Source organism: Saimiri boliviensis, chromosome 1, assembly GCF_048565385.1.
Source record: "Saimiri boliviensis isolate mSaiBol1 chromosome 1, mSaiBol1.pri, whole genome shotgun sequence".
Taxonomy (NCBI): Eukaryota; Metazoa; Chordata; class Mammalia; order Primates; family Cebidae; genus Saimiri; species Saimiri boliviensis.
The window spans coordinates 81,396,622-81,468,710 of NC_133449.1; positions in this window are offsets into that span (position 1 = coordinate 81,396,622).

Genomic DNA, 72,089 nt, shown 5'->3' on the forward strand with positions numbered 1-72,089 from the left:
AAAGCAACAAGACATAGTAGACATCCGCCCAAAAGCCATAAAATTTATGTTTCTTAAGCACACATGGAACATTCTCCAAGGTTGATCATATGCTAGGCCATAAAGCAAAGCTCAATAAATGTAAAAGAACTGCAATTACACAAAGTATGTTATTTGACAACAGTAAAGTTATGATTCAATAACAAGCAACGTTGGGAAATTCAAAATTATATACAGTAGAAATAAAACAACACATGCCTAAATAACGAGTCACAGAAAAAAATCACAGGGGAAATTAGATAAGTTTTTAAACGAGTTAAAATGAAACACAATATACAAAACTTATGAAATGCAGCAAAAGCAATTCTCAGAGGGAAATTTATAACTATAAACACCAATACTGTATTACAAAAAGAAGAAAAATCTGTCAATAATCTAACCTTACACCTTAAGTAATTTGGAAAAGAAGAACCAACTAAACGCAAAGCAATAGGAAAAAAGAAAATAACAAATACGATTAGAACAGAAATAAATAAAATAGAGAATAGAAAAACTATACAGAAAAATCAATGAAATAAAAAGTTAGATCTTTGAAGGTCGACAAAATTGAAAAACCTTTACCTAAACTCATTAAAAAGAGAAAGAAGGTGTATATTACTACAGTCAGAAACGAAAGAAAGATGTCACTTTTGATCTCATGGAAATAAAAAGGATTAAAAAGAAATACTATAAACTGTACAACAAGAAATCCAATAACTTAGATGAAATCGATAATTTTCTGAAATAATAGAAACTACCCAAAATGACTCAAGATGCAAAAGAAAATCTGAATAGACAATAACATATTAAGAGATTAAATTTGTAATTTAAAACTTTACCACAAAGAAAACCTCAGGCCCATAATGTTGCACTTGTGAATTCTTGCAAATACATAAAAAGGAATAAAGATAGATACTTCATAACCTCCTCCAAAAAATAGAAAAGGAATAATGAGATTTTCAACTCATTATATGAGGACAGAATTATCAAAACCAAAGACATTAAAATAAAACCACAAACTAATAACCATTATGAAAATAAAAACAAAACTTTTCAACAAAGTACTAGCAAATTAAAGAATATAAGAATATAAGATTGATTCAAAATCCAAACATCAATTTATGTAACACAACTTATCAATAGAATAAAACACAACCATAAAATCTTCTCCATGAATGCAAAAATAAATCTTGACAAAATCCAATATACCTTCATTTAAAAAGAAACCATTAAAAAAAAAATAGAAAGGAACTTCCTTAACCTGATAAAGTTTAAGAAATCATTTTTTAAAAAACAGAAATAGAAGGAACTTCCTTATCCTGGTAAAGAACATCTACAAAATACCCACAGCTAGCATCATGCTTAATGGTGAAAAACAAAGCTTTCTCCTTATAATCAAGAACTAAAGTCTGTTCATTCTCTTGCCATTTCTATCTAACATTATACTGTAAGTTCTACTTGGGGAAATTAGGTAATAAAAAAATACATAAAATTGGAAAGAAGGAGTGAAATTATCTCTTTTGTAAACAACAGGATCTTCTGTATAGAAAACTAAAAGAATTCCACAAAAGATTATGTTAACAGCAGAAAATCCATCCAGGCCTGCAGCAATTCGATTCTTGCCTCCTCAGAAGAAAGAATTAGGCTGAGGGGCATAAGGCAGGGTAAGATACCAAGTCGAGCTTCAGAGCAGGAGTGAAAGTTTATTTAAAAAAATTTAGAGCAGGAACAAAATGAAGTAAAGTATATTTGGAAAGCGGTCAAGCGAGTAACTTCAGAGAGCCAAGTGCGTCGTTTGGCCCTTGACTTAGGTTTTTATCCGCCGCATTTTTTCTCCCTTTATCTTTCCTTAGGTAGGCTGTCTGCATGCACAGTAGCTTGCCAGAACTTGGGAGAGGCCACATGTGCAAGTGTTTACTGAAGTTGTACACATGTTCATTTGAGGCATTGTTCCCTTACCAGGCAAGTGTTCCCCGAGGAAGGTCACATACCAGTTAAACTCTGCCATTTTGCTTCTCGGAGTGCTTGCTTGAGCCTGCTCGCCCAACTCCTGCAATCTTATCAAGAAGCTACCAATCATCAGTTTCAGGTGTTTTCTATCTATTGGGAGCGTGCTTCCCCTGGCGCCAGCTGCAAACAGTTATTTTTTTAGCGAGTCAGTTTAACAACCACCTAATCATCATCTGGTGGCAAACTGACATTTCTGGTTGCTGGGGTTGGGCCTCTCCTGCCCTGCTCATGTCTGCCTAGCTACCTTCTCCAACAATTAAAACTAATAAATTGGTTGAGGCAAGTTTACAGGGTACACAATCAATGTACAAACACAACTGTATTTCCATAATTAGATAATTATGTTATAAATCAATTAATTACATTTACAATAGCTTCCAAAAGAATAAAATATTTAGAAATACATTTAACAAAAGAATAAAGTTTGTACACTGAAGAGTACAAAATATCATAGAAAGAATTTGAAGACCTAAATAAATGAGAAAACATCCAATGTTCATAGATTAGAAGACACTATTAAGGTGACAATATTCTCCCAAATAATCACATGCAATCCCTGTCAAAATCTAAGTTGCTTTTTTTTTCTTTTTTGCAAAAATTGACAAGCTAATCCTAATATTCATGACTAATTGTAATGGACCCAGAATAGCCAAAATAATCTTGAAAATGAAGAAAATTAAGAATTTACACATCCTGATTTCAAGATCTACTACAAAGCTATTGGAATCAAGATTACATGGCACTGACTTGAGGATAGACATACAGATCAGAGAAATTAAATTGGAAGTCCAGAAATTAATGCTTACATTTATGTTCAACTGATTTTCTAGAAAGATGCCAAGACAATTCAAATAGTCATGAAAGACATTTTTGAAACAACAAAATTATTCTAAAATTCTGGAGATGACTGCAGAACTCTCTAAGAAATCATTCAATTGTACACTTAAAAAGGGTATTTCAGTATGCAAATTGTACCTCAGTAAAGGTGTTTAGGAATCAATGGATAACTTCAAATATATTCTTTTCAGATAGATGAGGCATAAACTCACTCATGAGTTCTTAAGGGTAGAGAAAAAAAGGGATAGTTAGGCATGTCACACTTTCAATAGTTAAAATCCTATGCTCAAATGTGTGTTCCATTTCACTGATTGAGAAAATAAGGAAACTTGTGAGAGTTTCTTATTCTCTGACCAATTCTGATGAGCTTTTTTGGTGAGTGCCAGCTTTACCTGAGACAGAAAGCCAAGAAAGCAAAAATCACTCAAGTCACTGTGGGAAGCAAAAGGTAAAGATTAGAAACAGGCATGTTGGGTTTGTTTCAGATCAGCACACATTTGGATGTTTTTAATACTGAACATTTATTAAATGTAAGCAGCTCATTGAGCCAGAGAGAATTTAGAGCTATTCGTGGCCTCCAGCTCCTTGGTCTGAAAAATTGGAGTGAATATCAGTTCATTCTACTCCAGGCTTAAGACCTTCTCTGAATTTATGAAATTGGAAACATATATTTGAATCATTTGACACAATTATTCATCCATAACGTGAATGTGTTTTTAGTATCTTTTCCCTTGAAGTTGAGTAGTGTGAAAGTAAAGCCCTGGCACGTTCTAGAGAGATTCGCCTTTTTAGTGAATTAAGTACACTTTATATTTGTCTTTGATTACCTTATCTCTAGTCCCACTAACTCTGAGCTTTGTGAAATGGTAGCAGTATCATGTTACCAGAACCTGAAATCACACTTCCCCAGGATGTTCTGACAGCAGAGAGTGCAAAGAAATGACTTCTCTGGACTCGTTCCAGGAAAGCATGCTGTCAGGGCAATTTGAGGATAATATGCACAGTCCAGTGAAGGCTACATAATTGCCCATGTGCTATTTTTAACTCATTCTTTGAGTTACACCATTGGCACAGATAAGACATTACAATGTGCTCAGATACCTATTAAAAATGATTAGCTAAGTGGCATGGACTTAGTGGCATACAATCATATCTCAAAGTTTGACAGTTGAGAGCTGCTTATAGCATTTTTGCCTATAGTGCTATTTATTCGTTCTCATATCACCCCCATTATTTGGAGAGGTAATCAAAGAAGGAGTACAGTGAGAAATCAAGTCACTGGAATGATTGCTAGGTGCTAACACAAGCAAGTGACTTTCAAGACGTCTAAAAATTCACTCCGATTAAAATGAAAGCACCTTTATTACACTCTAAACAAGTCACTGAGTTAAGCTTCTCTGACACTTAAAGAAGGCATGGTAATACTTCCTTGAGAGACTTTTCTCCTATGGCTGTTAAAACAGGGATCCCCTTAAAAATCAATACACAATTCACTATTTGAGAGATAAGTTGTCAATGGCACAAAACACGCAAATGAGCCAGACTGTTTCTTTTTTTTTTCTTTTCTTTTTTTTTTTTTTTTTTTTTGAGACAGAGTCTTACTCTGTCACCAGGCGCCAGACTGGAGTGCAGTGGTGCGACCTCGGCTCACTGCAACCTCCACCTCCCGGGTTCAAGCAATTCTCCTGCCTCAGCCTCCGGAGTAGCTGGGACAACAGGCGTGTACCACCACACCCAGCTAATTTTTTTGTATTTTTAGTAGAGACGGGGTTTCACCATGTCGGCCAGAATGGTCTCCATCTCTTGACCTAGTGATCTGCCCGCCTTGGCCTCCTAAAGTGCTGGGATTACAGGAGTGAGCCACTGCGCCCAGCCGCCGCCAGATTGATAATATGCGGCACTCCTGTGCTCCCAGCCTCTCTAACGTCCTCATTCCGAGTTTCCCTTATCCCTAAGACCTCTTCTCCTCCTACTTCATCTTCTCCCTTGAAGCTGGAAGAGTTTCAGATACTAACCAAGTGGACAAGCCCATTTTTTTAAGCTTGCATATATCTCCAATTTCCCTGAAATACTTTATAGCTCTGGGTATCTGTGAAGGAAAGAGGTGGTGAAATGCTCCAATGATGATCAAAGGAAAAGGCTAACAGTGTCATTGAGAGGCCTGCAGATCCCTATCATGACAGTCTGCTTTATATCCTATAATGGGTCTTCAAATTGAGGATCAACTTGAGTGGTCAATTCCAGTACAACAACCTGATCCAAGCTTCTCTTCACTCAGCTTTTAATCAGGTTTTGTGAGACTCTTTAAAGAACAATTTTTAAGCTGCATAGAAGATATTAAGCTATCTAGAGTTGTGAGAACTAAGATGTCCTTACAACATTGTATTTCTGGGCTAAAATAAGCTTCCTTAAGGTATGTGGTATTCTAGCAAAGGTTAATATCAACCCCTGACCCTACTCGGGGACTAACTGATCGTGAGTCCAACTTCATCCTCACAGCATGGGGTTCCTTATGCACTCTCTATGCTCCTTCTTTGATGTGAAAGCGTGAAGTTACTAAAAGAAAGCCAGTACATCTTAGACCAGCAGGTCTGGCTGCCTATAGGTCTGCATTGAGGACCTAGCATGGTTGGCTCAGACCCCAGTGACATAAGTCAAGTATGTCTAAATACTCTCATCTGGATTAAAAGGAAATAAACTCACATATTTAGATTCTTATGAAAGAAATCCCTGCAATGTTTGCAAAAACAGTAAATGGAAGACTATAAGCTCTGAAGTCACTCCTCGATCTTACTTTCTGATTTGTAAACTGTGTGACCTTGGGCAATCCTCTACCATTTTAGCACCACAGTTTGCTCTGATATAAAATTGTGATAATAACAATAATCTCCTTCATAGAGTTATTTGATGATTAAATCAGACAACACATGTAAAGTGCTTATGCCAGAGCCTGGCACATAACAACTTCTTAATAAGTATTTGCATGTATTTGTGTGAGCATGAGTATTGTATCAATTTGTAATATTTGGTGATGTTTTAAAGTATGAGATTCAACAGTCTAAAGATCAGCAGCTCCTCAGAGGAATCTTTTGTCATCCATCTCAGATAAAGTTCTGTCTGCACCATTAGGAGATAAATTCTATAGGGTAGCCGTGCTGTCTGAAGCATGATTGGCCCCTTTCTGAAAACAGCTTCTATTCTGTAGCTCTCATTAGCCAGATTCTTACAGCCTTCCTGGGAGAAGTATTAAAATGTGGTTGCATTTCACCAAAAATATTTCAAATTCAGTGAAATTGCATTGAAAGTGGTGCTTCCAGGCTGGGCACAGTGGCTCACACCTGATTCCAGGACTCTGGGATGCCAAGGTGGGTGGATCACCTGAAGTCAGGAGTTTGAGACCAGCCTGGCCAGTGTTGTGAAACTCCATCTCTACCAAAATTACAAAAATTAGCTGGGCTTGGTGGTGGGTGCCTTTAATCCCAGCTACTCAGGAGGCTGAGGCAGGAGAATCACTTGAACCCAGGAGGCAAAAGTTACAGTGAGCTGAGATCGCACCATTGCAATCCAGCCTGGGCGACAGAGCAAAACTCTGTCTCAAAAAAAAAAAAGAAAAGAAAAGAAAAGAAAAGAAAAGAAAATGGTGCTTCTATCTTCATTACTATAATCATATGAAACTTGCATTTTATATGAATATTTGCATACATGTATACATATTTGCACAATAAAATTTAATCTCTATGAAGAAAAGAATGTTTTGCCTGTTTTGTTCAACATTGTTTACCCTGGCACCCAGAAAGAAAAGTGTCTAATATACAGTGGACATTCAATAAATATTTGTTAATTAAATGAAAACTCATTTATAGATGTTTTGTTCAACTAATATTTGAATGCCTACTAAGTACCAAGCCCTTCCATGTTTTTGGTAAACAAGACCTGATACAAGCCTGCATTAATGAAAATTATAGTTTAGAGGAGGAAAAGCATTAATTACCTAATCATATGGAGAATTTCAAAACTGTGATTTTTTTTTTAGTATAAAGTTGAAATATATGGCTCCATTAGAATAAAAAGTCTTCCATCTAGCAAGCAGTCAAATATTTATTCCCTGCCTACAATGTGCCAGGTAGTGCTCTAGGTCCAGGAAAGAGCAATAAAGTAGGTAGAGTGTCCCTGTGCTCAGTGAGTTCACCTTCCTTTGGGGATAGAAAAAGTGTATATATTCTCCTCCCCAAAATATATAAGATAAAGTCCTGATGAGTACACTGAAGAAAATATAACAAAGTTCTCAGATTGAGCATGTGTCATTATCACCTGAAGCACCAATTAAACCAGTGACTGCTTTAATTCAGAGTTCTTGATTCAGTAGGGTGGGGCCTGCCTGAGTATTTGCATTTTAACACGTTCCCTAGTAATGCTAATAATGCTGGTTTAGGGCTACAACTTAAAAGTCACAGCAATAATGATGAAAGCAGGGTATGTATCATATAAACTACCTCATGCATTTATCATTTCTTTTTGGTAAGAACATCAATAAAAATTGTATAAAAGAAATCACATAATATCAAAATATTTTGACTCATTAGCTATAATCTTGATTATATTCACCACAAATTTTGATGTAATAAAAAATGGAAACTAACAAAAAAGAATCAGAGCAATAGAGTAATATGGTGGTGGGTCATGGGCGGCATTGGGGAATGGCTTCACCTGAAGCCTGGATAGTGAAAGGAGTTAACCATCAAAGCTCTGAGGGGAGAGCATTTCATGCTGAGGAAACAATGATTGCAAAGGCCTTCATGTGAGAATGAATTAATTTGTCATGAGATCACTTGACAAGGGTCCTGGAGAAATCCAGCTGTGGATGCAGGGCAGACTGGAAGGAGATGAAGATGGAGAGTGAGCCAAGGGGCAGGCCATGCGAGACCTTGCTAGCCATGTTGAAGATTTTGATCTTTATTCTAAAAGCACTGGGAAGCCAGTGACAGGTAGTAAGTAGAGATAAGATGGGATTAGATTTACATTTTGAAAAGAGTTCTCAGGCTAGATAATAGAGAAGGATTGGAGTTGGAGAAGGGGCCAGAGGGAAAGGGTAGAACAGTTGAGAGGCTGAGTCTTAGTATAGGTGGGATAAGATAGTGAATTAAATTAGTATAATGGTCCTGGAAGTGGAGAGAAAGATGTCAAGTGATATTTAGGAGAAAAATGTCAAAGAACTTAATTAAAAGTTAGACCTGAGTAAGGGGTAGATAAAGAAGGAATAAGGCAGTGTTATGGATAACTTCCATATTTCTGGTTTACATAACCAAAAGGATGGTGGTACCATTCATTGAAGCAGGAGAGATTACATTAGAAGAGGACTAAATTTTGTAGAGTTTTTTGGAAGGGAGAATTACTGTTTGTTTATGTGACTTTGCTTTGGTTTTGCTTTTTGTTGTTTTTTGAGGAGATAAGGGATGAGAAGATGGGCTCTCATGACTTTACTTTGGGATATTTTTAATTAGAGGTGTCCTTGCTGAGACATGCAAGAACAGAAGCCAAGTAAAAGATTAGTTATGTGGAATTACAGCTCAGTAGAAAAAGATCAGATTGGAGATTAAAATGCATTTAATTATTCTTTTTTTTTTTTTCAGTTGGTCACTGAGCCCACAAGATTGAATAAGATCATTTAGAGAAAGTGGGAAGAAGTCCTAAGATTGAACATGGAGAAGCAACAACCTTTAGTGTACAGAAAGAAAAGAATAAACTGTCAAAGGAGATATAGAACAATAAGAAAAACCAGGTATTTTCACAAAGGAAGGCAAGAGGAGAGAATATTTTAATAAAGAGAATGTGATCGATTTGTATTTTTACTGAGAAACCAAGTAAGATCAACACTGAAAAACGTACATCAAGTGATTTATATGAATATGTTTTATACACACAAAGAAAATAATTATTTTAAACTCAGATAAACAAATTACATAACACAAAATTAAACAAAGGCAACAAACAGTCTTTCTAAATCCTAGATTGAGATCTACTCTTTGTCAACCTCACAGTACCTATAGGGTTTCCCACTGAGTAACTATTCAATAAACACCCACTGCTTTAAATTAAAGTGAACAACAGCTAAGTCTTAACCAAACTATGACTCCTCTTCTATCCTTCTCTATGCCTACACATTCTGAGTTGATGAGCAAAATCACAGTATTTAATTGTTACATTATTGTCCATGTTGGTGTTTTACAAATTTCAACCATGCTTTCCTCGACTTTTAAAATTCATCTACATCTCTCTGCTTCCTCTTTCTTCTCCTCATCATTTCCTCCCCTTTCTCTTTTTTGTCCTTTTAGTCTTTTATTATAATCAGTCTCTGCCTTATAGAGCAACCTCACCACACTGATTCTGTTTGCTTTTTCAATGGTAGGAGTACTGATAGTTCTGCATCCATCCCAGCTGATTGCAGTTGCTCCACTCAGGCCATCACTAAGGAAATTACTCCTCAGGTTTCATTATGACTTATCATATTGATACAGTTTTAAGTTCAGGTTATTCTAAAACCATATATGCTACATCAATATATGACATAAATTGGTAACAATTTTCTCCACAGCCCCCAGGGGACACTAGTGCATCCCCATGTCCATGAGTAGCCCATTCTTCAGATGTTGAAGTGGTCTCTGCACACTTCTCTCCACTGTTCCTTTGCACAGCATTTGAAACCCACACTATCTCTTCTGTCCCCGCAACCTCCTTAATTACTTTCTTAGTGCATTATGTATGAAATTAGTCATCTTTGTTGGCCTTTGTATGTCTCCTTTGGAGAAGTGTCTTTTCATGTTCTTTGTCTAGTTTTAATGGGGTTGTTTTTTGCTTGTTGATTTAAGTTTCTTATAGATGCTGGATATGAGACCTTTGTTGGATGCATAGTTTGTGAATATTTTCTCCTATACTGTAGGTTGTTTACTCCACTGACAGTTTCTCTTGCTGTGTAGAAGTGCTTCGGTTAATTTTGTTTTGTTGCAATCGCTTTTGAGGACTTAGCCATAAATTCTTTGCCAAGACCAACATTAAGAAGGGTATTTCTTAGGCCTTCTCCCAGGATTTTTATGTTTTGAAGTCTTACATTTAAGTCTTTAATCCATATTGAGTTAATTTTTATATATAGTCATGGGTAGGGGTTCAGTTTCATTCTTCTCCATATGGATAGCCAATTATCCCAGCACTGTCTTTTCCTCATTACTTATTTGAGTCTGTCAAAAATTAAGTGGTTGTAGGCATACTGCTTTATTTCCGGGATCTCTATTCTGTTTCATTGGTTATGTGTGTTTTTGTACCAGTACCCTGCTGTTTTCGTTATTGTAGCCTTGTAGTATGATTTGAAGTTGGGGAATGTAATGCCTTTAGCTTTGTTCTTTCTGCTTAGGATTGTTTTGGCTATGGGGCTCTCTTCTGGTTCCATGTTAAATTTAGATTTTTTTATTTTCTAATTCTGTGAAAACTTACATTGGTAATTTGATAGAAATAGCATAGAATCTGTACATTGCTTTGGGCAGTATGAACATTTTAGCATTGATTCTTCCAATCCGTAAGTGTGGGATGGTTTTCCATTTCTTTTTGCTGTCTCTGATGCCTTCCAGCAGTGTTTTATAGTTGTTATACATGTATTTTACCTCCTTGGCTAGATGTATTCCTAGGTATTTGTGTGTGTGTGTGTGTGTGTGTGTGTGTGTGTGTGTGTGTGTGTGTCTATTGTAAACGGGATTGTGTTCCTGATTTGGCTCTCACTTGGATTTTACTTGTGTATAAAAATGCTACTCATTTTTGTACATTGATTTTGTATCTTGAAACCTTACCGAAGTTGTTTGTCAATTCTAGGAGCCTTTTGGCAGAGTCTTTCGAGTTTTCTAGGTATAGAATCTTATCATCAGTGAAGAGAGATAGTTTGACTTCTTGTTTTCACATTTGGATTTCTTTTTCATTCTTCCTCTTGCCTGAGTGTTCCCACTAGGATTTATATTGCTATGTTTAATAGTAGTGGTGAGAGTGAGCATCACTGTCTTGTTCCAGTTCTCAAAGGGAATTATTCCCACCTTTGCCCATTCAGTATGATGTTGGCTATGGGTTTGTCATAGATGGCTCTAATTATTTTGAGGATTTTCTTTTGATGCCTACTTTATTGAGAGTTTTTATCAAAAGGGATTTTGGATGTTATTGAAAGCCTTCCCTGCATTTTGGAGATGATCATATGGTTTTTAAAATTCTGTTTATGTAGTGAATCACATTTATTGATTTGCGTGTTTGAAACTAATCTTGCATCCATGGAATGAAGGCTATTTGATCATGATGAATTAACTTTTTGATATACTGCTGGATTTGGTTTACTAGTATTTTGTTCAGGATTTTTGTATCTATTTTCATAAGGGATGTTGGCACAAATTTTCTCTTTTTGTTGTGCCTCTGCCAGATTTTAGTATCAAGATGATACATGATTTATAGAATGAGTTGAGGAGGAGATGCTTCTCAATTTGGGGGAGTATTTTCAGTAGGATTGGTACCAGTTATTCTTTTTACATCTGGTAGAATTTGGTTGTGAAACCATCTGGTCTAGAGCTTTTTAAGATTGGTAGTTTTCCTTTATTGCTGATTCCATTTCAAAACTTATTATTGGTCTTTTCATGTTTTACTTTCTTCCTAGTTCAATCTTGAGAGGATGTGTGTTCCCAGGAATTTATCCATTTCCTCTAGAATTTATAATTTGTGTGCATAGAAAGAGTCATAATAGTCTTTGAGTTTCTTTTTATTTCTGGGAGATCAGTTGTAATGTCATATCTGATTGTGCTTATTTGGATATTATCTCTTTTTTTCTTTGTTAATCTAGCTAGCAGTCTGTCAGTTTTGTTTACTCTTTAAAAGAAACAGCTGTTGGTTTCATTATCTTTTGTACAGAATTTTGCAACTTAATTTTGTTCAGTTCTTCTTTGACTTTAGTTGTTTCATCTCTTCTGCTAGTTTGGGAGTTGATTTCTTCTTTTGTTTCTAGTCCTGCTAGGTATGATGTTAGATTGTTAATTTGAGACCTTTGTAACATATTGATGAATGTGTTTAGCACTATAAACTTTCCTTCTAACACTGCTTTAGCTGCGTCTCAAATATGTTGATATATTGTGTCTCATTTTCATTAATTTCAAAGATTTTTTTATTTGTGCTGTAATTTCATTGTTTACCCAAGAGTTATTTAGAAGTAAGGTATTTTATTTTCCTGTACTTGTGTAATTTTGACAGCTCTTCTGTGTATTGATTTCTTCATTTATTCCACTGTGGCCCAAGAGTGTGCTTGATATTTTTTGATTTTTTAACATTTATTGAGACTCGCTTTACGACTTAGCATGTGGTTGATCTTAGAATATGTTCTGTGTACAGATGAGAAGAATATAAACTCCATGGTGTTTAGATGATGTATTCTTAGATATGTATTAGGTCCAATTGGTCAAATGTTAAGTCCAAAATTTATTTGCTAGTTTTCTGCCTTAATGATCTGTCTCACACTGTGTTGAAGCTTCCCACTATTATTGTACCAGTGTCTAAATCTCTTTGTAAGTCAAGAAAAACTTGTTTTATGAATCTAAGTGCTCCATTCATGGGAGAGAGGTGTATGTCTTTAGGTCAGTTGTGTCTTCTTGTTAAATTGAACTCTTCTTCGTTATATAATTCTGTTATTTGTCTTTCTTGATTGTTAAAGTCTCTTTTATCCTTTATAAAAATAGGAACTTCTGATCTTTTCTCTTTTCCATTTGCATGATAGGTTTTTATCCAACCTTTTACTTTGAGCTTGTTGGTGTTGTTACATGTGCTATGAGTCTCTTGAAGACAGCAAACAGTTGTCTTGTCTTTCTATCCATCTTGCCAGTCTATACTTTTCAGTGGGGTATTTAGACCATTTACATTCAAAGATAGTATTGATATATGAGATTTTGATCCCATCATCACGTTAGCTGATTGTTTTTTAGACTTGACTATTTAGTTGTTTTATAGTGTTTTATAAGTATGTGCTTAATTCTGTTTTTGTAGTAGCAGATATCCTTCTCTCATTTCCATATTTAGCACACCCTTAAGGCAGGCCTAGTGTTTATAAATTTCCTTAGCATTTGCTTGTCTGAAAAGAATTTTATTTCTTCTATGCTTATGAAGCTTAGTTTAATGAGATATAAAATTGTTGGTTGCAATTTCTTTTCTTTAAAGATGCTGAAAGGTCCTCAATCTCTTCTGACTTACAAGGTTTTTGCTGAGAAGTCTGCTACTAGGGTGATAGAGATTCCTTTTTAAGTTACCTGACCCTTCTCTCCAGCTACCATTAAGACATTTTTTTCTTTCACAGTTACTTTGGTGAATCTGATAACTGTGTGGCTTGTAAATTGTCATCTTGTGTAGTATCATGGAAGGGTTATCTGTATTTCTTGAACTTGTATGCCAAGAACTTGTATACCATGAACTTGTATCCCCTCTAGCAAGATTAGAGAAATTTCCATGGACTATATCCTCAATTTTCCAGGTTGCTTACTCTTTCTTTCTTTCTTTTCTTTTTTTTTTTTTTTTTTTTTTTTTTTGAGATGGAGTTTTGCTCTTGTTACCCAGGCTGGAGTGCAATAGCACAATCTCGGCTCACCGCAACCTCCACTTCCTGGGTTCAAGCAATTCTCCTGCCTCAGCCTCCTGAGTAGCTGGGACTACAGGCGCATGCCACCATGCACAGATAATTTTTGTATTTTTAGTAGAGATGGGGTTTCACCTTGTTGACCAGAATGGTCTTGATCTCTTGACCTCGTGATCCACCTGCCTCGGCCTCCCAAAATGCTGGGATTATAGGCGTGAGCCACCGCACCCAGCCTCTTTCTTTCTTTCTTTCTTTCACAAATGCCAATGAGTCATAGGTTTGGTCTCTACATAATCCCTTATTTCATAGATTTTTTTTTCCATTTTTAAATCTTCTTTTTCTATTTTTGTCTGACTGAGTTAAAGAACCAGTCTTCAAGCTCTGATATTTTTTTCTCAGCTCGGTCTATTTTGCTGTTAATGCTTCTGATTATACTATAAAAATTGTATGGTGACTTTTTCAATTCCAGAAGTTCAGCTTGGTTCTTTCTTGAAGTGATTATGTTGTCTTTCAACTCTTGGATGATTTTATTGGATTCTTGGAATTCCTGGATTGGGTTTTAACTTTCTCCTGAATCTCAATGAGCTTCCTTGCTATCCAAATTCTGAATTCTATGTCTGTCATTTCAGTCATTTCAATCTGGTTAAGAACCATTGTTGACGAGCTAATGGACTTGTTTGGAGGTAAGGAAACACTCTCAGTTTTTTAATTGCCAGAGTTCTTGCACTGATTTTTTTACATCTGAGAGGGAGATTTATTGATAGTTGGGTAGTTGGTGTAAATTAATGGGGTTGGAACCCAAGAAGATTAGTTGAAGCAATGAAGAGAATGAGAGAGATCAATATAAGAAATCAGGTTTGTCCTTTAACATTATGGATTATTATTATCTGCTTTAGTACAAGTTGGATTAGTCTTTGTTAAACGGATTGGTGTTTCCTTGTCTTTTGGAAATTGCTATCATTTTGATGAGGCTTTTGAGTTTTATGTTCTTTATTTCCTGTGGATTTAACTGTGATGTAAGTTGAGTATAGTCAATTAACTTCCTTCTGGATGCATTCAGAGGGCCATACCTCTGTACAGGATCTTCATTTGTAAATAGATTCTTGCCCTGAATTTCATCAGCAATGCATACTGACAGAATATATTTGGTGTTGTAATTTGGGCTGCAACCTAGTAGATAACACTTAAAAGTACCACCTGGCAGATAGGCTGTTATTTAACTGGGCAGCTCTTTTGTATTTCAAAGCATTTCCAGCAGTGATTTATGGTGTAGGGAGGGAAGAAAGATAACCCCCTAACCAAGTACACTCCTAGGCCTTAGGGTTGCCCCCTCCAATCATGGACGCTATGCCTGTATTTCCTTTGTTAAGTGTTCTGGGCCATGGGTTTTGCTTGGGAAGAGGTCATGGCTGACAGACAGTATGCACCCTTTCTGGACCAGCCTTGCAGAGGGAGACACAAGTTACTCCCCTGCCAGCTATGAACCTGATAGTCTCACCTTTTTCAGTGTTTTAAGAGTAGGGGCTTTTTCCCAGTTCAAGCATGGGCCACTGATCTCAGCTGGGCACTCCCAGGCTGTGCACTTCAACCATGGGGCACTAGAACCAGGCCTGTGGCTCCAGCCTCTGGCCTCTTGGGGTCAGGCACTGGCTGTGCTGGAGAATCCAAAATGCTCCCAGGCCACCAGGATAGTTCTCAGTCTGGGCAGCAGAGGTTGTGCTATGCATATGCTCCTGTAGTAGCAGCCAGGCAGGGACCTTGGGAGAAGATGGCAGGCAAGGGGCTCTGCAGAACAGATGCACTCCAATCCCATGGGAAAGATGGCCCGGCTCTCTGTTGTTCCAGTGATCAGCTGGGATTAGAGCTACTCAGAGGAAGATGGGGAACCTTGGGGGATGATGTCTATGGCCATGTTCCACTGCAGCTGCCCCAGATACAAAACCCCTTGGGTTTCACACAGGCTGGAGCTCTGTCTCTCCCTAATCTCTAGACTGATCCCCCTAACAATTCAGATGCCTATGAGGGTCATTGAATCTCTTATAGCTAGACTCCCAGAGGTCCATAGCAAGAGGCTGCCCTGCTATCACTTCACACACCCCTTCCCCAGAAGCAGTTCAGGGCCAAGAACTAGTTCTGGCACTCAGCAATTCCATGCAGGGGTCCACGCTTCCTCCCTTTTCAGCTTTGGCATCTGCATCATCTCTTATCAACTCATGGTGTATCAGTGCTGAAGATCTGCTTGAAATATGTTGGTTTCCTTGATATTTTGGTGTCTCTTGGTGACATTGCTTCCTGGGTGCTTCTAATCAGCCATCTTGTCTCTCTCTTGAGAAGTTTCTTTTAAATGGTAATGCAGAAAGATATAATCAGTTTCCTATCAGTGAATGAGAACATCCAGTGAACATTTTATCATAAACGGTAAGAGTCAATGTCCAAAGCTCTCTGTCTCTTAAGAGAAAAGTCACAGACAAATCACTGTACAAATTTGAAATTTTAAAGATAATAATTTTACAATATAAATTTTGTTCCTTTATCTTTTAGTCCAAAATTCAAACTGGTTTTTTTTTTTTCAGTTCACTATTTCCAATCAACTTAAAGGCAAATCCCTCAGCATCAACTTTGAATTTTTTGAACAGAGCCTTTATTCAAATGATATTCTGGGTGTATAATTTTTAAGCTCTAGTCTATGTCTCCTCTTCTCTTGTACTTACATGAATTCTTTCCCCAATAAAATCAACAGATAATAAAACCCTATAACTATAGTTTTGAAAAGTCCAGTCTTTGAACTAGTTTACACTTGTTTCATCTCTGTTAGAGGGGAGTGGTTATTAATAATTTTCTGTTAACTTGACTGGCTTAAAGGATGTTCAGATAGCTGATAAAATATCATTTCTCAGTATGCTTGCAACAGTGTTCCCAAAACAATTAGCATTTGAATTAGTAGACTGAATGTAGAAGACATTCCCTCACCAAAGTGGATGGGCATCATCCAATGCATTGAGGGCCTGAAAAAGCCAAAAAGATGTAAGAAGGGCAAGTTTTCTTCCTGAACTAGGACAGATGTCTTCTTCTACCCTTGGATATCAGAGCTTCTAGTTCTCAGGACTTTCGGGAGTAGACTGCTACGGTTTGTGTTCTCCCAAAATTCATATGTTGAAACCCCAAGGTAGTGGTATTAGGAGAGGAGACCTTTGGGAAGTGATTAGGTCATAAAGTTGGAGCCCTCATAAGTAGAAAAACATGCATCAGAGAGCTATCTCATCCTTCCACTGCATGAGGATACACTAAAATATGCCATCTATGAACTAGAGAGTAGCCTTCATGAGATACCAAATAAGCCAGCACCCTGATCTTGGACTTCCTATCCTCCATAATAAGCATTACAACCTGAGCTCTGCCTCCTGTCAGATCAGCAGTGGCATTAGATTCTCACAGGAGCACGAGCCATATTGTGAACTGGGCATGCAAAGGATCTAGGTTGCACACTCCTTATGATAATTTAATGCCCAGTGATCTGAAGTGGAACAGTTTCATCCCAAAACTATCCCCCACTGATCCCCACCCTCCTTCCATGGAAAAATTGTCTTCCAGGAAACCAGTCCCTTGTGCCAAAAAGCTTGGGGACTGCTGGTTTAAAAGCTGTCCAATTTATAGAATTCTGTTACAGCAGCCTGAACAGACTAAGACAAGATGAAAAGAGGTAGAGGCTGGGAGCCTTGCCACCTGCCCAGTGCCATGTGTTGAGGTCAAGGCTCCAGCATGAGCCCTGGCCTCTGAAGCTCTTTGTCTCCCCTGGATTATGAGCCATAGTTATCGTTATATCACACATGGCTAGAAGCAAGGACTCTACAGCAATTAGTGTTTTACATAAAGAGATAGTCAAGAAAAATTAAAGTTTCCTGAACAAAAATTAGCAGATTCCCATCCAAAGAGAAACAGGCCGGTGGCTCACTGCTAGTCCCAGCTTTTCAGGCCTACCCTTGGTGCTCCTTTGACAGTTCATTCCACTCACCAGGGCTTCTAACGGTAAGAAAAGGACATGTAGTTCCTGCCCATTGACCTCAAATTATGACAGTTAGACCGTGAACACATAAAAAATAGCATCCAGTTTAATGCCATCCAGTGTGAAGTAGGAGAAAGAACATGGACTTTAAAGTCACATGGACCTAGTTCCAAATGCTCTCTCTGCTACTTTCTATTGCCTTTAATTTTAGGTACATCAATTGAGCTTCATAAGCCTGTTTCCAACATATAAAATTGGATCTAAAAGAAAACTATATATAGATTTTCTAAGATATGTTATGGGCATACACTCAATGTTAGCTACCTAAATCCACAGTTAGGCTCTCTTATACTCCCATCACAACTCTGTGTCCACCTGTAAAGATGAGTGTCTTCATACACACCCAAACACATCAACCACATGTGATATCAACCTCATGTGATCTTAAGCCCTGCAGATCACAGATCACCAATGTATCTTCATCATAAGCACAAGCCCACAGATGTGGAGCAGTAAAGTTCACACTCTCTTTATATAGTACAAATACTGTTCATTAATATATAACGCCCATAAAGAGAATGGCAATTGGGCAATATAGAGGCTTTACTTGTAGGCCATTGATAGATCTCTTAAAAATGAATAGTATTTTCTACCAAACACCAAAGACAGAAAGAAAACTCACCAAACTGAGTTAAGCCCATACCCTGAATTACTCCTCTATGTTCTTCCTTATCAGTGGAGATCCTTGTAAGTTGACAGAGTCTGGTCAGGAGGTATTTCATGTGGGAAAACCTTAAGCTGCTGGGTCATAGCAGTAACTGAGCAATCTCAGTTACTGGAGAGTCGAGTGGCAATGGCAAGAGTGATGCTATCCACCTGGGGCCATTGAATTGGTGGCCAAATATTATTCATATATGTGAATCATGCCCTGGCCCAGCTCTTTTAACATGAACCATTATGGAATGTGTTTTTGTATTTGTACCAGCCACTACAAAAATATACCAAATGGTAAAGACCATTGACACAATGAAAAAAATGTGTCAACTAACAGGCAAAACATCCAGCTAGTATCAAAATGGCAGGATCAAATTCACAAATAACAATATTAACCTTAAATGTAAATGGGCTACATGCTCCAATCAAAAGACACAGACTGGCAAATTGGATAAAAAGTCAAGACCCATCAGTGTGGTGTATTCAGAAAACCCATCTCAGATGAAAGGACACACATAGGCTCAAAATAAAGGAATGGAGGAAGATTTATAAAGGAAATGGAGAGCAAAATAAAGCAGGAGTTGCAATCCTAGTCTCTGATAAAATGGACTTTAAATCTAAAAGATAAAAGAGACAAAAAGGGGCATTACATAAAGGTAAAAGGATCAATGCATCAAGAAGAGCTGACAATACTAAATATATATGCACCCAATATAAGAGGACCCAGGTACATAAAGCAAGTTCTTAATGACCTACAAAGAGACTTAGACTCCCACACAGTAATAGTGGGAGATTTTAACACTCCACTGTCAATATTAGATCAAAGAGACACAAAATTAACAAGGATATCCAGGACTTGAACTCAGATCTGGACCAAGCAGACCTAACAGACATCTACAGAAATCTTCACCCCAAATCCACAAAATATATACTCTTCTCAGCACCACATTGCACCTACTCTAAAATTGACCACATAATTGGAAGTAAATCACTCCTCAGCAAATGCAAAAGAACAGAAATCATAACAGTCTCTCAGACCCCAGAGCAATCAAATTAGAACTCAGAATTAAGAGACTAACTCAGAACCACACACCTTCATGGAAACTGAACAACTGGCTCCTGAATGTCAACTGGATAAACAATGAAATGAAGGCAGAAATAAAGATGTTCTTTGAAACCAACAAGAATGAAGACACAACGTACAAGAATCTCTGGGACACATTTAAAGCAGTGTCTAGAGGAAAATTTATAGCAATAAATGTCCACATGAGAAGTGAGGAAAAAACTAAATTGACACCCTATCATCAAAATTGAAATAACTAGAAGAGCAAGATCAAAAAAACTCAAAACCTAGCAGAAGACAAGAAATAACTAAGATAAGAGCAGAACTGAAGGAGATAGAGACACAAAAAAACCCTCCAAAAAATCAATATATCCAGGAGCTGGGTTTTGAAAAGATCAACAAAATAGACAGACTGCTAGCCAGATTAATAAAAAAGAAAAGGCAGAACAATCAAATAGATGCAATAAAAAATGATAAAGGGGATAGCACCACTGATTCCACAGAAATACAAACTATGATAAGAGATTACTACAAATAACTCTATGCACATAAAGCAGTAAACCTGGAAGAAATGGATAAATTCCTGGACACTTGCACTCTCCCAAGCCTAAACCAGGGAGAAGTTGAAACCTTGAATAGACCAATAACAAGGGTTGAAGTTGAGGCAGGAATTAATAGCCTACCAAACAAAAAAAGTCCATGTGCAGACGGGTTCACAGCTGAATTCTACCAGATGTACAAAGTGGAGCTGGTACCATTCCTTCTGAAACTATTCCAAACAATCCAAAAAGTGGGAATCCTTCCCACATCATTTTATGAGACCAACATCATCCTGATACCAAAACCCAGCAGAGATTTAACAAAAAAAGAAAACCTCAGGCCAATATCCATGATGAACATAGATGCAAAAATTTTCAATAAAATAGTGGCAAACTGGGTCAAATGGGATTTCTATTTTTAGGTCCTTGAGGAATTGCCACACTGTCTTCCACAATGGTTGAATTAATTTACATTCCCACCAACAGTGTAAAAGTGTTCCTATTTCTCCACATCCTCTCCAGCATCTGTTGTTTCCCGATTTTTTAATGATCGCCATTCTAACTGGTGTGAGATGGTATCTCAATGTGGTTTTGATTTGCATTTCTCTAATGACCAGTGATGATGAACATTTTTTCATATGTTTGTTGGCCTCCTGTATGTCTTCTTTTGTTAAGTATCTGTTCATATCCTTTGCCCATTTTTGAATGGGCTTGTTTGTTTTTTTCTTGTAGATCTGTTTTAGTTCTTTGTAAATTCTGGATATCAGTCCCTTGTCAGATGGGTAGACTGCAAAAATTTTTTCCCATTCTGTTGGTTGCCGATTCACTCTACTGACTGTTTCTTTTGCCGTGCAGAAGCTGTGGAGTTTGATTAGGTACCATTTGTCTATTTTGGCTTTTGTTGCCATTGCTTTTGGCGTTTTGGTCATGAAGTCCTTGCCTACGCCTAGGTCCTGAATGGTTTTGCCTAGATTTTCTTCTAGGGTTTTTAACACGTGCACACAAATGTTCATTGCAGCACTGTTTACAATAGCAAAGACCTGGAACCAACTCAAATGCCCAACAGTGATAGACTGGATAGGGAAAATGTGGTACATATACACCGTGGAATATTATGCAGCCATCAAAAATGGTGAGTTCACGTCCTTTGTAGGGACATGGATGAACCTGGAAATCATCATTCTCAGCAAACTGACACAAGAGCAGAAAATCAAACACCGCATATTCTCACTCATAGGTGGGTGTTGAACAATGAGAACACATGGACACAGGGAGGGGAGCACTACACACTGGGGTCCGTTGGGGGGAAATGGGAGAGGGATGGGGAGGTGGGGAGGTGGGAAGAGATCGCATGGGGAGAAATGACAGATACAGGTGAGGGGACGGAAGGCAGCAAACCACACTGCCATGTGTGTACCTATGCAACAATCTTGCATGTTCTTCACATGTACCCCAAAACCTAAAATGCAATAAAAATAAATAAATAAATAAATAAATAAATAAAAATAGTGGCAAACTGATATCAACAGCACATCAAAAAGTTTATCCATCACGATCAAGTAGGCTTCATCCCAGGGATGCAAGACTGGTTCAACATACACAAGTCTATAAATGTAATTCACTACATAAACAGAACCAGAGACAAAAACCACATGATTATCTCAATAGATGCAGAGAGGCCTTTGACGAAATTCAACAGCCCTTTATGCTAAAAACTCTCAATAAACTAGGTATCAAAGGAACATATCTCAAAACAATAAAAGCTATTTACAATAAATCTACAGCCAATATCATACCAAATGTGCAAAAACTGGAAGCATTCCCTTTGAAATCCGACACTAGACAAGGCTGCCCTCTGTCACCACTTCTATTCAATATAGTTTTGGAAGGTCCAGCCAGAGCAATTAGGCAAGAAAAAAAAAATAATAATAAAGTATATTCAATTAGGAAAAGAGGAAGTCAAATTGTCTCTATTTGCAGATGACATGAGTGTATATTTAGAAGACCCCATCATCTCAGCCCCAAATCTTAAACTGATAAGCAACTTCAGCAAAGTCTCAGGATACAAAATCAATGTTCAGAAATCACAAACATATCTATACACCAATAACAGACGAACAGAGAGCCAAATCATGAGCAAACTCCCATTCACAATTGCTACAAAGAGAATAAAATACCTAGGAATGCAACTAACAAAGGCTGTAAAAGACCTCTTCAAGGAGAACTACAAACCACTGCTAAAGGAAATAGGGAGGACACAAAGAGATGGAGAAACATTCCATGCTCATGGTTAGGAAGAATCAATATCATGAAAATAGCCATACTGCCCAAGTAATTTACAGATTCAACATTATCCCTATAAAGCTACCATGACCTTCTTCACTGAACTGGAAAAAATCACCTTAAACTTCATATGGAACCAAAAGAGAGCCCACATAGCCAACACAATCCTAAGCAGAAGCCACAAAGCCAGAGGCATCAGGCTACTTGATTTCAAACTATACTACAAAGCTTCAGTAATCAAAACAGCATGGTACTGGTACCAAAACAGAGATATAGACCAATGGAACAGAACAGAGACCTTGGAGGCAAAGCCACACGTCTACAACCATCTGATCTTTGACAAACCTCACAAAAACAGGCAATGGGGAAAGGATTCCCTGTTTAATAAATGCTGTTGGGGAAACTGGCTAGCCATGTGCAGAAAGCAGAAACTGGACCCCTTCCTGACACCTTACACTAAAATTAACTCCAGATGGATTAAAGACTTAAACATAAGACCTAACACCATAAAAAACCTAGAAGCAAACCTAGGCAAAACCATTCAGTACATAGGCATAGGCAAGGACTTCATGACTAAAACACCAAAAGCATTGGCAATGAAAGCCAAAATAGACAAATGGGATCTAATTAAACTCCAGAGCTTCTGTACAGCAAAAGAAACAGTCATTAGAGTGAACGAGCAACCAACAGAATGGGAAAAAATTTTTACAATCTACGCATCTGACAAAGGGCTAATATCCAGAATCTACAAAGAACTAAAACAGATTTATAAGAAAAAAACAAACAAACCCATCCAAAACTGGTGAAGAATATGAACAGACACTTTTCAAAAGAAGACATAGGTGAGGCCAACAAACACATGAAAAAATGCTCACCATCACTGATTATTAGAGAAATGCAAATCAAAACCACATTGAGATACCACCTCATACCAGTTAGAATGGCAATTATTAAAAAATCTGGAGACAACAGATGCTGGAGAGGATGTAGAGAAATAGGAACACTTTTACACTGTTAGTGGGAGTGTAAATTAGTTAAACCATTGTGGAAGACAGTGTGGCCCTTCCTCAAGGACCTAGAAATAGAAATTCCATTTGACCCAGCAATCCCATTACTGGGTATATACCCAAAGGATTATAAATCATTCTATTATAAAGACACATGCACACATATGTTCATAGCGGCACTGTTAACAATAGCAAAGACCTGGAACCAACCCAAATGCCCACTGATGATAGACTGGACAAGGAAAATGTGGCATATATACATCATGGAAAACTATGCAGCCATAAAAAATGATGAGTTCGTGTCCTTTATAGGGACATAGATGAATCTGGAAACCATCACTCTCGGCAAACTGACACAAGAACAGAAAATCAGACACCGCATTTTCTCACTCATAGGCGGGTGTTGAACAATGAGAACACATGAACACAGGGAGGGGAGCATCACACACTGGGGTCTTTCATGGTGGGGGACAAGGGAGGGACAGCCATGTGGTAGAGGGGACAGACAGGGATAACATGGGGAGAAATGCCAGATATAGGTGACAGGGGGATGGAGGCAGCAAACCACATTGCCATGTGTACACCTATGCAACAATCCTGCATGATCTGCACATGTACCCCAGAACCTAAAGTGCAATAAAAAAGAAAAGATTTGCGCCCCCTTGAAATGCTTCAGGAGGTTTATCTCTTTTATCTCTTTTCCTTCTTTTTATGGATATGTGGAGATAAGGGGCCTATGATACTGGCAGCTTGAGTCTTTACTAGACTGAGCTGGCCCAAAAGCAAATAGCCTAAAGTTTTATCAACCCAGAGGCAAAAACCTTTTTGCAAATGGACCAAAGAAATAGAAACAGGAAGGCCAATTCCTCCTAAAATATAGGACCCTGAGCCTGAACAGCTGAGTAGATAAAGGGCAGTCTGGCATACATGTATTCCTAACAGTGGAGGGGAAATACATTTTTTCATTCCTGCCTTCCTGTAACTTGGATCCCTGCTGGAAAAATCTGAAGCAGCATGGCTTTTGCTTTTTCCTTCACTGTGAAAGCATGCCAAGTTGGAGATGCTAGCCAGAACTAAAATGTGGCATCAGTTTGCCCTGGCAAAGTTGTCAAGTTTCCCCACAATACTCAATAGCCCTTCCTGAAAAGCAAGTACAACAGTAGCTGGGAGAGGGGGAGGCTAGGAAAAAACAAAAGGCAGGGAGAGAAAAGGAAGGAGATGAGAAGTTCCATGAGGTTTCTTCAAAAGCAAATGCTGTTTAAAGTCTGTGTTTGTTAACTGAAAAGTCCTAATGGAAGCAAAAGAAAAGTCTTTTTACTTAAGCTTCTATTTAAATTTACCTCTATTTGCTTTCTATTCATTTTAACAGCATGTTGCTACTTTCAGTAAAGTTACTTTGAAGACTTTTCATTTCTGTTTGTAAAGATCCATTTCTGGGTACAAGTTAAACACAGAAATCCTGACCTAAGCTTGGGCATCAATTGTGGCTAGGGATCCCAGCATGGGCTCCTTTATGAGGTCTAGGAGGGCCACTTTTACAACCATCTATGTCGTATTAATCCCTCTGTCTTACAAGAGTCCCATGACAACAGAAACGGCTGAGAAAGGAATAAAATTTGGCGGACGTTGACTTAATGGGCAGCCAGGGAATTTGGTGCTCCATCCATCTTTGCCTGATTTAGCACAATGCTGCAACAAAAAAGTGGGTAGGAGCAAACGGGAGAGCTCATCGTGACTTCTCAGAGATACGTCACTAAGTCTGCCAACAACAAATGTGACAGCAATCTCTTATACCTACATGGAAATTTACAGGGAGCAACAAACATCATATAGTGTGTACCTATGCAACAATCTTGCATGTTCATCACATGTACCCCAAAACCTAAAATGCAATTAAAAAAAAAATTATACTGTTTTAGAAAAACAAAAAAACTAAATAAAAATAAATAAAATAAAAATTAAAAAATAAAAAAGAAACACATACACATACAAACATATATAATGAACATACATGTTTACTATGTAAACATATGTTACATATACATTGCATACAAACATATACATGTTTATTATACAGATTTACATTTCATGTTTATATACCTGTGTGTGTCTCCCCTTCATTTAATCTTTATAAAAACAATAAAACTCTGGAAAGTAGTGATTTTTATTCCTCATAAGAAAAGAAGACAACATAAAAATAAAGCGATTTGTCCAATGCTAGGGAGATAATAAGGGGTAGGGCTGGGACAAGAACTTGGCTCCTCTGATGTCAAGTCGGATGTACTTTGCATTATTAAAGGGAAACTGAGGCATTTAAAGAGGTTCAGTGGTTTATCCTGGGACACATACTTAGTTGAGAGCCAAAATCACATGACACAGATTACTCTGAGGTGATGAAACTATTTCAGAGAGAATGTAATGATTGGTATGGCTTCGTTGATATTCCCCATTCCATGACACAGTCATCCTTTTGAAAACAGAAATGAACACAAGCCTTAGAAATCATTGGAAGAAGAGAAATAAGAGAAAGTACCATTGTTCATTCATCTCCCCCAAGTACAGCCCTAGCAAAGTTTCTCTCGGTACTTTTTTTTTTTTTTTTTTTGAGACAGAGTCTCACTTCGTTGCTCAGGCTAGAGTGCAGTGGCATGATCTTGGCTCATTGCAACCTCCGCCTCCCACGCTCAAGCAATTCTCCTGCCTCAGCCTCCCAAGTAGCTGGGACTACAGACGTGCGCCACCACACCCGGCTAATTTTTGTATTTTTAGTAGAGATGGGGTTTCACAATGTTGGCCAGGCTGGTCTCGAGCTGCTAACCTCAGGTGGTCTATCCACTTTGGCCTCCCAAAGTGCTAGAATTATAGGTGTGAGACACTGTACCTAGCTCCTTCTGGTACTTTTAACATTTCATAGATGAGGGTAAATAAACACAGTATCAAAGGTACAAGGTGAAATTGAGCTTCCCCCATGACAATCTCAAAGCTCTCCCTTCCTCACTAGCATACAAAAAGGATAGGAGGCATCAGCCACAGCAGAGGCAGGGAGTACCACAAAGTTGCCTCAGCCCAAAACCACACTGGTAGTCACAGCAGTTGTAACAGGCACACACACACACACACACACACACACACACACACACACACACACAATTTTAACTACTAGCTGATGGCTAGAAAGATGAAGAGTGTGTGTTTGTGTGTGTGTGTGTGTGTGTGTGTGTGGTGTGTAAGGAGCGGCGAAGATGGAAGGCTTTCATTTAATCTATGGACCTTAAGAGATAACCACATTCATAACTAACATGCTATTTCTGGGATTGGACAAATTTAATTTTTAGTTGCCAAATTTCTTCCATTTTTAAGAAAAGTTCCTGCAACCCTATTTGGAGTTTCCAAATTTAAAGCTGAATCCAAGTTTTTACTCTGTCTTTGCTATAAATGGAGCCACAATCGTTTTGACAGCCTAGGAGAAAAATGTGTAAGTAGAAGGCATTTATTTCCCCACTTTAATGGAAACAATGGTACCCACTGAAACTGCTTGAGAGGCCATCCGAATATCACTGAATCTTGGCCGTCAGGTGAGATGAGCCTACAGAAGTGTTTCAAAGCCCTATATCTTAAAGCTGGAAAACTTTGCTTAGACAAAATTGCCAGTGGTAAAAAGTACCATGAAGAACCTCTATTTCTTGGATTTTCCATCTCTTTGCTTGTGTAACTGAAATGATCATATCTTCCTAAGAGGATTGTTGAGAGGACTAATTAAAATTATTTATGTCAAAAGCATCTGGCAGACACCCTTAAACATTATTTGTCCTCTAAAGTTTAGCTATTGTCATTGCTATTAATATCATTATTTGGCTCCTGTGAGGAAAAGATTGTAGAAGTTAAAAGTCGTAAGATAAAAAAAAAATGCCCCATGAATTTTGAATGTGTAAAAAATAAAAGAAATTGCTTATGTAGAGGTTATGTGAGGGAATGATTATAAACTGATCATAGTAAACTCAAAATACATGTTTTCTGTAATTCAACTCCCTCACAGCAAAGAGGTTAATGTTTGCTCTAGTCTAGACCAATGAAGAGATTGGGGTTTTCTGTAGATGTTGTGCTTGAAGGAAAAGGACCAAGCCCTCTGGAGAAAACTTACTGGCATTCTCTCTGAACAGAACAGCTAAAACGTTCTACTTAGTGACCTTGGAAAATTTGGCTACTGAAGACTTGGTTTGAGAGTCACTGTGAGGATTTACCAAGCTCAGAAGTGACGTCCCACCAGGCTCTGTTCTGGGTTATAGTCCTGTGAAAACACAGGTGGGGTAAGAAAAGGTTGGGCCTAAGGTGACTTGTCCCAAGTCACAACTAATAGGACATGCAATCAGGAAGGAGTGTCAGGCACCCTGATTTGAGAACCTACTGACCAAAACCACCATTTGGGCTTCTGAGACATGCTTTATAGTTTTGTCCTTTTCTTTTTAAATGGAAAAAAAAAAAAGAGAGAGAGAGAGAGAGAGAGAGAGAGAGAAAGCAGAGTTCTAATGTCATCTTAGAAAACATTATGGAAGGCGGAGTGCTCACACCTGTAATCCCAGCACTTTGGAAGGCTGAGATGGGCGGATTGCCTGAGCTCAGGAGTCCATGACCTGCCTGGGTAACACAGTGAAACTCCATCTCTACTAAAATCCAAAATCATTAGCGGGCATGGCAGTGTGCACCTCTAGTCTCAGCTACACGGGAGGCTGGGGCAGGAGAACTGCTTGAACACGGGAGGTGGAGATTTCAGTGAGCCAATATCATACCACTACACTCCAGTCTAAGTGACAGAGCGAGACTGTGTCTCAAATAATAATAATAATAAAATCAAATATTGGGGAAAACTAGTAATTATCCTACTGCAAATACAGTGTGCCCTCATGATTCAGGAATTATTTTATAGAATGATTTTGCAAATAAGTGCTTGTTGGGATCCTTGAGGGGTAAATTTCTCAGCAGGCAAGGTGAGAATCCCATCAGAAAGGAGCAGAGGACATGGCACCATTCTGCAGCTTGGTCTGTGTAGTTCAAAGAGTTTCCCAAGAAAAGATGGTTCTATTAAGAGTTTCAAACTATAAACAAAGGTTTGACCTAATCCCCAAATGTGAAGTTAAATCACTCTGCCTAGCACTTCCAGGAGTATTGGCAGGGCTGGCTAACAAAGCCCTGTTATTATTCATATTATTTTTTATAAAATCATTTTGCCAAAGTGAAGGGAATTTTGTTCCTCAAAAAAAAATTATAAAAACACAACATCTTGGTAGCTTACTTATGGTGGGAAGTAATTCTAGAATCATTATGCCTTCCCTGCAAGTTCCATTGTTCGTCCCCACAGAGGCAAAATAATTGATTTTTTAGCACAAAGTAGCTATGGAAAATTTTTCAAAGATTTCCTGTCTTGTATTCTGATGCATCAGAGCAAAAGAATGTACAAAATTGTATTGATTAAGATCAAGCATGAAGTAAACAGCGAAACTTTATCACCACTTTCAAAACTGGCAAAATCAAAGCAGCTTGGTAAGTGAACTTAATTGAGTTGAGAAAACCTCAAGACATTTCCCCTCCTTAAAGCAACTGAAATTTTTATTCTTCACCTTTCCTGCCAGGGAGGGCTCATGTTTGACAAGGATAAAATAGGTCATTTTGGCCAGGCTCAGTGGCTCACGCCTGAGGCAGGTGGATCACCTGAGGTCGGGAGTTTGAGACCAGCCTGACCAATACGGAGACACCCCATGTGTATTAAAAATACAAAAATAAGCTGGGTGTGGTGGCACTCACCTGTAGCCCCAGCTACTTGGGAGGATGAGGCACGAAAATCGCTTGAACCTGGGAGGCGGAGGTTGCAGTGAGCCAAGATTACCCCATTGCACTTCAGCCTGGGCAACAAGAGCAAAACTCCATCTCAAAAAAATAATAATAATAATAGGTCATTTTGTAGTTTCTCCCTTTGGAGAGCAGCAAACAGAAGTGTCGAGGCACAGCATGGTGGGAGCTGGGTGATTGTAACAACCCTTTGCATCCTCGTGCCGCACCTGGGAACTAGGCTATAGTTTAAGGGGTCTCAAAATGATGGAGCATCAGGCAATGCGGATTGGACACACCTCTTTCCAGAGCCTCTGTAGGCATGGCATGCCAATATTTGGTGTATTTCTATGGCAAGGACGGTATCATCTTCAGGGAGTTACAATCCAGGGTGGCCTTTCCACACCACATAGGTGAATACAAACTGCCCACTTTTAGGAAACTCTTGAGATCTCCCAATTCTGGCCTCTTATCTCTGACACCTCCTAAGCTAAAGGATACCCTTGAGCACATTTCTCTTTTGTTTCTGCCATATGCCAACTAGTTGTAGCTGCTGCTGTTTTTGTTTTTGTTATTATTTTTTTAAATTCTGGCAAGTCTACACTCTGCACCCATAAAAAGAACTTCATCTTCAGCCTCTGAAATTTCATATCTTCAAGAACAGAGCAATTTCTCTTTATAAATATTAGTGCTGCTTCTTGAAATATTTTTTCTCTGGAAAAAAGAATCTGTCATCACAACCCAAAGACCCTTGGGTTCTCCTGGACTCTCAAGAGCATTTTTATGAACTAATCGGTTCCAGTTTGTATAACAGTATTTCATTCAGCACTTAAATTCGCCTATTGCCTTCACAGCCTGCATCACCTTACAGTCTAATATCACACTTTCATACTTTCATAGACCTTTTTCTCCAATCACTGAATTATTTATTTAACCCTGATACAATCCTCAGGAGTCGAACTAGCATTGTCCTCATTTTCAAGGCAGAAAAATGGAGCAGTGAGTGTGTACGTGGATAAGAGTATTATGTGTATGACAGGAGGGGAGAATACACTGTGCCTATTCACAGAATCAATTCACAAGATAGAAACAGAATACACAGCCTTTCTGAGTGAGTCATTTACTGTGTCTCTCTGATGACAAATATATAGATTTACTGACTAATTAGCTGGGAAGCTATGAACAAAATAGAGGTTTAAAAAATCATCACATCTGGCCACAAACCTTAGAAACCAGAACTATGTAAAGAATTTTTCTGTAGATAAACATTTTTCTCCTAAATTTTTCTATTACTAATTTTGTAAAGAACATTGATGAGTACAGAACAAATTGACAGTAAGTCATTGTAGATTATATTATTCCATCAGTTCTCCTGTGGTCATTAAGCTTAGTGGTATGTTCTTTTTTCTTGTCTCTGTTTTGTTTTTTGTTTTTGGAATTATAAAACTTTTTTTTCTTTTAAACTGAAGAAGGCAGAATGGAGTAGAAGATATCTTACATTTCAAAAAGTCACTTGGATTAATAATTCAATCAGACCCTGTCATCATTCTTCCTCTCATCCTCAAATCCAGACAAATCCTGTTGTAGAAGACAATTAGACTAATTTTATTTCTTTCTTACAATCACTTTGACTTATAAATTTGATTTGTTTTTTATGTCTTTTAAATAGCTTAGATAATAGTTATTATATATGACATATAATTCAGCATATGTTTTAGTGTTACCTTTTCTTTAACCTTTGTTCTCATAATGGGCAGACTTCAGTGGCTAATTGTGTAGGATCAGCTGGGTTATATACAATATATCACATAAGCAGCAAGGCTGTTCCCAAGGAAGTGAAATGACACTGGATAACAAAATCTTCCAAACAATCCAGAGAGAATTTTTTTTCAAATGGTACATAAAAAATTGATAAATTGGATTAGCAGATAAAAAGTACCTTAAAGGAAATCTCATTTCAATTTCATAAAGAGGGTCACCTCCATTTTCATTATTCCATATCTCTGTCACCTCTAATTTCATGATCCTATATCTCTGTCACCTCTATTTTCATTAGGGAGAGCAGAATCACAGGGAGAGACATGTTATAGAAGGGACTATTTGGAGAGGAAGTAGGTGCTAGAGATGGCTGGACCCAGGGGCAAAGCTATAGTCCATAAAAGACAGTGTTTACTTTTACTGAGTAAACAGAGATGGAATGAGAGAGAAAATGGAAATGGAAAGTTACAAAGTGCTGGCAATGCTCTAATCCTTGGAGTTGGTGGTGGGTTCACAGATAAAAGAACATATATAATTGATTTGTTGCATATATTTTTGTATTATCAAACATGACATTTTGAATTATATCAGCAGCATCACAACTCACAGCAATTAGTGCTTAGCATTCTGTGAAAGTTTTGTACCACTTTTATTTATTCATCCATTCATTTATTCATTCATTGAAATGGAGTCTTGCTCTGTCGCCCAGGCTGGAGTGCAGTGGTGCAATCTCCACTTACTATAACCTCTGCCTCCCCGGTTCCAGCAATTCTCCTGTCTCAGAGTCCCAAGTATCTGGGATTATAGATGTGAGCCACTGTGCCCGGCTTACTTTTATTTTTTTAGCTAGGATTATGAGGTGGGAAATCCTAGGGAACAAATACTCTAGGGCAAGGCTAAAACTCCCTAGTCTCTCTCTGATTGAGTAACAAAAAGCATATTTCCTGCTGGGAGCACTGGCTCACTCCCATAATCCCAGCATTTTGGGAGACTGAGGCAGGCAGATCACCTGAGGTCAGGAGTTCAAGGCCAGCCTGGCCAACATGGTGAAACCCCATCTCTACAAAAATAAAAAATTTAGCCAGACATGATGGTGGGTGCCTGTATAATCCCAGCTATTCAGGAGGCTGTCTGTGACAGGAGAATCACTAAAACCCAGGAAGCAGAGGTTGCAGTGAGCGGATATCACACCATTACATTCCAGCCTGGGTAACAGAGCAAGACTTCATCTCAAAACAAAACAAAACAAAAAAAGCGTCTTTCCAAACCAGTAGGGTAGACATTTCATCTGCTTCACCAAGGCCCTCTTGGTAGACTCTTATCCCTTCCATTCTGTGAATAACCTGCCACAATGCTGAAAAATTTTACACATTAGAAATTGTTTTGTGGAATTAGGGCATTTTTCCCTCTGTTGCATATGAAAGCTTCTCATATGTGGCATGAAAAAGTGTTGAGAACCATAGCTCTTAACACTTCCACCTGAATTCATCTAGCACAGACTTTCTAGGCAACAACCTGAAGACAAGCATTCCTGGGAATGAAACTTGAGACTGGTAAACTGTTTCATCCTCCAGTAGGCAAGAGGGGAATGGAAAGTTTATAAATAAACCCAAAACTGAGGCACTACCCTGAAAGGAAATCCTAAATTATCGAATGTAACAGAATTATTTAACTGTCAAGCCACTAAGAATTTTAATATTTGAGGGGAGCAAGATATTCCCAAGTAATGAAAACCCTAAAATTGATTCTCAGGATAGCTGGCGATTCCTGGGCTCAGGAACAAATGGATCCAGGCGTTTTGAGAGGAGAATGAAGATACTTCGGAGTAGTCTTTTCTAGAGCAAAGTCTTTGGAGCTGACTCACCATGCTAGAGACCATCACTGAATTACCCAATATTCCTTCTTGGGCTAGGTGAGGCTTGGGAATAAAAGCTAGATGACGAATGGTTAATTGTCAACTTTGGAGATAGAGCAAAAGAGAACTGTGCCGCTATCCTAAACAGAAATCACTTTAGTGAGACCCTCTGTATCAGTCAGCATCCCAGAAGAAGACAAATCCAATTCAGATGGCACAAGAAACTGTAACAATTTAAAAAAAAAAATGTTTGTAGGCATACAGGCACCATTAAAAAACAAAGAGTATTGAGACAACCAGAGACTGCTAAAGCGAGAACAAGAGGCATAAATAGTGCTATGGAGGCTCGTTGGAACTGGAATCTCCCTGACAGGAGCTGTAGCAATGAAGGGGTATCGCCACTGTTAGAAACTCAGCCTAAAGCAAGCACTCAACTTCAACCTCTCTTTCCTCTTGCCTGTCGACTTCCAACAGGGGCTTTCCATTGGCTGAATTCAAGCAACCAAAACCGAGGGAGCCTTGATGATGCAGACTTGGAAGGTTGGCCTCTGGGTGCCCAGATACAGAATAGAACTTGGGTGTGGGGGACAAGTGGTAAAATAGGGTATAACCAGTACATCACCTAAAGTGTCAAATCATCAGGGGTGAAAAAATTAGATATTCAGGGATGAATGGAGAACAAGAGATGACTCCAAAGCATTGGGTCAACAAATGATTAAATTGAAGAGGGCTGGGTCTAGAAGACCACAAGAAACCATGCATGCCAGTGAGAAGGAAGATGCTGAGGATGGTGGGACTACTGACCGAACCACAGAATATCTGCCATAGCTGACACTCACTGACTGTCCTCAAACTTCCTGCTCAAAATTCTTAAACATGGTCTATATACATGCTTTTCCTTCTCTGCATATAACCCAACCCTCTCATTCTTCTTTCATAGTCAATTAAATCAGTCAGTTAAATCCCTCGGGGAAACACTGATCTCCCCATCAAGGTCATCTTTACATTGTCAAATGCCCTTATGGAACCATGTACTCTGCCTTCATAGCACTTATCACATTCACAATTTTCTATTTAGTTGTGGGTTGTGTGATTTCTCAATTAGTGTTTGTTTTCCTCCTGTGCAGTGAACCCAATGATAATAGAAATTCTATTTATTTTTTCTTATCATTGCATCTTCAGTGAGTAGTATGCAGAAGGAATTCAATGGGTACTTTATGAACAAATAATTTTATTGGAAAATTATATGAGTCCTTAACTCATGGAAGTTGGATTACTTAGAAAAGGACAGGCTTTATAAATTAAGAAATAATATCTAGCCTTTCTATATTACACAGCAAGAAAATGTGACATTCCAGGTGTACAGTGTGAAAGAGAGTTTGCAATGCATGCTTGCTAAAAATAGCAAGACATATTTTATTAGAGCTACATCAGTAAGGGAGAGAGACTACAGTATGGAACCGAACTGAACTCCAAGTTAAATTGGTAATGAAGACTTTATTTAAGACTGTTCCAACAGAGAAGAGAGATTGAAATTAGCACCATTAAATCAAAGGGCTCAGTTTGTAAGCACTGGGGTGAGCTAGTGGAAAACTACTGGAGGAAGTTAGGAAGGAGATTGTTCAATGTCATTAAGTCATCACTGTTTGCTAACTGGAGCTTAATGAAGTTAGGCTTCTACCATCCCGGACATGGAGAGATATGAGTGCTATCTTTCTTGATGATGACATTTCACCCGGATGGCTCCAAGTTCTGAGAAAGACATTTTTGGGTTGAAGATTTACATCTCAAAGGGGCAGAGAAAGGATTTTAAAACTCAAGTTCTGTGAAGTGAAGGATCTAAGAAAAGGGAGGTCAGGAGCCTATGATAAGGAAGAAACCTATCTAAAGTTCAGGCAAGCTGAAGGAAACTTTAATACTACTACGTTTAACCATGTTTTATCACTTTTACAGATTTTAAGTGGTATAACCTGAGCAGAAAAATTCTTAGAACCAGTGCATTTTCTAACTCAACATGAGAAGCACCTGGTATGAGTGAATGGGAGCAAAGGATTATATGATGATAGCAAAAAGCCTCTTAAAGAAAGAAAATAATCTGCCTCTGTGGTTTCCAATTACATACTCTCAGCTATTGCACTGAGAATAGAATCATGCTTGGTAATTATGGAAGATGTATCCTGAAAGAAGGAAGTATTTACACTAAATGCCAAGTCAGCAAGCAATGGCACAGGAAAATAATTCCACCCCCTTGTGCTGACTTCCACCCAAGTCTGACATGTTGACTATATACCTCCCCAGGGAATCCCAGTGACTGTGGGATGGGGGATGGGGTCAGTAGCAAGCCCACAATTCATTGCAGACAAAAACTAGAAAGAAAACGTTAAATCAGGTTATAAAACAGGGAAACCTCTCAAGGAACTAAGTACAGCTAGCAATTATGTAGGTCATCAGTTTCTCAGACTAGTACAAAAACCGTTGCAGTTAGAGTTTTCTCTAAAATACAACCAAGGTAATAAAAAGCATATTTGGAATTGGCATCAAGAAACAAAATTCCTGCAGATATGTACATTGAGGCCATAGACTGCCTTGCCACTCCAGCTCACCTTTATGTTGACTCAGATATGTGGACTTTAAGTGGAGATATATCCCTCAGATGCACCATCACCCCTCTCAAGACAGGTGACCTTCATGCCCTCAGCTCCAACCCTTCTGCAGTTTCAGCTGTTTACAGAATTTCTGCTTTCCACTTGGAGAAAGCAAGTTCATTAGTCTTGGTACTCTGAGCTTCTGTTTGTTTAAGCTAATTGCCTTCCTACCTCTGGTGAGCAAAGGACCCAAAATCCAGAATCATTTCTCTCTTCTTCCCTCTCATTTTTAAGGAAAATGGACATCTGATTTCTTTTCTCCCTCTATTTTTCACAGAACTGTAGAGACTGACATGCTAATAATTCAGCAACTTTGTTGCTCTGGAAAATTTAATGAAGTGGGGAGGGAACCAATACTATTTATTAAGGGGACTTGATCTTCAGTAAAATTGAGAATTTGTGATGCACAGTTTGTTTCATTGCTTAAATGATCACCAGCCCCAAAGGGCAGCTGGCATCTCCTGAACTTCTCTATCTTCCTCGCCTCCCTTTGTGGCTTTGCTTCCCACCGTTTCTTCCTACAACAGAGAGTTTGTTTTCCCCTGTCTCTCTGCCTGCCCTCCATTCCTCCAGCTCTGGATAAAGCCCATTAACTCCTTTGGCTCTTAGGTCATTCAGCAAGTTAATGATTGAGCTGCAGGGAACTCTGGTTGCCTCATACTTCACCTCCACTGACACAGTGGGCATGCGTGGGGCATGCCTCAGCACACGATTAATCCTGCAATTTCAAAATAGACAATTCATCTTTATGCTTTAGAATTTCCAAAGATTTTAAAGAGATTGCATCAGCATCTCCTAAAATCCTTTTTGTTTCACTGACAGCTTTAAAAGATCATCTTCTCTGGCTGCAAAATTACAGATGTCATTTTTAATGATCGATGCTATTTGTCATTCCAGAGGATAGTCTCTGGTGAGAATTACAAAGATGCCTTTATGAGGCAGGGCCAGGAGTCCAGAGTAAATCAGTGAATGGTTTTATGGCGACCCCAGTGACATAGCTGAAGTAATCGCGTGGAAAGTGACACCAGATTCTAAATAACACTCACTTCCACATTGCCTCTGACCCACAGCTCATTTGTTCGGCTTGCCTCTAACTGAATATGCTTCAGTCTAGAGCATGTGAGAATACTCAGTGGATCATTATCTGATGTGCAATGGCCTTCACGCTCTGCTGTATCACTAGTCAGCTGTGTGACTTACTCCATGTCAATTAACCTCTCTGAGCCTCTGTTTCTACAGCTATAAAGAGATCTTTGGCACAAACTCTGAGTCACAGTCCATCCTTCCCACCTACTGTGATATGTCATCTATGCCTTTGTGAATGAGTCCCAATGCAGGAGTTATATAGGGCCTTCTATTGCTGCCATAGCAAATTGCCTCAAACTTAGTAGCTTGAAAAAACACCATTTATTAGCTCATAATTTCTACGGGACAGAAGTGTAAGTACAGTGTGATTTGGTTCTCAGCAGCTTACAGGCCTAAAATCAAGGTGTCAGACAAGCTTATCCGGAGTCTTTGGGGAATAACCCATGTCAAGGCTCATTTAGATTATTGGCTGAATTCAGTTCCTTGCTGTTGTAAAGTTGAGGTCTCCAATTCCTGTTTTGCTATCACTTAGGGGCTGTTTTCTGTTCCTCAGGGCTATTTGCATTTCTTAGCACATGGCCCCCACCATCTTCAAAGCCAGACATAGTACATCAAATCTCCTTTGTGCTTAAATCTCTGATTCCATCCTCAACTGCTAGCCACATAAAATATTCTGCTTTATAAGGATTTATGTGATTAGATTATGCTCAAACAATAATCCAGAATAATCACCCTATTTTAAAATCAACCGTTTAGTAACATTAATTACATCTCCAAAATCCTTTTCTTCTGGTAACATTATGTTTTCATGGGTGTGATATCATACTCATAGTCATAGGAATCAAGGCATAAAATCTTGAGGGAGGAAGTGCATTTTTAAAATCCTGCCTAAGGCAAGTATCCGGACCTAAACATTGAGAAGAATTTTGGCCTCTATATGCTATTATGTTAGTGTATAGTGGATAGAGTCTATAACATAACTAACATATTCATATATGGAAACCAAAATTATTCTCCTGTGCTACCTAAGTGGATTTTGGTACTCAGGTAAATTGGACTTTGAAATTTACTGTGTGACTCTGGACCATGATTATATAAGAATAAAAGATGCTTAGGCTAGTATTGAGGCAGCTTTGACTGCCTGTAAGTTAAAAAAAAAAAAAAAGAAAGAAAGAAAGAAGAAAGAAAGAAAAAGAAGAAAGAAAGAAAGAAAGAAAGAAAGAAAAGAAAAGAAAAGAAAAGAAAAGAAAAGAAATGAAAAGAAAGAGCCCTTTAAAAAGAGAGAATATTGGACACATTGAGACCTATGCACACACCTGTCAAAGTAATAGATTGGGCTGCCCCAGAGAGCAGATGCCCCTGAAGAAGACTAGAATCGCCACCAACTACCTAACTACACAAAACAGACCCAGAGACATCAATAAAACCACTCCACAAGACACTTTGTGAGGTAGGAAAAAATGCAGAAGAAAGGATGTGATATTCCATTTTCAAGAATGCAACTTTAGGAAAATTTAAAGAAGCCAGTCAATTTGATAAATAAGGAGAAATAGTGACAATTCAGGAATATGGTAAATAGCATAGTCTCAACACATCCCTGTAGCACTGACAGACAGCACATAAGCTCTGTAAGAAAAATACTAAAGATGGAGCAGACTCAAACACTATCTACCTATATAAAAATAGGAGGTAATTCAGTTTCAGGAAATAATTGTTTGTATTTAAGAGATGAATAGTGAATAATGTACCTAATAAAATGACAGCTAAAACATATGTGATGTTTATAAACATTGAGTTGATAAATGCCTTTTAAAGATTAAAAGCAGAGGAATTCAGAAACAAAGCCTGATATTTTTGCTATATATATTTTGAAACTTCTATACAGCTAGAAACTACCATGAGAAAAAGTAAAATGTAATGATGATTTGCAAAAAATATAATACACGTATTTATTGTAAGATAGATGACAATGAGTGGATCATAAATTTCACATATAAAAGCTCATCTAGACCAATTATTAATATAGCAATGGGAAAATAATTAAAGGAATCAGACTAGAAAAACACAAAGAAAGAAATACAAAGGATTGATAATCATATGCAAAAAACTATCCCATGAGTAACCAAAGTAAAAATATATGAGCAATAAAATACCATTCACTGCCTGAAAATTGGTGATAAAATATAATGTATATATAGCTACCAATGTTAACAAAAGTATGAAGAAGCCCATGTTCTTATGTGATGCTACAGAAAATGTGTGTTGATTCAACCTTCCGAGAAAACACTTCTGGAATACAACCTGAAATCTGTATATACCCTTTAGTCCAAAACATTCAATTTTAGAAACATAGGAAAATAATCAAGGATGTGCACAAAAGTTTATCTGCAAGAGTCTCCATTTAAGCATTAGTCATTAGAGTGAAAAATTTGGAAGAAACTAAATGTCTGGCAATAGGAAACTGGATATATAAACTATGTGCTCATAATATAGAGTCATGAAAATCGTGCTCTACAAGAATATTAAATGACGTAAAAAATGCTCAGGTTCATTATGCATCATAGAAGCAAAAAGTAGCATGCAGAAAAATGTATTCACACATGATATAGTTTTGCAAAGAAAAATACATTTATATGTAATATTAGTGTTTCATTTGGAAAATAGATTAGAAAGGTAAAATAATAAAAATTTTATTTCTATATTGGCAGTTGAGATTTTGGGATTTGGGGGGGCTTTGTGTAATTTTCAAGTTTTCTATAATAAACATTAGTATCAAAATTAAACTTAATTTTAAAAAATAAATGCCCAGAATGATATAAACTTGGGATTCTCAATATAATCTGAAATGAAGAAGACTTGTGGCATGGAGAAGAAGAGGTAAATTGTAACTTGTGGAGGTTTGTTCCAGGGCATTTGCCCAAAGGCAGCAGGTACATTTAGGTACAGTATCCAAAAGGAAGTGGTAGTGACCTGCTAGCTACTGGGCTGACCAGCCACATAGGAATTTTTTTCATGACATTTTATGGAAATCCTACCTACTTAAGTAGTTTTCCCTTCCAACTTCTCTCTCCAGAAAATTGTCTTTCTCCTAAATCCTCTTCTCTGTTTGTGACTTACTAGAATAATTAAAGGTAGTAATTTGAGACACTCAGAAGGTAGAGATATCATGAATTCAAGTCATTCATACTTACCAACTTGGTCATAATCTGAAAACAATATGTCTGGTGCACAGCTGGAACGTGAGGTTGGGAATGTCTCGGGAAATGTCTCATCTTATGTAAGTGCCTTTAAGATAAGGAGTTTTGACACCTACCTGGGTCACATTTTTTTCTGACTTTCAGCTAACCTTGCCTGGAAACAATGCAATCGAACTGCAATTTTGACAGGTCTAGCTACCTTCTGATAGTCAGTTTGAATAATATAGGCAAAAATCTCACTAAAAATGTTAATAATACTAATAGTAAAAATAACCATAATAATTAGCTTCTGTTGAAAACCTGTATGTCCAGGAACTATGCTCTGCTCTTCATTGGTATAATATAATTTAACTCTCCTAAAAGTTAAATTATAACTTACTCTCCTTATAGATTAAATACTGTAATTGTCTACATTTCAGAAATGCAGAAATTGAGTTCTAAAAATTTCAAATCCAACCATGGCCAGTCCTCTTAAAGGATAATCTTACAGATAACATTAAGTGTCTTGTTTTGTTTTATTCTGTTTTGAAAGTTTTCTGCTACCCGGCCCAAAAGCTTCCTTGTCTGCCTTTTGACACTGCAAACCCCAATTCTAGCTTATGGGATTAAATGAAGTGACATCAGGCGTTTACACTCAGTGGATCTGGCTTGTCACCCATACATACTCAGCAGGGGTAGCCTCACATGGCAACTTCTCAGAAACTCAGGAAGCCCAGCAGGAGCTCACTCTGAAAGCTGCTCACATCTTTCTCCTCTTGCTGTCTCCCTGGATATTTGCTGCCCTCACAGCTACTGGAAGGTGGAGTTTTGCCCCTGCAGCTGCTACTGCTGCCCAGGCCCTCTATGGAATCACTGCTCTGCCCACAGGCTCTTTGTGCTCCCCAAGTTGGAAGATCGTCCACGTGTCAAGCCGAGCTGTCTTTACTTCAAGCCTCAAGGAGATTTGAATCATGCCATGTTCTGGACAAATATGAAATAAAAAGTTCTCTTGCTAGGGCTCAGACTAGACTTCAGGACTTCCTGGACTGGAAGGAGGCAGCAGTCCACAGTCCCTTCCATTCCCCTTCCATTCTCCCAGGCACACTTTTGCTAGCCAGGCCCCTTGCTAGACACCTGCCTAGGAGATCAGCATCTGCTGAGTAGCCTGAGCCAGGCTAGATCTCCAGCTCATTGTACACAACTAGACTGACTAAGTCTTAGTTTGCCTCAACTAGGACTTTAGTCACCAAAAGTTAAAATACCTATCTCTTTAAAGCTAAATAAAAAAGGCACACCATAGTGTAGATTAAAGATATCTGAAGAACCACAGTTCAAGTATCAAATTCTTGCTAGCAATGAAAAGCAAAGTCCATATGAGACCTAATTTACCTCATCAATACCACCTGATTCCATTGTGGACATTTTCCATTTTAGTAGCTGTATCACTTTTTATTCAATTTACCTTCACTGACATTTATTTTATATTCAAGGTGTTAAGAAAAAAGTAAAGTACTATGTGGGAAAGATATTATCTAAATGTTATAAATTCATTGATTTTTACTCTTCTAAACAGTAGGTGACATTACTAATGGTACTAGAATTGAATTTTAATTATTAATGTGTTTTCCCTAATGCTTTGTCCACTTTTATAATTGAAGAACCAATGCAATGTTTATGTTAAAGAACAATCATATGCCTTTAATTCAGAACCTGCTTAATTGGTGAGTTAAGTATTTTAAACCCTTCTAAGAGTGTTTGGAGTTTTAATAAAAGTTTCTCCCCATGTTATCCCTCCCCAATCTCCCTGCCTGCTGCTGTCCCTCCCGTATTCCCCCACCAACAGACCCCAGTGTGTGATGCTCCCCTCCCTGTGTCCATGTGTTCTCGTTGTTCAATACCCACCTATGAGTAAGAACATACAGTATTTGATTTTCTGTTCTTGTGTCAGTTTGCTGAGAATGATGGTTTCCAGATTCATCCATGTCCCTACGAAGGGGCTGTGTCCCTACGAAGGACAAGAACTCATCATTTTTTATGGCTGCATAGTATTCCATGGTGTATATCTGCCACATTTTCCTTGTCCAGTCTATCATCGATCCCCAGACCCTAAAGTGCAATAAAATATGTATAATAAAATAAAATAAAAATTAAGAAAACTAAAATCTTCTTGGAACCTACAGAATATTGATCTAGCTTAGGGGTAGGAAACTGGGCCAAATTGGGCCTACTCCCTGTTCTTGATTTTGCACAGCTCATGAGCTAAGTTTACTTTTACATTTTTAAATAGTTGAAAAATGAATAAAAAGAATATTGCCTAATGTATTAAAATGTATATAAAATTTAAATTCTAATGTCAATAAAATTTTATGGGAACACAGAAAGTCTTAATATATTTACATAGTAACTATGTAAGCAGAGAGTTGAGAAGTGACAGAAACCATATGTAAACCATTTGTTTACATAGTACCTATGGAAACAGCAGATTTGAAAGGTGACAGAAACCCTATAGCCTATAAAGCCTGAAATCTTTATCATTAGCTGGTTCTTTACAGAAAAATTTTTCAATCTAATTAATTTTTTTTTTTTTTTTTTTTTTTTTTTTTTTTTTTTTTTTTTGAGATGGAGTCTTGCTCTGTAGCCCAGGCTGGAGTGCAGTGACGTGATCTCGGCTCACTGCAACCTCTGCCTCCCAAGTTCAAGCAATTCTCCTGCCTCATCCTCCCAAGCAGGTAGGACTACAGGCACATGCCACCAAGCCTGACTAATTTTTTTTTTTTTATTTTTAGTAGAGATGGGGTTTCATCGTGCTAGGCAGGATGGTCTCAATTTCCTGACCTTGTGATCCACCCACCTCGACCTCCCAAAGTGCTGGGATTACAGGCATGAACCACTGCACCTGGCCTGATTGATTTTAATATTTGTAATTTCACAAATTTGAAAGATAATATCCACATTTGTATTTTCTGTTTCTTTGTGATTTGACACAAAGAAACAGAAAATACAAACGTAGATAAATTGTCTATAAAAATATTTCTGAAAATGAAGTGAAAAAGAATCTCTCTCCCCCTCCATATATATGTATTATATGTGTGTGTGTGTATATATATATATATATATATATATATATATATATATATATTTACATATATATATATAATAAAATTACATTCCCACAGGTAACTATTAGGTTCTAAACTTTTAGAAAAGTTTGGCACATAGAATCAAGGGAAAATATAGAAAATAATGGAAATTACATGAACTTTGGATTCTGACAAAAACTGGGAAAAAGACTTCGCTTTTATACTTACTAGCTGTGCAACTTTAAATACACTGCTTAGCCTCTCAGAGTCTGATTTCTCAACTGTGAAGTGGAAATGAAAATACCTCACTAAAAAGACAAAAGATTAGAAATAACATAAGTATTCATTCATCTGTCGATAGAAACAGATTGATTCCATACGTTGGCTATTATAGATACTGAAGGCATAAAGAAAATGTGGTATATACCCAGTGGAATACTATTCAGCCATAAACAAGAATCAAATCCTGTCATTCACAATGATATGCATGAGCATGGAGGATATTATATTAAGTAAAATGAGTCAGGAACAGAAAAATAAATACCACATGTTCTTACTCATGTGTAGAAACTAAAAATGTTGAAGCCATAGAAATAAAAAGTAGAATTGTGGTTACTGTAGCACGTGAAGGTCAGGGAGTAGGGAGATGTTGGCTAATATATGTAGAATTACAATGAAATAAGAGGAATAAGTTCTAGTGTTTTATAGCATGGTAGGGTGATTATAATCAGCAACATTTACTGTATATTTTCACATAACTAAAAGAGAACATTTTGAATGCAATTAACACAAATAAATGATTAATATTTGGGGTAATGGACATGCTAATTACTTCAATTTAATCATTACACATTGTATACATGCATTGAAATATTACTATTTACCCTGTAAATATGTACAATTATTACAGGTCAATTAAAAATAAAAGATAAATGATATAAGTAAAGTGCCCTGATTCCATATTTGGAATCTAGCAGCCTTTCAAATGAATAATATATGCAATGCCATGGTTTTGGTCAGTCCTTCCTAGCAGCATGTGTTCCTGAGAGAGGTCTTTAAAAGAAAGCTCAGATTAAAAGTTTAAGCTTCTTAGTTGGTTACTTGCAAAACTCAAGGTATTTTATTATCACCACCACCTACCTACATCTACAGGCATATATTTTTCTTGGGGGAATTAACTTTGAGAATATAGAAGAAGACAGGTATGACAGTTCACACCTGTAATCCCAACACTTTGGGAGTCCAAAGCAGGAGGATCACCTGTGCCCAGGAGTTTGAGACCAGCCTGGGCAATACAGTGAGACCCTGATCCTACAAATAATACAAAAAAAAAAAATCCAGGTGTGGTGGCATGTGCCAGTAGTCCCCACTACTCAGGAGGCTGAGGCGAGAGGATTGCTTGCACCCAGGAGGTTAAGGCTGCACTGCTGCATTCCAGCCTGGGCAACAGAATGAGACCTTGTCTCAAAAAAAAAAAAAAAAAAAAAAAAAAAAGGAATATAAAGAATATACAATAGAAGGAAAAGAATATGGGGAACTAAAGAAAAAATCAAAGTAAAGAAAGATATAACCAATAAAAATAACTTTTCTAGAGAGAGGCAGAGTAAGATGACTGAATGGAAGCCTCCCGTGTTCATCCTCCAGTCAGGAACACCAAATTGAACAACTATCCACACAAAAAAGCAACTACATGAGACCCAAAAATCAGATGAGCAATCACAGTTCCTGGTTTTAACATCATATTAAAGAAAGAGGCCTAGAGGAAGATAGGAAAGATAGTCTTGAATTGTCAACACCACCACTCTCCCATCCCCTGGCAGTGGCTATGTGGCATGGAGAGAGAATCTATGTGTTTGTGGGAGGGACAGCACAGTGATTGCCGAACTTCGTTTTGGAATTCATTGCTGCCCTGTCACAGCAGAAAGCAACATAGGACAGAATTCAGCCAACACCCACCAAGAAGACATTTAGATCAGCCGTAGCCAGAGGTAAATCAACAATCTCAGCCATCAGAACCTGAGTTCCAGCAAGGCCTGCACCATGGACTAAAGTCCCAAATAAACATGAAAGGCAGTCTAGGTTACAAGGACTGCCTGTGCAAGTCCTGTTACTGTGCTGAGCTCAGAGCCAGTGGACATGAAGAGCATAAGACCTAGTGAGATTCCAGCCTGGGCAGCCAAGGGAGTGCTTATGTCACCCCCTCCCCCAACCCTCGGAAGCACAGCTTGGGGCACCATGAGAGATATCTTCCTTCTACTTTAGGAGATAAGTGGGGGCCAAGACACAGATGAACATCCACAAGAATCAAGACTATTCAGGAAAACATGATCTCACCAAACAAACTAAATAAGACACCAATGACCAATCCTAGAGAGAAAGAGATATGTGACCTTTCAGACAGATAAAGCAAAAGAGCTGTTTTGAGGAAGTTCAAAGAAGGAAGTAAAGAAAACTTTGCCTGGCCACTTGGATACCAGCTCAACCACAGGAGAACAGTGCAATAGACAGAATCCTGAGGACCCCATTCCAGGCTCTAGCTCATGGATGATGTTTCCAGACATACCCTGGGCCAGAAGAAGACCCATTACCTTGGAGGAAAGGACATGGTCTTGACAGGATTCATCACCAGCTTACTAAAGAATCCTTGGGCCGGCCGGGCGCGGTGGCTCAAGCCTGTAATCCCAGCACTTTGGGAGGCCGAGGCAGGTGGATCACGAGGTCGAGAGATCGAGACCATCCTGGTCAACATGGTGAAACCCCGTCTCTACAAAAAATACAAAAAATTAGCTGGGCATGGTGGCTCGTGCCTGTAATCCCAGCTACTGAGGAGGCTGAGGCAGGAGAATTACCTGAACCTAGGAGGCGGAGGTTGCAGTGAGCCGAGATCGTGCCATTGCACTCTAGCCTGGGTAACAAGAGCGAAACTCTGTCTCAAAAAAAAAAAAAAAAAAAAAAAAAGAATCCTTGGGCCCTGAATAACCAGCAGTGAGACACATAATTTAAGATAGCTATTTTGAGGAAGTTCAATGAAATCCAGGATAACACAGAGAAGGAATTCAGAATTCTATCAGATAAATTTAACAGAGATAGAAATAATTTAAAAGAATCAAGCAGGAATTCTGGAGTTGAAAAATGCAATTAACATAGTGAAATGATATGCTTTGGATTTGTATCCTCACCCAAATCTCATGTTGAATTTTAATCTCCAATTTAGAGGAGGGGCCTGGTGGGAGGTGACTGGATCATGGGGGTGGATTTCTTTTCTGTTATTCTTGTGATAGTGAGTGAGTTCTCATGAGATCTCATTGTTTAAAAAGGTTCTAGCAACCCCCTTCACCCTTTCCCTCCTTCTCTAACCATACAAACTGCGCCCATTTCCTGAGCCCTCCCCAGCCAGGCATCCTGTACAACCTGTGGAACTTTTGAGTCAATTAAACCTCTTTTCTTCATAAATAACCCAGTCTCTGGTAGTTCCTTATAGGAATGCAAGAATGAAGTAATAATACATGAAGAATGCATCAGAGTATCTTAATGGCAGAACTGATCAAGCAAAAGAAAGATTTCATGAGCCTGAAGACAGGATATATGAAAACATACAGTCAGAGGAGATAAAAGAAAAAAAAATTTAAAAACATAAAGCACACTTAAAAAATCTAGCAAAGAGCTGGACAAGGGAAAATATAACAGTTATTGGGCTTAAAGAGGATGTAGAGAGAAAGATCAGAGTAAAAAGTGTATTCAAAGGGATAACATAGTACATTCCAAACCTAGAGAAAGATGGCAATATACAAGCACTACAAGGTTACAGAATGCCGAACAGATTGAACCCAAATAAGACTACCTCAAAGACATTTAGCAATCAATCTCCCAAACAGCAGGGACAAAGAATGGATCTTAAAAGCAGCAATAGAAAAGAAACAATAAGCAAAGAAGGTCCAATACATCTGGCAGCAGATTTCTTAGTGTAAACTTTACAGGTCAGGAACGAGTGGCATGACATGTTTAGAGCTCTAATAGAAAAAAATATTTTTATCCTAGAATACTATATCCAGCAAAAATATCCTTCAAACATTCAGGAGAAATACTTTCCCAAACAAAAAAAAAGTGAAGAATTTCTTCAACACAAGATCTGTTTCACAAGAAATGCTATTGGGAGTTCTTCAGTCTGAAAGAAAAGAACATTCATGAGTAATAAGTCAACCTTCTGAAGGTACAAAACTCATGGGTTATAGCAAGCATACAGCAACACAGAATATTATAACACTATAATTTTGGTATATAAACTACTCATATCTTGAGTAGAAAGACTAACAGATGAACCTGTCAAAAATAAGTACAACACTTTGTGATATGGAATAATAAGATAAAATTGAAACAATAAAATGTTAAAATGTGATGGCATGAAGTTAAAGTGTAGAGTTTTTGTTTTGTCTTTGCTTGCTTGTTTGTCTGTGCAATCAGTGTTAACTTCTTATTACTTTAAAACAGTAAGATGTAAGATGTTACTTGCAACTTTCATGGTAACCTAAAATGAAAAAAACTTACAACAAATACATATACAAAAATAAAATACAATAAATTAAAACACACCACCAGAGAAAATCATCTTCTCTAAGTAGAAGACAGGAAGGAAGAAAAGAGGGGAAGACCACAAAACAACCAGAAAAAAATTAACAACATGGCAGAAGTAAGTCCTTACTTAATAATAACACTGAATGTAAATGGACTAAACCCTTCAATTGAAAGACAGAGAATGGCTGAAAAGACAAAAGTTAAAAAAAAAATAAAAAAAGAAAAGAAAAGAAAACAAGACCCAATGATCTATTGTCTTTAAGAACATATTTCACTTACAAAGACACACATGGAATGAAAATAAAAGGATAGAAAAAAGATATTCCAGTATAGCTGGAGTAGCTATACTTACATCACACAAAATAGAATTCAAGGAAAAAAACTATAAAAAGAGACAAATAAGGTTATTATATAATGATAAAGGGATCAATTCATCAAAAGGTTATAAAAATTGTAAATATATTTGCACCTAACACTGGAACATCCAGTTATATAAAGCAAACATTATTAGAGCTAATGAGAGAGATAGACCCCAAAACAATAATAGCTGGAGACTTCAGATCCCCGCTTTATGCATTGGATAGATCTTCCAGACAGAAATTCAATAAAGAAACATGAGACTTCATCTGCACTATAGACTAAATGGAACTAATAGATATTTACAGAACACTTCATTTAATGAAGTTGCAGAATGCACATTCTCCTAAGTAGATGGATCATCGTCAAGGATAGACATGTTAGGCAACAAAACAAGTATTTAAACATTAAAAAAAATGTGCTAATGTCAAGTATCTTCTCTGACTACATGGAATAACATTAGTGATCAGTAACAAGAGGAATTTGGAAACTATACAAACACATGGAAATTAAAGAATATAATTCTGAATGACCAGGGGATCAATGAGGAAATTTAGAAGGAAATTTAAAAATTTATTGAAATAATTGAAAATGGAAACACAACATACTAAAGCCTTTGGGATACAGTGAAAACAGTACTAAAAGGAAAGTCTATACCTATAAATGCCTACACCAAAAATGTAGAAAAACCTCAAATAAATAACCTAATGATTCATCTTAGAGAAACAGAAAATCAAGAGCAAACCATATCCAAAATTAGTAGAAGAAAGAAATAATAAAGATCAGAGCAGAAATGAATACAGTTGAAACAAAAAACAATGCAAAATATCAGAAAAAGAAAAGAAAAACCAAAATCAACAAATTGTAGCCAGACTAACTAAAAGAAAAAAAGTGAGAATACCCAAATAAATAAAATCAGAAATACAAAAGGAGACATTATACCTAATATCATAGAAATTCAGGCCGGGCGCGGTGGCTCACGCCTGTAATCCCAGCACTTTGGGAGGCCGAGGCGGGTGGATCAGGAGGTCAAGAGATCCAGACCATCCTGGTCAACATGGTGAAACCCCGTCTCTACTAAATATACAAAAAATTAGCTGGGCATGGTGGTGCGTGCCTGTAATCCCAGCTACTCAGGAGGCTGAGGCAGGAGAATTGCCTGAACCCAGGAGGCGGAGGTTGCGGTGAGCCGAGATCGCGCCATTGCACTCCAGCCTGGGTAACAAGAGCGAAACTCCGTCTCAAAAAAAAAAAAAAAAAAAAGAAATTCAAAGGATAATTAGAGGCTGCTATGAGCAACTATATACCCCAACAAATTGGAAAACCTAGAAGAAATGGATAAATTCCTACACACATATAACCTACCAAGATTAAACCATGATGAAATCCAAAACCTGAACAGATCAATAGCAAGTAATGAGATCAAAGCTGTAATAGGAAGTTTTCTAGCAAAGAAAAGCCTGGGGCCTGATGGCTTCACTGCTGAATTCTACCAAACCTTTAAAGGACTAATACCAATCCTACTTGAACTATTCCCAAAAAAAATAGAGGATGATGAAATACTTCCATACTCATTCTACAAAGTCAATATTACCCAGATGCCAAAACCAGATAAAGATACATTTTAAAAAACTGTAAGTCAATGTCTCTAATGAACATTGATGCAAAAATACAAAAATTCTTTTAAAAAAATTAGCAAACTGAATTCAACAACACATTAAAAAGATAATTCAACAAGGTGAAATGGGATTTATTCTAGGGACACAAGGGTGATTTTTTTTTTTTTTTTTTTTTTTTTGAGATGGAGTTTCACTCTTGTCACCCAGGCTGGAGTGCAATGGTGCTATCTTGGCTCACTGCAACCTCTGCCTCCCAGATTCAAGCGATTCTTCTGCCTCAGCCTCCAGAGTAGCTGGGATTATAGGTATGCACCACCATGTCTGGCTAATTTTTTTTTTAATTTTTAGTAAAGACGGGGTTTCTCCATGTTGGTCAGGCTGGTCTCGAGCTCCTGACCTCAGGCGATCCACCTACCTTGGCTCCCCAAAGTGCTACGATTACAGGCGTGAGCCACTGCATCTGGCATATTTGTGTATGTTAAATCATCCTTGTTGCGGGGTGCAGTGGCTCACACCTTGCCAGCACTCTGGGAGGCCGAGGTGGGCAGATCACCTGAGGTCAGAAATTTGAGACCAGCCTGCCCAACATGGTGAAACCCCATCTCTAATTAAAATACAAAAATTAGCCGGGTATGGTGGTGGGCACCTGTATTCTAGGTACTCGGGAGGCTGAGGCAGGAGAATCGCTTGAACCCAGGAGGCTGAAGTTGCAGTGAGACAAGATCATGCCATTGCACTCCAGCCTGGGTGACAAGAGTGAAACTCCATCTCAATAAATAAATAAATAAAAACATACACAAAATCAGTGTAATACATCATATTAATAAAATGAACAACAAAAATTATTCCAAATGATGCTGAAAAGTATTTGATAAAATTCAACATAACTTTATGATAAAAACACTTTAAAAACTGGGTAGGGAAGCAACATACCTTAGCACAACAAAAGCCGTGTATTATAGAACCACAGCTAGTATACTGAATGGAGAAAAACTAAAAGCCTTTCCTTAAGATCTGGAACAAGAATATCCACTTATACCACTGTTATTCAACATAGTATCGGAAGTCCTAGACAGAGCAATCAGACAAGAGAAAGAAATAAAACGCATCAAAATTGGAAAGGAAGAAGCCAAATTTTTCTTGTTTGCAGATAGCATGATCTTATATTTGGGAAAACCTAAAGACTCCACCATAAAATCCTCTGAAAACTGATAAACAATTCAGTAAAGTTTCAAGATACAAATGAGCATTTAAAAAGTAGCATTTCTGTATGCCAACTATAAAAAATGTGAAAAAGAAATTAAAAAGTAATTCCCTTTACAATAACCACATATAAAATTAAATATCTAGGAATTAGCCAAAGAAGTTAAATATCTCAGTAAAGAAAGCTGTAAAACACTGATAAAGGAAATTAAAGAGGACACCAAGAAATTGAAAAATATTTCATGTTCTTGGATTGGAAGAATTATGAATCATATTGTTAAAGTGTACATACTAACCAAAGGAATATACAAGGAATATATAGATTCAATGCAATCCCTATGAAAATACCAATAGCATTCTTCACAGAAATAGAAAAACATCCTAAAATTTATATGGAACCATCAAAGACCCAGAATAACCAACAGTTTCCTGAGCAAAAAGAACAAAACTGGAGGAGTTACATTACCTGATTTCAAATTATACTACGGTGCTATAGTAACCAAAACAGCATGGTACTGGCATAGAAACAGAAACATATACCAGTGAAGCAAAATAAAGAATCCAGAAATAAACCCAAACACCTACAGTGGATCAATTTTAGAAAAAGTTGCCAAAAACATACATTGGTGAGAGGATAGTCTTTTCAGTAAATTGTGCTAGGAAAACTGGACATTCTTAAGCAGAGTAAAACTAGATCCCAATCAAATCAAAATGGATTGAAAACTGAAATCTAATACCTGAAACTATGAAACTACTACAAGACAATATTGAGTAAACTCTCCAGCACATTGGTCTGGGTAAGGATTTTTTGAGTAACATCCCACAAGCACAGGCAACCAAAGCAAAAATTGACAAATCAGATCACATCAAGTTAAAAAACTCCTGAACAGCAAAGAAAACAATCAAGAAAGTAAAGAGGCAGCCCATAGAATGGGAGAAAATATTTGCAAACTATCCATCTGATAAGGAATTAATAACCAGAATATATAAAAGCTCAAACAACCCTATGGGAAAAAAACTAATAATATAATCTTAAAATTGACAATCTAAATAGACATTTCTAAAAAGAAGACACACAAATGGCGAACAACCATATGAAAGGTGCTCAACATTATTGATCATCAGAAAAACACAAATCAAAACTACAATGAGATATCATCTCACCCCAGTTAAAATGAATTATTTTCAAAAGATAGGCAATAACTAAAGTTGGCAGGGATGTGGAGAAAATGGAACACTGTACAGTGTTGGTGGGAGTGTCATTAGTACAATTACTAGGGAAAACAGTTTGGAGGTTCCTCAGAAAACTAAAAATAGAGCTACCTTATGATCAAGCCGTCCCACTGCTAGGCATATAACCAAAAGAAAGGAAATCAGTATATCAAAGAGATCTCTGCATTCCCATGTTTATTACAGCACTATGCACAGTAGCCAAGATTTGGAAGCAACATAAGGGTTCATGAACAAACAAATGGATAAAGAAAATGTGGTATATATGCACAATGGAGTAGTATTCAGCCATAAAAAAAAAATGAGATCCTGTCATTTGCAACATGAGTAGAACTGAAAGCCATTATGTTAAGTGAAATAAGCCTGGCACAGAAAGACAAACTTAACGTGTTCTGATTTATTTGTGGGAGTTAAAAATTAAAATAATTGAATTCACGGAGATATAGATAGAATGATGGTAACTAGAGGCTGGTAAAGGTGGGGGAGGGAAGCAGGGATGATTAATGGGTACAAAAATATAGTTAGATAGAATGCATAAGATTTAGTATTTGATATTACAGCAGGGTAAATACAGCCAACAATAATTTACTGTACATTTTAAAATAAAAGCATAACTAAATTGTTGGTAACACAAAGAAATGATAAATGCTTGAGGTAATGAATACCCCATTTACCCTGATTTGATTATTATGCGTTATATGCCTGTATCGAAATATTTCATGTACCCCATAAATATGTATGCCTACTATATGCCCATAGAAATTTTCAAAAAGAAATGCTCCAAAGTTGGCAAGCTGTGACAGCAATACAATGGTGAAGATTCTGAGTGCCAGAATGAAAAAGATCATTCAGATTTGATTTCTGTTACTTACTAACCATGTATTATTGACAAAGTACTTAAGTTCCTCCACCCTTTTCCCTCATCTACAAATTGAGAATCATACTAACATCTACCACATAGAAATTTTGAAGATTGAAAAAGGCTATATATAAGCAATTGAACCAGTAAGCAAGTTATAAGTCATACCTAATTCTATGAAAGTAACAAATAGTGCTGGAATTCCCAAGGAAGGAGGGATCTGAATTAGCTGGTGCATTCAGGTAATTCTTCTCAAAGGAGGTGATATCCTCCTTAAGGTTGAGAAGGACCTACATTCATATAAAGCAGAAGCTGAAGAAAATATTTTATAGACTTTTCCTTTAAATGACAGGTAGCTGAATGAACTTCGGTGAGCCAGAGAGAAAGTAATCAAAAATGAACTCAGAAGCCAGATTATATAAGACTTTTGAAGACTTCATAAGGAGGTTGATTTTGCTCTTTATACAGAGGAAAATATTTAATGAATTTCAAACAGGGGAGTAACAGTATACTGGGAAGAAAACTGAACTTGGACCCAGAAATCCTGACTTCACACATAGGTGCATATTCTTATTAGCTGTGTAATTCTAACCAAGTTCTAAATCATTCTAATCCTCAATCTCCTCATGTGCAAAATGGTAATAGTAATACTATACCAACCTCGGAAGTTTATTATAAGGATAAATGAGATAGTTTGTAAACAGTATAAGACATATCATAGTGATAAACAGCAGGTGTGGGTGGGTGGCTGGGTGTGTGCAGTGGAGGTATTAGTGGTAATAATTACAGAGCAGTTTAACATTCAGAGCAATTTAACATTCAAATGAAAGAGAAATTTGAGCCTTGAAATTGTTATATTGGTCAAATGCTTAAACAACAAACACTATTAAAAATGAAAATCCCCGTCAAATGAAAATCTCAACCTCAATCATCCACTTTCTTATTATCTGAATTTCATCTATCACAGTGGGGCTGCAGTATTGCAGGAGGCTTTGGATGCTACTCCCCGGAAATCTACTTGACCCAATTCCATGAATTAGAGAGGAGCTACAGTAGCTGGGATATTATTAGGAAATCAGGCCATCTTTGGAGTAGACGTAATGTATATATTGCACTAGCATAAGGATCAAAATATGATACTTCACAAATTAATTGAATTTGAAATGTCCTGTCTTCTTTAAAAAACAAACAAACAAACAAACAAACAAACAAACAAACAAACTTGCTACAGCACTTAAAATTTATAATGCAAGCTTCTAAAGAAAGTCTCCAGATCTTGTGGTTCAACTAACACCAGAGGGAGCAGCACTCACTTCATGTTGGGATCAAGAGACCTGGGCCACAGTTCAGAAGTTATACACACAAGAACCACCTGGTTGCAAGAATATTACCAAGAATACACTAAGGGACACTCGATAATGTGACATGCTCTAAAGTTTCCTTCTTTCAGGGCATTTGTTTCTGCCCTCTGTCCTTGTAAAAGAAGAATACATTTTTTTCTCAGCCTGTGCATGCTTTCTTGATTTGATTATACCAAACAGTCTGGCCATTGAATATTTCATCAGGAGAGTGCTTTGGGTCTATATTGTCATCTAAGAGACTAGAGAAGAGTTTTCTTTTTCTGACAACTTGTGTTTGGCTTCTGCAGCTACAAGATTCTAAGGTTCTTGGGGTCAGGAACTAAGGATCAGTTTGCTTTCACTACATAGTAAACCACACCAAAACTTAATAGCTTTAAGCAACAGCTCATACTCCTACAAGTCAGTGGGTAGTTCTGCTCTCAGCAGGGCTCCTTTAGACATCTGTAGTCAGCTGCAGGTCAGCTGAGCCACTCTGGTCTGGAAGTTCAGGGCCTATAGGCTGAGATCCCTTTGTTTTTCTCCACATGGGCACTCATCCTCCAGCAAGGGGATGGTTGAAAGGCCTAGATTTAAGATTATCTAGCACATCGTCACCTTTGCTATACTCTGTTAACCTAAGCATGTTCGAAGATGAGGCCAGACTCAAGATGTAGAAAAATATTCAACATTTTATAGCCACAAGGTCCCACTGCAACAGATATAAATACAAAGAAGAGAGAAAATCAGAGGCCATTTAGCAATTAGTCTATGATCAAACTGACTTACTTGTGACTGTAATGGTTAGGCTGTAGAAAATGCTCAATAAATAATTGCTGAAGGAATGATTGAATGTTGTATTTGAACCTTAGCCCCAAAAGCTCTCTTATTTTTCACTGTGATCCCTGACTGATATCACAGATGTAGGTTGTGTAGTTTCGTCTTCGTATTCCTGCTCTCTGGCCTCAGATCAGCCCTGATGTCAACTAGAAAACTGCCAGTATAGCCTACCATCATATCATTATCAAGGAAAAAAATCTAATGGAAATATTTACATGCTGAGCAGGTTTAACATATTTAAACTTCTTTTTTACTTTGCATGTCAAAGTGGGTGAGATAATTAATTTCCAAAAGTTGACTTTTTGCAAGGATGGGAGACAAAATTACTGTGTTACATACCAAATACTGCTAGGTTCTTTACATACATAATCTTATTTATCCTCTACTATTACATTTACTATCTTTTTTATAAAGACTCAGAGGTGCAAAATAACATCCCAAAGGACACCCAGATAGTAAGAAGCACTAATGACTCCAGGTCCTATTCTTTCTTCTACAGAATGTATTTTCTCAGGTCTAATCAAAAGTCTTGAGTTTTAATCTTCAAGCAGCCTACAACAAGAAAAGTCATAAAATCTGACATGAAAGTGTTAAATTATGAGTTCTTATCCTTGAGGCAAGCCAATGCCAGCTCCCTCTCATGAAGAGGTTATCTTGTAGTTATGCAGTAAATGGCAGAGGAAGATAGCTTCACCTCTGCATCCTCCATAGCAGAGATAAGAAAACGCTAATATCCCAGATTGACTGTCAAGGAGTTCAGAACAAAATGGTGGCCTGAAGACATGCCTGGACACCAGTGAGAGGCCAGTCATGGAACCATTAGGAGATGAAATATATTTCCATTTGGTCACAGTATAACTGTTTTGTTCATGGCATTGATGAAATTATCTTTTCTTAAATCTATCCCCAAACAACAATAATTCAAACATCTTAGATCTTCTATTGTAAGAATAATTCTGAGATCTTCTATTATAGCAAACCTCTAGGGCTTATTCAAATTCCTTGTATAAAGTGGACTGTTGCTTCTTCAAATCTTTTGAAAATAAGTAGAAATTATGTGACAAGGTGGCATGAACAGAGAACTGGGAAGTCAGGAGGTCTTGTTATAATACCACATTTTGTGTAACAAGATTTGTTTCTGAGCAGAATTCTTCATATCTCTGAGTGCCATTCACTTTATATGGCAAATCAAACTCAAAAAGGCTATCATTATTGGATTAGTGTCTGCCAAGTCTACCAACTCCAGATGTCTCTCTCTCTTTTTTTTTTTTTTTTTTTTTCTTTTTGAGACAGAGTTTCGCTCTTGTTACCCAGGCTGGAGTGCAATGGCGCAATCTCAGCTCACCACAACCTCCACCTCCTGGGTTCAGGCAATTCTCCTGCCTCAGCCTCCTGAGTAGCTGGGATTACAGGCACGCGCCACCATGCCCAGCTAATTTTTTGTGTTTTTAGTAGAGACGGGGTTTCACCATGTTGACCAGGATGATCTCGATCTCTTGACCTTGTGATCCACCCACCTTGGCCTCCCAAAGTGCTGGGATTACAGGCGTGAGCCAACGCGCCAGGCCAGATGTTTCTTAAGACAAATTATTTAGTTCATTTTTATACATAGGTTTTCATGCTTTAGATCCTGAAACCACAGCTCTTTGGACCAAGACCATGCCTAGACTCAAAGAACGGCATCAAGAAGATGGCTGGTGACCTCTGCCCAACAGGGGAAAGCTATACTAGATGGTGAACCTGGCCTCACACACCCTCTCCTAACTTGTATCCTGCTGAAGTCACTCCCCACATAACACTGTACGTGGTAGCTATTATTTTTAAATAAATTTCTCCAAAACACATGCAACAATGCAAGAAGGCTACCACCTAAACAACAATTGGTTTATTTTAATTCAAAAGACAGATGTTACACTAATGCCATGCAATTATAAGGTCTTATCTTATAGATACAAATGAATGTTAATAGTCCTTGGTGAAACATATGGTCCCTAGAATTCAGCCAAGAAAGGACTCAAATGATGATCCCTTGATGATGAGATGATAAATGGGTTTATAATCCCAAATTGCAATAATTGTACCAACATTTTGGGAGGGAGATATAGGTAGATGAGAATCAGGTTTGTTGGCTCTGCAAAGCTAGAGTTTGACATTTAAATGATCTATGGGTGCTTTTTAAATTTTGTTTAGTTCTGTAAGTAATACAGTGCTTTTCTGAAAGCTGGTAATCACCATGGGGAGAAATATCAGTAACTGATTGGACATGATTATATTATTACTGTGCTTCAGAGTTGTCTACCCTGTACTTAAAATTATCTACATCTGGACCAACTAGTTGATTTTGTTAGGCTTCAATTTCCTTATCCTTAAATGTAAGTAATAATACCATGTTGCTCTGATAATTAAATAAGAAAATATTTGTAAAATTTCTAGCATAATGCCTAGCCCTTAGAAGGTGCACAGTATATTTTAGCAATTATTTTGTTATTAATAATGTTATCATTCCTCCTAACCACAGTTATGGCCTTTCCTCAGAACTTACTCAAATGCCCTCCCGTTTATTCTCCCTATACTCCTTGGGACAAGTCACCACTCCCAAGAAAGCAATTATTACATTTATGTTCCCAAATCCTACATTTTTCTAAAAAGATCCAGATTCAACATCAAAAACCAAAGTTAACTACCCAACTGACAAAGGTCTAATATCCAGAATCTATAAGTAATTTAAACAAACCAACAAGCAAACGATAAATAATTCCATTTAAAAGTGGGCAAAGGAGCTGCTGGGCATGGTACCTCACACCTGTACTCCCAGCACTTTGGCAGGCTGAGGTGGGTAGATCATTTGAAGTCAGGAGTTCGAGATCAGCCTGGCCAACATGATGAAATCCTGTCTCTACTACAAAATACAAAAAAATTAGCTAGGTGTGGAGGTGGGCACCTGTAATCCCAGCTACTCAGGAGGCTGAGGCAGAAGAATCACTTGAACCCAGGAGTCAGAGGTTGCAGTGAGCCAATATCACACCACTGCACTCCAGTCTAGGCAACAGAGTGAGACACTATCTCAAAAAAAAAAAAAAAAAAAAAAAAAAAAGGGCAAAGGACATGAACAGACACTTCTCAAAAAAAGACATACAAGTGGCCAGCAAACATATTTTTAAAATGCTCTGTATCACTAACAACTAGGGAAATGCAAATCAAAACCACAGCGAGATACTATAGCACACCAGTCAGAATGGCTATTGTTAAAATGTCAAAAAACAACAGATGCTGGCAAGGCTGTGGAGAAAAGGGAATGCTTATATACTACTGAATTGAATGTAAATTAGTTCAACTACTGTGGAAGCAGTTGGGAGATTTCTCAAATAACTTAAAACAGAAAGATTATCATTCAACCCAGCAATTCCATTACTGGGTATATATCCAAAAGAAAAAAAAATCATTTTACCAAAAATACATTGGCACTTGTATGTTCATCACTGCACTATTCACAACAGCAAAGACATGGAATCAACCTACGTGCCCATTAATGGTGGATTGAATAGGAAAAATGTGTTACATGTACCCCCTAGGATACTGTATAGCCATAAAAAAAGAATGAAATCACGTCCTTTGCAGCAATGTGGATGTAGCTGGAGGCCATTATCCTAATTGAATTAATGCAGGAACAGAAAACAAAATACCACATGTTCTCACTTACAAGTAGGAGCTGAACATTGTAAACTCAAGACCATACACAGTGCAAACCACTGACGAGGGAGGGAGGAAAAAGAGAATGGGTTCCAAAATTACACACTGGGTACTACACTCTCTACCTGAGTGTAATATACCTATGTAACAAACATGCACATGTACCCCCATTTCTAAAATTAAAGTTGAGGGAAAAAATTATCTTCCTTGCATAAAACTGGCTCTTCTTGATTACTTTATATTCTCAATTATATCTCTATTGTCTCTTAACAATAGAGATATAATTGAGAATATAAAGCAATCAAGAAGATTCATATATTTAGCCTCATTTTTCTCCTCCCACTGCCACATTAGCCAGGGATGCAAAATCTTACTCCCTTTTTCCATTATTCAAGCTCAGCGCTCAGTAGATAAACAACTTAACGGGTGAGCTTCCTAACAAACATCTTGTCTATAGTTTGCCTTCTCTCTAATACAGCCTTCATTCTACCTAGATCATATCATACTCAAGCTCAGTAGCTTTTATATTTCCCTGATTTCTCGCCTCCAAAATCTGCCAATGACCTATTTAACATCTCCTACTACTGTACTACATGAGCCCCTTCTTCCAGCCAAATGTTTCTATTGTATTGTGTCTTGAATATACATTTCTTCATTCTTCTCCCACTGCCTGAAATTGTTCTCTTTCCTATGAAGCAGGTGAAAACTTTGTATCGAAGAAATAAGCCTTGTTACTCTGTTTTAAATCTTTACTATAATTCCGATACTGGAAAAGTGAAAATGCATTAAAAATTGAGTGTCTGTATGTCAACACAATGTCCACAATCACCAATGTAATGTTGTAGAGTGTTTCACCAAGTGGTTGCACCAGTATCTTTCATCCAGGACACCCTTGACAATGAAACTTTGGCATTTCTCTCAACAAAATGTGGAATCTATTTCTCCTTCCCTTGAATCTGAGTTTGTACTGTGATATGTGTTGACCAATAAAATGCAGCTGAAGTGACACTGTGTGGTTTCCAAGATAAGCTTTTAAAAGTCCTTGTTTTCATGATCTTAGAATGTGTTGCTACCTGGTTGAGTGTTTTTGTAAGACTACCAAGCTATGAGGAAGCTTAAGCTGACCACCTAGAATAGATGTTAGATGCACTGGCCAATGTTCCAGCTGAGCTTAGGCCCCATCCTATGTGCCAGCTAAACAGCAGCAAGGGTGAATCCAGATAAGACCAGCAGAAGGCCAGGCGCAGTAGCTCACATCTGTAATCCCAGCATTTTGGAAGGCCAAGGCAGGCAGATCACAAGGTCAGGAGTTCGAGATCAGCCTGTTCAACATGGTAAAACCCCGTCTCTACTAAAAATACAAAAATTAGCCAGGCATGGTGGCATGAACCTGTAATCCCAGCTACTCAGGAGGCTGAGGCAGGAGAATTGCTTGAACCCAGGAGGCGAAGGTTGCAGTGAGCCAAGATTACACCACTGTACTCTAGCCTGGGGGACAGAGCAAGACTCTGTCTCCAAAAAAAAAAAAAAAAAAAAAAAATCAGAAAAACCACCTAGTCAACCCACATAATCCGGAGAAATAAAAAATCATTGCTTTAAGTCATTGAGGTTTAAGGTAACTTGCTACATAGCAATAATTAAACTCACTATCCACTCCATATATAAATCATCCTAACTGTCAAAAAACTTATTAAAATATTTTTAATATGAAATCTATCAGTCATTCTTTGTATTTGGTTGGCCTGAGCTTAAGTTTCTTCTCATCTAAAACTGTCATCCTACCTTTCCTTTCTAATGAATTTTTGAAGAAGTTAGACAAGTTGTATGTGAGTGTCCCATAGTTTTGATTTGTCTAGTTGGTTATTGATGGATCATTTACTTTGATTCTCTATCTCCTGCATTTCCTATTTTTTATCAAATCAAAGTTAGAGCTAAAGCATTGATTACACTCAGGTTTGATATTTTCTTGGCAAGATGTCATGTACTTTAAAATGTATCCTTTCAAGGAAGTCATAATGTTAGATTGTCTACTAGTGTAATGTTAAGTGTGATTGCTTGGTTAAGTTGGTGACAACCAGATGTCTCCACTGACAAGGTATCTTTTTCTTTTGTGCAATTATCAAGTAATCTGTGAGTTTCTTTGCTACTTTAGAAAGACTTCTTCCCTAATGGCCTCTCTCTTAAATGTGTAACATTCATTAGTGACCTGTTATCCCTGTAATCAATTACTTCACTAAGGGTTTCAAAATGGTAAATTTCTACATTAATTATGCCTTATACATTCACCAGCTGTTATTCTTCTGGAATGAAGAGTTTTTCCTCATCAAATTGGGCTGAATCACAATAAAAAGTTCAGTGTAAATGCTTTATTTCTACTTTTATTCCATCTGGAACTAAATGTCCTGGCTCCAGTCCATGAAGTTTTCTTTTCATGGAGAGACTTAGTGATCTGCAGTAGTATAATGAGGGTGGAATACAAATTAGAATTACTTCTATCATCACTAATCTCATTGTGGCAAAATCATTGACTTCCTTGAACAAAACAATTCCCAACACCTCAAATCTTTATCATGCAATTAATTCTGTTGAAAAATAAACATATTAGGTTTTTCTAGTTTCATTATCAAAAGTATTAGAATAAGTTAGAAATATGAAATCCAATTTTTCTACTTGTAGATTGTGCTGCAACAATTTCACAAACAAATATATTGTCATTCTCATAGGTGACTTCCTACTGTGGAGAAAGCTCTTCAGTGGTAAATGTTTGTGCTAAACATGGTGTATGTATCTAGTTATGTATGTGGCAACAGCCCCCACCGAACCATGAAAAGAGTTACTAAACTCAGAGAGGGTGAATTAAAATTATCTTGTCTGAGAAACAGAAAGAAATAGAGAATGAAGAAAAAAGAAGTGATCTTTAGAGACCATTGTACTTGCAAACATGCTCATGATGGGAGTCTCAGAAAAAGATGAGAAATAGAAAGCAGAAAGAATACTTGAAATAATGACCAAAAAACAAAAACAAAACCTTTCCAAACTTGATGAAAAATGTTACTCTACTATTTAAGAAATTCAACAAATTCCCTGTGGGATAATCTCAGAGAACCACACATAAATATATCATATTTAACTGTTAAAGACAAAGAAGGAGTCTTGTATCCAGCAATAAAGAGGCCAATTAAAAACAACCAATTTCTCATCAGAATCCTTGGAGGCCAGAAAGCAGAAAGACAGCATATTCAATTTGAAAGGAATGTTATGAATAATTGTCAAGTTAGATAACCTAGATGAAATCAATAAATTTTTCAAAAAGTCACTAATTAGCAAAACTGACTCAAAAAGAAATAGAAAGTCCTAAGAGACCTATAACATGTAAAGGGATTGCATTAATTGAAAAAACAAACAATCAGCAACAACAGAAAAAAACACCCTTTCCAGAAAAAAAAAAAAAATTCAGGACCAGATGGCATTCCTGGTGAGTTAAAAAAAAAAAAAAAAAAAAAAAAAATTATACCAATCATTTACAAACGTATCCAAAACATAAAAGAGAAGAGAATACTTTCCAAATCATTTAATGAGGCCAGTATTATCCTGATACCAAAAACAGACAAAGATATCACAAGAAAACTACAGACCAACATCATTTGTAGACATAGAGCTAAAAATCCTCAGCATAACACTAACAAACTAAATCTGTTAACATGTAAGAAGAATTCTACACCATGGTTAAGTGGAATTTAGCCCAGGGATGCAACCTCGGTTCAATACAGGAAACCCAATCAATGTAATTACACCACATAAATAACAAAAATATAATTATACCAACAGATGCAGTAAAAGCATTTGACAAAATCCAACTTTTTTGCATGATAAAAACACTAACAAAGTAGAAACATAAGTTGTTTCTTCAACCCAATTTTATAAAAATGTTAGAAAAACTCACATCTAATACGCTACTTAATGGTGAAAAACTGCAACCTTTCCCCTAAAATCAGGAAAAAAAAAAGACAAGGATGTCAACTCTTGCCTCTTCCAGTCAACATTTGGTGGAGGTTTTAACCAAGGCAACTAGATAAGAAAAAGACACAAAAGGTAACCAATTTGGAAAGGAAGAAATAAAACTATGTATACTAACAAATGGCATGATCTTATATATTGAAAGTATTAAAGAATCTGCTACAAAACCATTATAACTAATAAGTGTCATAGGACGCACGATAAATGTACAAAAATCAACTGTATTTCTATACACAGCAATGAATAAATAAAAATGAAATTGAGAAAACAATTTCATTTACAATGCCATCAACAAATAAAATACTTAGGAATAAATTTTAAAAAAGAAGTATAAGACTTGTACACTGACAACCACAAAATACCACTTAAAGAAATTTAAAAAGAACCTTAATGAAAATGTAATGGAAAGCCATCCCATCTTTGTAGATTGGAAGACTTAATATAATAGTATTATGTTGACAATATTCCCCAAATTGTCAACACAATTCTTATCAAAATCCTAGTTGCTTTTTTTTTTTCTGGCAAAAACTGACAAACTGATTGTAATATTCATATGGAATTGCAAGGGACCCAGGATAGCCAAAAAAAAAACATTGAAAATAAAAAACAAAGTAGGAAAACTATCTCGATTTCAAAAGTTACAACAAAATTAATATAATCAAGACTGTATAGTACTGATATAGGATAGGCATATAGAACAATGAAATACACTTCAGAAATAAACCTACATACTTATGGTCAATAGGCTTTTGACAAGGATACAAAGATAATTTATTAGGGGAAAGAATATTCTTTTCAGTACAGAGGCTTGAGTTAAATGGATATCCACACACACATACACAAAATTGAACCCATAACTGATACCACACACAAAAGTTAGCTTAAAATGGATCATAGACCTAAATGTAAATGCTAAAACTATAATAAACTCTTAAACAAAAATGTAGGCTCAAGTCTTTATGACTTTGGATTAGGCAATGGTTCTTACATATGACATCAAAAGTAAAAGCAACCAAAACAAAACAGACAACAAATTAGACATCAAAATTCAAAACATTTGTTTTAAGGGAGACTATATAAAGAAAGTGAAAAGACAACCCACAGAGTGGAAAAAAACACTTGCAAGCATATATCTCATAAAGGGTTAGTTTGCAGCATATAGAACTTTACAATTCAACAACAAAACCATAAACAAATCAATTTAAAAATGAGCAAGGGTCCAGGCACAGTGGCACATGCCTATAATTCCGACATGTTGGGAGGCTGAGGTGGGCAGATCACCTGAGGTCAAGAGATCGAGACCGGCCTGGCCAACATGGCAAAACCCCATCTCTATTAAAAATACAAAAGTTTGCAGGGTCTGGTGATGGGCACCTATAATCCCAGCTACTAAGGAGGCTGAAGCAGGAGAATCATTTGAACCCAAGAGGCAGAGGTTGCAGTGAGCCAAGATTGGGCCATTGCACTCCAGCCTGGGTAACAGAGCAAGACTCTCTCTCCCAAATAAATAAATAACTGTAAAAATGAGCAAAGGACTTGAATAGACCTTTTGCCAAAAAAGACAAGCAAATGGCCAAGAAGCACATGAAAAGATGCATGACATCATTACAAATTATGGAAATACAAATTAAAACCACAGTGAGATACAACTTCACCCCCACTAGAATGGCTATATTAGACAGACAATAACAAGAGGTGAGAATGTGGAGGAATTAGAACCCTCATATACTGCTGGTGAGAATGTAAAATGGTATAAATGCTTTTCTATAGAAAACAGTTTTCAGTTGCGCTAAATATAGAGTTACTATATGACCCAACAGCTTCACTTCTAAATAGATTCCAAAGATATCATACAAATTTTGCATACAACTACTCATAATAGACTATTCATAATAGCCAAGAAGCAAAAATAAGCCAAATGTCTATCAACTCATTAACAGATAAACAAACATGGCATACCCATACAATAGCCTATCATTCAGCCTTAAAAATGAATTTCTGATATATTCTATAATATCAATGAACCTGAAAACATGCTAAGTGAAAGAAGCCAGATACCAAAGCCACTTTTTGTATGATTCCTTTAACATAAAATATCCAAAATAAGGAAATCCATAGAGACAAAAGTAGATTAGTGGTTCCCGGTGGATGGGGAATGGGGGAATAGGGCTCATTAGTCACCGCTAATGAGTATCCTGATGAGCGATGAACATGTATATGAATTAGATAGTGGTAATGGATGTACAACTTTGTGAATATATTAAAAACCATTGAATTGTGAACTTTTAAAAGGTCAATTTATGGTACATGATTATACCTCAATTTTTCAAAATGAAAATATCCTTGTAAGGTAGTGTTAGTATTACCTTTTAAAAAAATAAAAAAAACAAATCTTGTACAGTTAGTGTTAGTATTATCTAGTCTAAGTGAGTTGCATAGCCAGTTGGCTTAGATTTTATGCTTCCAAAGCATGTGTGCTTTACATTGCAAGGCAATATACATGCATATACGTAGGTAACTATCCTTATATTTACATGTAAAAATGTATGTCTGCTTCCCAAAGAAGAGATATGCCATTGCATTCATTTGTATTTTATTGATAGCCATTCATTGCATTTATTCTGTGCCAAGTACCAAGGACAGAGAAAAAAATTAAAAGTGACCCCTACCCTCACTGTGAATTACTTTAGTATATTAACTATGAATGAAACAATGGAAGAAGGTGTACTCTAGACCATTAAATGAGAACAACCAACTCAGATGCCTTGCTGCCATCATAGGACTTTTTTGTTCCTGACCTATACTCCTTTTTACACTTTATTCCTCCAACTGCAATCTCTTGCTTGATCCTGGTATTGGTTCTACCTCTGACCCTCTGGAAAGAGTGTCTGTCCTTGATCTCCCCATATCACCCAAGTATCAAGAATGGCTTCAGCCCACTTTCTCAACTGCAACATGACTGACATTTTGTACCAGATAATTGTGGGAGCTGTCCTGTGCACTTAGGATGCTTAGCTTCATTTCTGCCTCTATTTGCTAAGCAGCACCGACACCCTCTGCAGTTATGACAACCAAAATATCTCCAGACATTGCATATGCCTCCTGGGGAGTAAATCACTCCTGGTTAAGAATCACTTAGCCTGACATTTTTACTCTATGAATCTTCTTGATCTGGACTGCTTGCTTGGAAGGCTGTCTCTTTTAGCCCATGCCTCTCTAAATCAATCCACAGCAACAGTATACACCCACTCCAGCCCCAGGCTGTGGGTGCAGGGGTATGTTAAATTCCTTGAAAGCTTGTTTTTAGTACTCTTCTTCAACGGCATCTAATTAGCTCTATTTAGCCACCATAATCTATGGTATGTCTCTTTCTAAAAGCCCCTTTCTACTCTCAGAGAAATGCTCCTGATGGATTATTTAGTTCCTAGATCCAAAAATGTCAACACTGAGTTGCTGTGAAGAGGAAGTAGGACAGTTCAGGGAGGGCTTCTGATCATCAGATGTTCTGGTTGCTTCAGTCCTGATTCCTCCTTCTTTCACCTTTCATACATGCTCCATTTACCAGGCAGCACTTAACCGAGGCAGCTGTCTCAGCTGGAAAGAATGATATATGGCAGGAACAATTCTCTATCAGACCCTGAGTTTAGATGTTCTTAGCCAAAAGCTGAAATGCAAGTAGGAGCTTTTAGCCTAACAAGGGAAGGGTATATGTAAAGAAAAAAAAAACAGAGAAAAATGTCTACAAAGGGAGTAGTTCCAGATGAACTGTACCATTCAAGAACTTTCCTGTTAGGAGAGGCAGCCTATTCAAAATAATTCAGAGGAAAATGATCTACTGTTGCTGTCTGCAGAAGGCAAATTCTTATCAAAATTGTAAAATGAGTTGTATTGGAACTTTCTTTAACAGTAATCCTACTCATCTAGCTTGGGAGAAAAAAGGGACTGAATAGCTTACATCATTGGGAAAACCAAGGACTAAGGGGTGGGCTGGTTCAAGCACAGCAGAATCATCAGGTTTCCCCTTCGCTCTCTGTCCTCTTACTTCCCTGTTTGTTTCATTCACGGGTACACTCTCTCCTTGTAGTGATCGTTAGTCATCACCAGCATCTTGTTTTAAATTTACCTTTTTTAGTTTGAATAAATGTATGGGGGTACAAGTATAATTTTGTTATATGTACAGATAGTATAATGGTAAAGTCAGTGCCTCACCCAAATAAAGTGCATTGTATCCATCAAGTAATTTCTCATCATTCATCCCCTCCTGAGTCTCACCCTTCTGAGTCTCTATTATCTGTTATTCCACACTCTATGAAGTAATATGTACATATTATTTCACTCCCACTTCTAAATGACAACATATAGTATTTGTCCATGTGAGTTGTTTCACTTAAGATAACGGCCTCAAATTCCAACCATGTGGCTGCAAAAGACATAATTTCATTCCTTTTTATGGCTGAATAGTATATTCCATTGTGCATATATACCATATATACCACAGTTTCTTTATTCATGTATCGATGGATACTCAGGTTGATTACATATCTTTGCAATTGTGAATTATCATTATTTATATCAGCCCCAAGAAAGCACTCTGATAGGCCCTACTTGCATCACATCTGTACCTATGGACCCACCACAGCATCGGGAGTCAGGAGTGAAGACAGGTATACTAGTGTCTCTTATTCTGGATGACAGAAGAGGGGAAGGGCTGCTGGGAAGGTAAAAGCCACAGAAGTCTTCTAGACAGAGAGGTTATTTAAGGCCTTTGTGCTACTTTCTCCACCCTGCTTCCTCAAGGCATTCATTATCTTCTCACTACCCATCCACCATCCAGCACTCACCTCTGCTCTCTTTGGATTTATATCTACCTATTTCCTCCTGCCCCAACTTTAACTGTATCCTTCAACTCCTCTCCCTCCCTATTAAGGATGGTATGCACAAATTGGGAACCTGTGACATAGAGTGTATCTATCACAGTACAATATGTAAGTAGCTGCCTTGCCTCAGTGAGCGTGTACTGACTCAGCTCACTCTAGCAAAAGATGAGATTTCATTTATAGTCATGTGCCACATAAGGACACTTCAGTCAGTGACTAACCATACATACGGCAGTGGTGTCATAAGACTGCGATGTAGCTGAAAAATTCCTGTTGTCTAGTGACATTGTAACTGCCCTAACATTGTAGCACAATGCATTATTCCTGTTTGTGGTATAATGCTGGTGTAAACAGACCTGCTGCACTGCCAGTTGTACAAAAGTATAGCACATATATGTACAGTGTATAACACTTGGTAGTGATAACAAATGACTATGTGACTGTTTTTTTTGTTTTTGATTTTGTTTTTGTTTTGAGATGGAATTTCACTCTTGTTGCCCAAGCTGGAGTGCAATGGCACAATCTCTGCTCACTGCAACCTTTGCCTCCCAGGTTCAGGTTCAGGCAATTCTCCTGCCTCAGCCTCCCGAGTAGCTGGGATTACAGGCGTGTACCACTATGCCTGCCTAATGTTTCATAATTTTAGCAGAAATGAGGTTTCACCATGTTAGCCAGGCTGATCTCAAACTCCTGACCTCAGGTGATCCACCCACCTCGATCTCCCAAAGGGCTAGGATTACAGGTGTGAGCCACCACTCCCAGCAGGTTTTTCTATTTACTATGCCATACTTTTTATTGTTATTTTAGAATGTACTCCTTCTTACTAAAATAATAAGAATGAAGTTAACTGTAAAACAGCCTCAGGGAGATCCTTCAGGAAGTTTTCCAGAAGAAGGCATTGTTATCATATGCGATAACAGCTCCCTGGGTGTTACTGCTTCTGAAACTCTCCCACTGGGACAATATGTGGAGGTGGAAAATAGTGACATTGATCATCCCGACCCTCTGTGTAGGCCTAAGCTCATCTGCATGTTTGTGTCTTAGTTTTTATTATCAAAAAAGTTTAAAAAGTTAAAAAACTTTAAACAGAAAAAAAGCTTATTTAACAAGCATATAAAGAAAGAAAATATTTTTTGTACAGCTGTACAACACAGTGTTTGTGTTGTTTTTGTTTTTGTTTTGAGATGGAGTCTCACTCTGTCATGCAGGCTGGAGTGCAGTGGCGCCATCTGGGCTCACCGCAACCTCTGCCGCCCAGGTTCAAGCAGTTCTCCCACCTCAGCCTCCCGAGTAGCTGAGATTACAGGTACCTGCCATCGTGTCCGACTCATTTTTGTAGTTTTTAGTAGAGACAGGGTTTCACTGTGTTGGCCAGGCTGGTCATGATCTTTTGAGCTTGTGATCCACCCGCCTTGGCCTCCCAAAGTGGTGGGATTACCAGCATGAGCCACTGCTCTCAACCATGTTTGTGTTTTAAGCTGGGTTTTATAAAAGAGTCAAAAAGGTTTAAAACAATGTTTATAAAGTTAAAAAAGTTACAGTAAGCTAACATTAATTTGTCGTTGAAAAAAGAAAACTGTTTTTATAAATGTAGTGTAGCCTGAGTGTACAGTGTTTATAAAGTCTACCGTAGGGTACAGTGATGTTCTAGGCCTTCACATTTACACACCGCTCACTCATTGACTCATCCAGAGCAATTTCCTGTCTTACAAGCTCCATTAACGGTAGGTGCTTTATACAGATATACCACTTTTTAAAATATTTCCACTATACACTTTCCATGTTTATAAAACACAAATACTTACCACTGTGTTATAATTACCTATAGTATTTAGTACAGTAATATGCTGTACAGATTTGCAACCTAGGAGCTATAGTCTATACTATATAGTTTAGGTATGTATTATCCAACACCAATTTAAGAACCAGTTAGGATTATACCAATGGAGGCCAGAGCCTGGAAACAGAGCTTCCCCCAAGGCTAGGCCTGTCAAAGTGGCCTCCCATGGCCCTTACTCAAGGGAAAGTCTCTAAGAATCTAATCAACATCTCTGAGCCTGTTCTGTGCTCAGAGTGGATCAGCAGACTAACAACTAAAGAAAACACATCACAAACTCCACAAAGGCCCAAATCTATCTTTCCTCATCCTCAGGAAATTGTCACCTTCCTTGTATCTTTCACAGCTTCAATGGATTACTTTTTGTTGTGCTTTGTCTTTAAACAGAAACAGGATCAGAAGGATTGTGGAAAATTATCTCAAAACCAGATATCGCAAAATTTGGAATGATATGTTGGGCTCTCCAGGTTAAAATAGACCCAATATATGTTTTGATTTCTTGTTACCCCATGATGGCCTTGGCCACTGAGGCACCAGCCACCTACTAGTTAATGACTTACACTGTCATGATTACCAAAGGCATCTCTCCTATGTCTGTGTGGAGATCTATATTAACTGCACTGACTATGTCTTTAATATGTCCGAGAGGCCGAAAGAATCACCTCCTCTCTGATACATAAATTATACTTGGCAAATACCAGATACTCTCAACCTCTGCCACACAATCACCTCAGGGGCTTTCAGAATATACATATGTCCTGCTTCATCCTTGGAAATGCTGATTTAGTTAGCCTCAGGTGGAGCACAGACATTGGAATTTATTAAAAATTTTCCCAGTGGTTCTATTATACAGCCAGAGTTAAAGACCTCTAGCATATAAGAAAAACTACTATTTATTTAGTTCTTGCTCTATGTCAAGAATTGCATTAAATTCTTAAAAAGCATTATCTTATGCAATCTTTTAACAACTCTACTAATAATTACTGTTATTATACCCATTTCATAGATGAGGTAATTGAACTTAGAAAAATTAAGCCATTTTCCCAAGATTAAATGGCCAGTAAGTTTTCAAAGCAGAAATTTGTAACTGGTACGCCCAAAGAGTCATGTTTAACAATTACATTATACTGTTTCCTATATGCTACCTTCTGAATAGATAAAATTACGGTAACCAATTTCAGAGCAGAAAACAATATATATACCTAACAAGAACAGAGAAAGAAAATGGAAACTCTCCAAATAGATCATGGAGACTTGCTAAATCTAAAACAAATAAGTGAATTGTCTCCCTGACAGCCATGAGGTCACTTTCTTGACTTCACATGCACTATACAGTTTCTCCTTTGGAGAAGGAAATGATGACAATGACAACTGTGACATGGCAATAGCACAGGAGTATGAGTACACTTCTCTTTCTTTTAGGTGTCAGAAGATTCATAAAAAGAAGGTACACACAATTGCATGCAATAGGATTTTAAAGAAATCTTAGAATTATCCACACCAACCTTCTAACTTTACATAGGAGGAAACTGTGATTCAATTTCACACATATTTGAAGAAACTGACACTAAGTCTCTGGAATTCTAGACTGAGCCACTTTTCCGCATCTACCACCTCGGGAAGATTCGACAGCACCAAAAATAAACAACATGCTGGAAGAGCATTCCTCCAACCTGTGCCCATGACATTACCAGCCACACTCATGTGCTCACACTGAGTCAGGAAACAGTTTGTAGGTACATGGCCTTCTTGGGACAGTCTCAGTTCTATGTTCTTCATAATCTGCATCCAAAACAAACAAACAATAAAAGAGGCTCTTTTCCGGAATGGCCACCTACCCCATGATAAATGAGGCCACCAAAGCCATAAGGATTCAGGTTCCATTTTATCAGTCTTTTCCAAACTGTGGCTCTATCAGAATCACCCAGGGTGCTTATTCAAAGTACATGTTTGTGTGCCATGAGCCCATTCCAAATTTCTGGATAAGAGGGCCATTTCAACAAACTAATCAAGTGATTCTTCTGCACATAAATGTTTAGGAATCACTGATCTTAGACAACGGCCTTTCCTGCTCTGAGTGGGTTCCCAGAAAAATCTGAATTAAATCAGCAACTTCACAACCAAAAAACACACACACAACCAAAAATGTGTGTGTATGTACGTGTGTGTGTGGTGTGTGGTTTTTTGTGGTTGTTGCTTTCTCAGTACTGATTCTGAACTCATGCTGAGGACCATGACATTTCACTAGGAAATCCCTAGATATATCGTAAGCCAGGCTGTAAGGCCTAGACAGAGTCCTGATTCTTTCCACCTTTCATGCTGGATGTAAGAACCAACAGAGCATGGAAACTTCTGTACTTTGACTCCCTAGAGCCCCTCAGTTTATTGATGCCTAATCTATCATCAAGAGGACCATCTGAAGTGGTGAATGGCAGACACTGAGGATCAGCTCCCGCCCTGTTGTGTCATGCGTCCCCCAATCTGTGGCTTCTCGGAGAGTGACCCTCTGAAGCACCTACAGTCATTTTCCATGTTTATGCTTTTTATTCTGTCTGTTAGGGATTCAGCCTTTCAATTTCTGCTAGCAATGGAAGTACCAGTGGAGTCCTCTGAACAACATGAAAAGGTCTCACCCTTTCTTTCGGTACTGTTTAACCCAAAAAGGAAAAATTCATGAGGAACACAAGGGCTTGCTCTTTGAAAGGAAGGTAATGTCTCCATATAAAAGACATCTATTTATTTTTATCCTAAAACTGGTTTTTCAGGGCATCAGTGTGCCATCTGCGATTTTATAGCCTCATAGTACTAGGCCTGCCTAATCAGGAATGCAAACCATCCTGACAACCTGATGTCATGTATCTCTGTCACAGGTAGAAAGAAGCTGGAGAGCAAGGAAAGACAGAGGAGCTGCCTGCACTTACCATCTGTGAAAATGTCTCCAGCTAGGTATGGAACTAAAGTGAAACATGTACCATTATACATGGACCATAATACGTTACCTAATCCAAATCCTAGTGAGACTCTTCAAGTAGAATCAACATATATATTAAAGTTAAATTTACTAAAATAGAAAAAGACTGGAAAATTCATATTATCCAGCCTCCTGAATAAACAAAATCTG